The sequence below is a fragment of the Camelus dromedarius genome, chromosome 8, assembly GCF_036321535.1.
Source record: "Camelus dromedarius isolate mCamDro1 chromosome 8, mCamDro1.pat, whole genome shotgun sequence".
NCBI classification, from domain to species: domain Eukaryota; kingdom Metazoa; phylum Chordata; class Mammalia; order Artiodactyla; family Camelidae; genus Camelus; species Camelus dromedarius.
In genome coordinates this window covers 26,097,752-26,169,840 of record NC_087443.1, presented here as the reverse complement: position 1 = coordinate 26,169,840, position 72,089 = coordinate 26,097,752, and the positions used below count along the sequence as shown (strand labels likewise).

At 38.3% G+C, this 72,089-nt stretch overlaps 1 protein-coding gene, 1 long non-coding RNA gene and 1 pseudogene across 3 annotated transcripts; 2 read left to right on the top strand and 1 right to left on the bottom strand.

Moving 5' to 3' along the window:
• Positions 1–13,440: 13,440 nt before the first annotated feature.
• On the bottom strand, positions 13,441–20,649 carry TMEM254 (transmembrane protein 254). Of its 2 annotated transcripts, none has more exons than XM_010984102.3 (4): positions 20,524–20,649; positions 18,637–18,740; positions 18,398–18,457; positions 13,441–14,756 (listed from the first exon to the last, which is right to left on the bottom strand). In XM_010984102.3, the coding sequence occupies exons 1-4, from the start codon at positions 20,611–20,613 to the stop codon at positions 14,636–14,638; spliced, it is 375 nt and encodes a 124-aa protein (XP_010982404.1). In that variant the 5' UTR covers positions 20,614–20,649; the 3' UTR covers positions 13,441–14,635. The 2 variants fall into 2 exon arrangements, with proteins under 2 accessions (XP_010982404.1, XP_010982403.1); XM_010984101.3 differs by lacking the exon at positions 20,524–20,649 and adding an exon at positions 20,141–20,435.
• LOC116155758 (uncharacterized) lies at positions 20,605–70,620 on the top strand. Its single transcript, XR_004139596.2, has 3 exons — positions 20,605–20,667; positions 22,682–22,781; positions 67,105–70,620. It is a non-coding gene; the product is annotated as an uncharacterized LOC116155758 (long non-coding RNA).
• LOC105092497 (arginine-fifty homeobox-like) lies at positions 64,768–66,028 on the top strand (annotated as a pseudogene).
• Positions 70,621–72,089: the final 1,469 nt, after the last annotated feature.

Genomic DNA, 72,089 nt, shown 5'->3' with positions numbered 1-72,089 from the left:
AGAGTGGGTAATAATAATATCTACCTCACCACAGAAAATGTGGATTCCTTTGCCTGCCTCAGAGGAGCTCTGCTGAGCCTGTCACGGTTGTGTCCTCACCTCGTTTACCTGCAGGATGGGAGTTCCCTGAGGGTGGAAAGGGTGTGAACCAGGCCTGACAGGCCTGCAGAGGCCCCTGGGAGAGTGCAGGGTTTCCAGGTGTTACCAAGTCCAAGCTCCTACTGTTTGCCACACATCAGGCCAATACATGGAGAGACGAGTTGGGGCAAGAAATAGCGACTTGATTCAGAAAGCCAGCAGGCTGAGAAGATGGTGGACTAGTGTCTCAAAGAAACGTCTTGCCCAGGTTTGGATGCTAGTTTCTTTCATGGAACAAAGAGGGGGAGGTGAGGAGGAAAAGTGAAAAAAAGCAGTCAGTTGTTGCAAGGTTCCAGCCGGACTCTGGAGGGGATGTGTTAACTTTTTCTTTCCTGCAGCCGTTCACAGATGGGCCTGGTCAGGATGTTTCCTGCGTGCTAAACAAAGGCATTTTAGCTTAACGCTTAGGCACGGGAGGGAGGGTTCCTGGAGAAGGACCATTATGTATTCTTTAAGCTATTAGGCAGAATCCCTTCCGTGATTAACTTATAGCAAAAGCAATAGAATACAAAGGTTAAAGTAAAGGAAACAGATACAATGTGGAGTCAGATTTGTTCTTCCCAATGACACAGGGAGTCAGGAAAGTCAGCTGCTGACCAAGTGAGAGCCAGCAGCTGACTCTGCCTCCTGAAGTAGGTGCAGAGAGAGTTAAGTCCCATGAAGGGGGCCTTTGAACATGAGTAGGGCTTTCCTAAGCAGTACATACTGCGTGCCATGGAGATTGGTGGGCTGTGGCTGGGTGATCGGAGAGTGGGGAGCCATAGATCTCGGGGGATGTTTGGCCAGGTTATTGAGGGCCTTGAACGCCATTCTGGGGAGTGTCAGCCTTTATGCTGTAGGCAGAAGTGCTGGCAAGGTTTTTGGCTGAAGGATGATTCAATCATGCTCAACCTTCTATTTAAAAAAATCTTTTTCTTTTGAAGTAAATTTAGACTTATTCAGGGACTCTCTGTATTATTTTTGTATTCTTCACCAGCTTTCCCAAATATTAACCTCTGACAAGCTGGGGTAGAATGATCAGTCAGGCAATTAACATTAATGCAAAGCTACAGACTTCATTCAGATGTTGCCAATTGTCTCACTAATGTTCTTTTTCTGGTCCAGAATGTAATCCAGGATCCCACATTGATTCAGCTGTCATGTCTCTTTAGGCTCCTTTAATCTAGAACAGCTCCTCACTCTTTCATTTTTTTTATTTTTGTCTCTCATAACTTTGACAGTTTTTAAGAACCCAGGCCCGTTATTTTTGTCTTTCATAACCTTGACACTTTTGAAGAACATTGGCCAGTTATTTTGTAGAATGCTCCTCAATTTGAGTTTGACCGATGATTTTTCACGATGAGTTTGAGGTCAGGCTATTTGTGAGAATCTCATTAGAAGTGATGCCTCCCGTGCATCCGATCAGAAGGCATTATGGCATCTCTCTATCTTAGGGTCCTTCCCTGCTAGCACAGCGGTGAGCATCCCCGCCTGTCTCTGTCTCATTACTGGTGATGTTAACTTCGGAAGACGATGTGGTAAAGGTGATGTCTGCCAGGTTACTCCACTGCAAAATTACTTCTCTTCCTTTTGTAGTTCATATGTATCTTCTGCAGAGGTCACTATTATACCCATCTTCAGCCCGGTGGAGGTAGCCTTCTCCCAGTCCTCTGGGCTCCGATGGGCCTATTGCTCAAATTTGGTTCTCCCAACGGCTCTCCCTTGCCATGATGTAAGCCTCATAAACTCTTAATGGGTATGTGACTTTGTACAGCCTTTGTGGAGGGCCATTTGCCAGTATCTACAACAATTTTAAATGCGTATACCCTTTGACTTTGCAATTTCACTTAGGTAATGAAACAAAGGTGGCATATGGTGTACTAAGGAGATGTTAAAAATGAATTTCCCTTTTCTCGACATTCTCGCCAGTATTTGTTATTTGTTGCCTTTTTGATAATAGCCCTTCTGACAGGTGTGAGGTGATAGCTCAGTGTGGTTTGATTTGCATTTCCCTAATGATCAGTGATGTTAAGCATCTTTTCATGTGTCTGTTGGTCATCTGTATGTCTTCTTGGAGACATGTCTATCCAGATCTACCCATTTTAAAATCAGGTTGTTTCTCTGCTATTGGGTTACCTGCATTCTTTATATATTTTGGGTATGAACCTCTTACCAGATATATCATTTGCAAATATCTTTTCCCATTCAGTAGGCGGCCTTTTCATTTTGTTGCTAGTTTCCTTCGCTGTGCAAAAGCTTTTCAGTTTGATGTAGTCCCATTTGTTTATTTTTGGTTTTGTTTCCCTTGCCTGAGGAGATATATCCAAAAACATATTACTTATACTGATGTCAAAAAACTTATTGCCTACATTTTCTTCTAGAAGTTTTATGGTCTCAGGTCTTACATTTAAGTCTTTAATCCACTTTGAATTTATTTTTGTGCATGGTATGTGAGAGTAGTCCAGTTTGATTCTTTTGTATGTAGCTGTCCAGTTTTCCCAGCACCATTTATTGAAGAGGCTGTCTCTTCTCCATTGTATATTCTTGCCTCTTTTGGCATAAATTAATTGTGTGGGCTCATTTCTGGGTTCTCTGGTCAGTTCCCTTGGTCTATTTGTCTGTTTTTGTGCCAGTGCCATAGTGTTTTGATCACTGTAGCTTTGTAGTATAGTTTGAAATCAGGGAGGATAACACCTACAGCTTTTTTCTCCTTTCTCAAGATTATTTTGGGTATTCGGGGTCTTTTGTTGTTCCATATAAATTTTAGAATTATTTGTTCTAGTTCTGTGAAAAATACTCTTGATATTTTGATAAGGATCGCACTGAATCTATAATCACTATGGAAAACAGTATAGAGATTCCTCAAAAAAGTAAAAGCAGAATTACCATATGATCTAGCAATTCCACTCCTGGGTAGTTATCCAAAGTAAACAAAAACACTAAATTGAAAAAATATATGCACCCCTGTCTTCATTACAGCATTATTGACAATAGCCAAGATATGGAGGCAACCGAAGTGTCCATCAATATGTGAATGGCTAAAGAAGTTGTGGTATATATATACACAATGGAATATTAATCACGAAAAAAAATGATTTTTTGCCATTTGCAACAACATGGATCCACCGAGAGGGTATTATGCTAAATGAAAGAAGTCAGACAAAGACAAATACCATATGATTTCACTTGTATGTGAAATCTCTAAGAAAACAAAACAAATGAACATAGCAAAACAGAAGCAGAATTATAGATGCAGAGAACAAACAGGTGGTTGCCAGAGGGGATAGGGTCAGGGGAAGAAAGGAACAGGTAAGAGAAATTAAGAGGTACAGATTTCCAGCTGCAAAATAAATGAGTGATGGATTTGAAAAGTACAGTGAAGAGAATATAGTCAATAACTGTATAGTGTCTTTGGTTGGTGACAGATGACTAGACATCACGGTGATCATTTTGAAACGTATAGAAATGTCAAATCACTATGTTGAATACCAGGAACTAACACTGTGTTGTAGGTCAATTATACTTCTCCCCAAAAACCAGTCACACAAACTCATAGGAAAAAAGATCAGATTTGTGGTCACCAGAGGTGAGGGGTGGGGGGAGGGTGAATTGGATGAAGGCAGTGAAAAGGTACGAACTTCCAGTTAACAGATAAATAAGTACTAGGGATGTAACGTGCAACATGATGAATAGAATTAACACTGCTCTGTGTTATACATGGAAGTTGTTGAGAGTGAATCCTAAAAGTCCTCATCACAAGGAAAAAAAAGTTTTCTATTTCTTTAATATTGTAACGATCTGAGTTAATGGATGTTCACTAAACTTGTGATATTTGCTTCATGATGTACGTAAGTCAAATCATGCTGTGCACCTTAAACTTATGCGGTGCCATATGTCTATTACATCTCAGTAAAACTGGAAGAAAATAAGTAAAATAAATGAACTCTATCTACATATGCCAGCGTAGAATTAGCTCCAAGATTTACTGTTGCAGAAGTGTGCACAATACAATCCCATCATGAACAAAAGTGCATCTGAGAGTCTGTGTGCGTGTATTTGATACACGTCTATGTATATATGTGTAGCTGACATCTAGAAAAATGCACATTCAGCTGCTAACCGTGACATCGCTGTTCCATACTAGGACTGGGAATAACTGGGAACTTTACGTTAGACATTTCTCATTGTTGAACTATTTGATGTTTCACAGCAAGCATGGGATACCTTTGTAACAGCAGCTCCTGTTACAACCACACTCATCTTTGCCCAGAAAGGGAAACTGAGACCCGGAGAAGGAGCTTTGCTCAAGTCCAGCCAGGACATTAGCAGCAATGAAAGGGCACAGGGAGCAGACAAGGAAGCAAGACCAGGAGGGACCAGAGGTGAGCAGAGGAGGCCCAGCTGGGGAGACCACGTAGAAAACATCCTGTGTGTTAAGGGGAGAAGAGGGAACTCTGAGAGTTCCCTGGTCCCGTGAGAAAGTGGAGAACAGACTTTGGGCCTGGGCACAGGGCACCGTCTGAGTGTGAAGGACCCGGAGGCAGTGACCATGCTGCCAGTTGAGGGAATGACACTGAGGACACTCTCTAACTGCAGCTGAGGGTGACGTGAGACAGGGAGTAGGTGCCAGAGATCGGGGCGAAGCCACCCGGGACCCAGTAATCCCACCTTCCATGCCCTCATTTTACAAATGGGATGTAGAACAAACAAGAAACCTGTCGAAGGTCATGCTGGACCCCAAAGCCTGCTCTTAACTGTGGATGTGCTCCAGGCTGTGGAAGTGCATTTTCCTGAGGGGCTGATCCCCAAACCAGCATGCAACCTAAACTTAACCTAGTCCTTGAATATCCTTTAAAAACATCACACTTAAATTGAGAATGTTGCACACAAAATGTGAAAACCACTGAACTCAACTAAGAAGGTACCAAAAAAAAAAAACCAAAACAGAAAAAAAAGAGAGAGAAACAGGGAAGAAGGTATATGCAAGTACCTTAGCTCTGGAACGATTCTGCTTTTAACTCCATTCCCTGGAATCAAAGGGTAGATGAGTGGAGAATTCTGAACTGTTCGTACCAGTCGTCAGATTTTATTCCTTTGTAAATCTAAAATATATTGAAAAATTTATACGTTATTGTAAAGCTTAAACAGGGAAGTGAGTTGCATGTTTCTGACTGACATATAAATTTAATTTGTAAAGTGAATGTTCAAATGATCTCCATCTCCTCAGGGTTGCCACTTGCGCATGAATTTCCAGATAGGAAAAGAGGATGGGGCAGGGAATTCTGGTGGGGTGATCGCTTGGGCAAATGTTAGTAGGCGGGAACGTGTACTTTTGGGTCAATGTCAGCAAGGAAATGTGCCTAAAAGAGGTAGAAATGCCAGTTCAGGATTGTTAAGAGTAAATTTGGTTGTGCGGGGTAAGGTTAGATTAGAAGTTTTAGAAGAGGTAGGGAATTTAATTTTAAATAATTGCTGCTCTTGTGAATCTCCAATTTGTTGTGGTTGATCTGTAGGCCTTCATCAGAAAAAAAAAAAAAAAGTGTATACACGGGATCTCAAAACCGACGGACGTATGTGAGCAACCACAGCCCTATAGATTAACTTGCCATCTAAGGAATGTCGCTTGTCACCCACTTCTGCGAGAATCCATTCATTAGCCATGTGGTTACTGACAAATAGCACACTCTGGAAAGAATTCAGAGTGAAGGTCAAGAACGAGGCACTCTGTGCCCTGAGAAAACTGGCAGAACAGACCCTCAGATAGATATTTTCAGGAGATTTTTTTATGAACACAAATTCTTGCATCATCCCATGCTTAGAAAAGCACTAAAAGCATTCACAGAGATATCGGATCCTTGTGACTAGTACCAACCTTCTACAGAGATGCGTGCTTGATTGCATGTACCCCTTCTCCAAAATCACGTACCTCTGCAGAGCAGCTCCTCAGAGGAGTCCGAGGGGCTGTCTCCCAGGCTATAGTCTCAGGAAGACATTGAACCTCAACTCACATCGTGTGTGGGTGTGGGTGTGGGTGTGGGGGTGTGGGTGGTTAGTGCACGCCTCATGGGCACTGGATTCCCCTTCTGCAAAATGAAGTGGTGGGAGAAAGGAGCCCAGAGCGGCTGAGGTTCTCGGCAGCGATGGCAGCTCCTTCCACCCGCACCATAAGCCTTAGGAAAGCAGCCTTGCTGGCAAGCTGGCTGTCTGCATCCTGTGCTCAATTACCCACGGCGGAGGAAGATGAAATGGGAGGCAGTCACGTCACCTTGTACTCAGAGCCCAGGCCAGCAGAAGGCATGCCTATCCCTGCTGCGGCAGAGGCAGAGGGCAGAATTGGGTGATGGCTAAGACCCAGGGGAGTCAGAGAAACATGGTTTCCAGTCTCAGCTCTGCTTCTTTCTGGATGTGTGACCTCTGGTAACTTGCTGTCTCTGATCTGAGGGTCCTCTGTAAAATGAGGATGTTGATAGTTCCTATGGCCCCTTGAGGTGGTTGAGAGAGTCAGATAAGATGTGTATAAATGCCTAAAACAGTACTGGGCAAATCGGATCTTAACTTCCTACCTATTGTAGGAATTATTTCTATGGAGTACTAGACAAGTGGCTACTCTCAGTCTTCTTGAATACTTCCAGTGACAGGAAACTCGCTACTTCTCCCAGTAAATTGTTTCACTAGTAGATAGTGCTTCTGGAATTTTACAAAATTTTGAAGCTGGTACCTTATATCTAAGGTAAATTTATAAATTTATAAATCATCAAGCTTAACTGCCCAATGAGGAAATCCAAGAACAAGAGGTAAAAGATTTGCTCAGGGCTGCATGGCTAGTTACGTGCCAGCCACTACCTTGTTATCTTCCTTCCAATCTTCCAATCTTATTCTCTAAGTCTGTTTTCCTTAGTGCTTGTGAGAGCTTTGGCACTGCGTCCACCAATTCCCTCCCTCTACCCTCCAAAGACCAGTTCCTAGAGGCCCTAGGTTGTCTGTTTGCTGGGTCTCTTTGGGTCCTAGATAATATTAAAGGTTCACTGACCCACCCATGGGCCCCACAATAAGAACCTCTATTTTGGAACTTCTAAATGATGAAGGCTGAGTTCTCCTTGCTGCATTCTGCAAGACAGTCCCCTCCGCCCACCCCAGTGTCACAGGGATGGTTCAGCTCCGCCCCATTCCTAAGCACAGCCCTTTGGCCGCCCAGCCTTCCATAGCCCCACTGGCCTCTTAACCTCCATCCTGATGCTGTGTGAAGATGCCTGGTCTCACAGGCCCTGAAGACCAATGTCCATTTCCCTACCTGGTCCACCTGGTCTGGGTGTCTCTTCACATCAGAAGTGGTACCCCTGAGGGCAGTTACTGCTGGCCCGTATGGAGCTATCTTCCCCACAGTGACCACAGAAAAATAGCCTGTATGCCTGCTGAAGGGAGGGGCCTGGCCACCCCTACCCCCAGAAGCAGGCAGTGCCACTGACTTGACTTTGGATGTTGCCTCATTGCCACATCAACCTCCCACCCAGCTTGCTGGCTCTGTGCTCCTGAGCTGGCCTCGCCCCCTCCTCCTCTTGAATTAACTCCTTATGGTGAGAAATCTGAAAGCACCACTATGGTCTTTATGAGGCCTGAACTTCTACTGTTCAATCTCCCAGTGGTTTCAGAGCAGCCTGCTCTAGCCAGTCCCTGCTTAGACTCCTGTTCAGATGGAACCATCTTTTCCTTCTAGATGCCATTTCAAAGAGACATTTTTTAATGGATCACTTGCTTAAATTAGAAATCAAATAATTTCTACACAAGGAATCGGATGGTGGAGTCCATTTTAAATACCTATTTCACAGAGCAATACATTTCACTGAACATACGGATGGGTGCCCGGGAGTGATTTTACACTATGGTACGTCTATAATTTACAACCAATAGGCTGCAAACACACAAGTTACAAACATAGGTTTTGGAGTCATAGGGATCTCGGTTTGATTCCTGGTTCTGCTACTCACTAGCTCTGGTCATTAATAAGTTACTTAATGTCATTAGGCCTCAGTTTTCTAACTGTGAAAATGGGATGGCAGGGCTTACCTCCTAGGGGTTAAAGTGAAGATTAAATGAAAGAATGCACACAAGGCTCTAAGCAAAATGCCTGGCCACCAGTGACTGTTCAATTAATGTTGGCTCTTATTATTATTAACACAGAAGCCATTCTGTGGGATTCCTGCAAATTCAAAGGATGTAATGGGATCACACACAAGGAATGCCTGTCTCTGGCCTCTAGTGTGTTTTGCAACAGGCGCGACAGGAGGCCAGGGAAATACGAAATATATTTCAAAATTGAAATTTCGTAATATATTTATTTTCGGTTTCCTAGGAAATATTCTGTAATACCCAGAACAGAAGACCAACAAATTCTTTAGCTGTGCAGATGTTAAGGCTTCATAAATGCTATAAATGCCCCTCTTATGTGTGCATGTGCAACATATTATTGCTGCTCTTTTATCCAGTGGCAAGAACACCCCTAGGTCTGCAGAATGTTTACAGTATTTGGATATTGCTATGGATACAGTATCAAAGGCAGGCGCCAGTAACATGAACAGGATGTAGGGATTTAGGGCAGCTAACAAGGATGGAAACTATTCCCATCCTTAATGCATCTTTCTTGGATAGTATTTTACATACATAAAATATTTGGGAGATGAGGCATGCATGCTGTGGAGAACACTACTTTGGCTGTTTCCTCCCATGCTATTGACAGGCAGCTTGGTGATATACCAAGGAATCAGAGACCTAGGTCTGCCACTAAATCGGCTGTGTGACATTGGTGGGAGGCACTCAGTTCCTCCCAGTGTAAAATGGGGGAGGGGTCAATCTGAAGATTTCTGCAGTCCCTTCCAGCATTCTGATTATGAGTAGACCACAAATATGATTTGATCTCATATCCTGTGGAGTTAAGTGCAATTCTGGCTGAATTGAGCAAAGTTAAGATAGATTTTTGGAGGCATCCAAGATGAGTTATCCTAGTTGGCCAGCTTGGGTTTTCTTTTTCTATTGTTTCCTGTCTTGTTCACAAACCTTATAGGTTCCAGTTGGCTCACACTGTCTGGGAGAGGATTTTTTCCCCCTCCAAGGGAGCAGCAGGGAATGTGGACAACTCAGCTCTTACTGGCAAACTGTGAAGAATTAAATGAAAATCAGATTAAGTTACAAAACTCCCACTGTCCTGGAAGTCCTTCCCAAGATAGTGAAGTGTGTGTGTGTGTGTGTGTGTGTATCACAAAACTATTCATGTAAATCAGAAATACATGCTCACAAAACAGTGTACATTTTACAGGAATACATGTACAGCAAATACATTGGAATTGTTGCCTTAAAGTAGGGGCAGCACGGGAATGGGGATAAAAGGAAATAAACAAAACAAGAAGGGAGTAGACAGTGGAACTCCAAGACATGAGATTTACCCAAGCTAATACAGCTAGCAAGTGGTGGGTAACAATTCGAACAGAGCTGTCCCTCAAAGGCCCGGGTGCTCTTGAACTACACCCTGCTGCCTTTCCCTCTTCAGTGGCACCAGTCATAACAGTATGAGATTGTCAAGCGGCTTGTTATTCATCAATTCTCTCTCCGAAGGTTGCTAAGTTACTACCTCTCCCTTGGAAAACAGAGTACTTGCTGTATCAGAGCTCTTACCTTTTTGAGGTGATTTCATCTCTTAGCAGCAGGAAAGGTAAGGTACATTAATTCAACTCGGATTTTTTTTGAGGTTGTGTCAGGGTGAGTAATTCTAGTTCACTGAGATTTTAGGGGACTCTAGAGGGTTGGAACGTGGAAAGTTCTTCAAAATTTGGTTCTGTTTTTTTAAAGGATGGTTGACTTACAATATTTTATTAGCTTCAAATGTACAACATAGTCATTTAATATTTTTATAGGTTATATTCCATACAAAGTTATTGTGAAATATTGATTATATTTCCTGGGCTGTGCATCCTAGTCGCACTTATTTTATACCTAGAAGTTTGTGCTTAATCCTCTTTACCTATTTTGCCCCTCCCCCCAACCCTCTCCCCTCTGGTAACCCCTAGTTTGTTCTCTGTGTCTGTGGGTCTATTTCTGTGTTATATTTGTTCATTTTGTTTCATTTTTTTGGATTCCACATATAAATGAAAATACAGTTCCCACCTTAATATGGTGCAGATGACATTATTCTCATATGTATTAGAGGAAAATATAATGAGCAAACCAACTAAGCCTGGCATTTCATAGTTATTCTTGCTTAGGAAGATTTTTTAGAAAGTGAATTCAGGTATAGTGTAGGCAGGATTAAAGTTGTGAGTGTGGTCCCTACCGGCCCGAGGTTTGGGGAACACTTCCCTACTTTATACATAGATGCCACTCCTTTCTTTCATTTACAGCAGTGTCAAGGTTTCAATTTTAGTGACAGTTTTTACTGAGTTAATTTTTACTTACCAAGAACATCCAGTTCAATATGTTGGGACAAGGAAAAAGTAAAAGTTCTTTCATGGATATTTCCCTGAAGAGCATGAGTATGTCAGAGGCATTTCCTCTAATCCATCTTTATGACTTACTACAGACAGAAATGAGGCAAATGGGATACTCAATCCTACTGAGAAAGTTTGAGAGCCATTTTAAAATGTTTGTTGATAGAAATTGCAAGAACAGTACTTTGGCCTCCCATCCAAGGACTAACGAGGCCCGACCTGGCTTAGCTTCTGAGATCAGACGAGATCGCGTTCAGGGTGGTATGGCCGTAGACAGCAAGAACGCTATTTTGGATAGGATTTTCAAGTGTCCACTGTGGAATCAGACTGTAGATCTTCATAAAGAGATATATGAAATGATAATCACACACTTTCATTGTCCAACCCTGAGAAAAAGGGGACTGTAATTTCCAATCTGATGTGGACAGGGAGCATTGCAGAGAGAAGTCTCAGACTTACAAATATGTTACTCAGCTGCCCTAGTTTTTTTTTTTTTTGTCTATGCTAATAAGAGAGGGAGGGGAAAATGATATTTCATCTGAAGTTGCTCAAGTAGGAGCTTTAGTTAACAAGGTTCCAGCAAGGACCCCAGGCAATGTGACTGCATTCTGTGCTCTAACCTCAAAGGCAGGTTCTCCAGTGCCTCTTCTGTGTTTTCAGACCTTCCATGTAAACACGGACAGGCTTCCAGACGGCAAGCTGTTTTTGCTGAAGAACCTCTTCACACATCTGGAGTATAACCTCTTAAACTCAAAGACTTGTTTTAAAACCATGGCTTAGAAAACATGCTTGGATTTGAAGTGCATGGAGTCATAACCATGTTGAATGTAGGAAGTAGTTTTAGTTTATAAATCTGGCTTGTTGATAAGGAAATCTGAGTTGTGAGGTCATTCGTTTTGTTTCCTGCCTACCCCTGCCCCCCCAGTTGGCCCTTTCTTTTTTGTTCTTCCAAACTATAACAACAAGATGCCTCTAGCCTTTTCTCATCCAAACGCACCATAAAGAGGTTTCGCCCACGTCACCCACTATGACTGCAAAGCAAGGCCAAGATGTCTCTATGTTTGCTTCCTAGGCTGACTCCTAGCTCCTGGGCTGTGGGGGAGGGGAGATCCAGTTAGTCTGGCCTCTGTGTGTTACTTCACCACCTGCAGCTCATGGGTCTAGAAAATGAATGACCCGCATCATTTGCTGAGACCCTTTTTTGCTCTAAGCCATGATAATACCCCAAATAAGATTACAGATTTTATTACTTTTGGCATTTAAAAAAAAGTCAGAGGACTCCTTCACTTGCTGCAGAGGCTGTATCAAAGGCTGAATAAAATGTAATAGAAATAAAAGGAGGCCAGTCCTACAACGAAAGGAGACCCTCATATCTACCCACAACTCGGTTGGTGCATGTGGAGGAGTTAAGTTGTGGGCAGCTCTATAAACATAATGAGGAGTGAATGTCCCACAGGTACGGCATTCTGCATTTTTTTATCAGTGAAAAAAAAAAAAACAAAACCCTGATAGATAACTTCCTGTACAAAGAGTTCCATAATAGTCTATTTGAGAAAGAGTAGAATCATATATGTGACAATATATCAAAACTGACACACCAAAAAAAAAAAAAAGCATTTGATTGGAGACGCAGTTCATAGCATTTTATTCAAGTTAATCCATTCCGTTCAGTAATCTGCCCTATTATCCTTGTCACCATTAATAACCCCTTTGTCACAAGAGAAACAGAGGGAAAGAGTGAGATTTATTTGTAGAAGTTGATCTCCACCAAAACCAATCAGTAGTCCATTATCTTTCATGGTTGTGCTTTTACGCACATAAATATTTACCTAAAACAAATCACCTGACCTCTTGTATCACTGGGGGAAAATAAGCACTAGTCCCTAGTGAAAAAGCAGCTGGTCCTCCAGGAAAGGAGCCCTAAAGGCTCCTAGAGGTGACGGTCAGGGACCCTTCTGCCTCAATCAGTCAGTAGTAAGGAGTAACAACCAGGTGAGTGGGAGATGTCGTAACCAGCTGGAGAACTCATGGGCTAGGATCTCTAGAACAGGCATGGCTGAGCGAGTCAGAGCTGGAAGGAGCATCTGCGGAGACTGGAGAAAGTGACCAAGAATAGGAGAGTGAAAAAGATACAGGTTTCCCATCAGGGACCACAGAAAGATGGTAGTGCCAGTCACGGGCAGGCCTGCACTTTTCTCTGAGACAAGGGTGTACGGAATGGGTTCTGCAGTTTTCACATAAAAATTGGAATGATGTTGAACAAGTGCAGAGTGAAATTAGAATTTCCCTCCTTTGTTCAGTAAACACTGATAGAACACCTGTGTGCGAGGCAGTGGGCAGGGGCTAGAGGAAAAAGGAAGCTGTCTAAGATGTGGTCCTGACTTGAAGGTGGCCGTCAGCCTGTTCACACTACAGAGCCCTGGGTTGGAAGGACCGAGTGGAGGGAAGAGTCACTCCTGGCTGACAGGTGCAGAGAAGGCACTCCCCAGTCCTCGCCTCTTGGTTCCCAGTGCATCCTCTGTGCCTCAGTGTCACTGCTCGGCCTGCCGTGTGCTCGTCTTTCTTATCTTTCTCTGTAGTGGGAGAGATGGAAGCCTGAGAGGGGAAGACCCTGTCCCACAGGTGTCTAACGGATGTGGGTGGAATTGATGTGTTATGAAAGTGTCACTCTATCTTGGTCCAGATGGGTGATACACATTTTGGGAAGGGAGAGCTAATAGGATGGCGGTGGTGAGGGTAAGGGGTCTTACTCAGAAGGTGGGAGCAAAGGTGTCCTAATAGTAAACTTTGTATGTGGCTTTGTTACGGAAATGACAGGCCAGCCAAGAAACAAGCACCACTCGGAGGGTTGGAGTACTCAGATTTATTACGCCGGCGGGCTCAGAGGGGCTTCTGCTCCGAAGCTCTGAGCACCTCCAAGACGTGCACATGAGGTTTTATAGGGTTAATTACAAGTATGGGGCTATTAGCCAATAAGGTTCAAACAACAAAAAGCAAGGAATCAGTACACTGGAGCTTATCAATTTGGAACAGATCACGTTACTGACACTTGTTGAGCTTGGATTTACGAGTTAGCTTGTTAGCCCAGTAAACTGACACTAAACTTCAGATTTATGAGTTAGCCCAGCAGAACTTAGATCAGTAAACCGACACTTATCACACTTAGATTTGTGACTTAGCTCGTTAGCCCAGCTGGGCTTTTCCTTCACAGCTTAAACCAGGTGACAGGGAGAAAACCAACACAGCCAGGGACCTCAGGAGGTAGCTGGAAACCCCCTGCCAAGTAAGTTAGTCTGCAGAACTGGAAAGCTCAAACCTTGTCCTTATCTACTCAAGCTTAACCATAGCAGATGAAAGAATAATGAATCACTAGAGGGTCTTAGCTTTCTAGAAAGTGGAAAGATCAAGTAAACACAGCACCACCCAAAAAAGGTAAGGATGAATGTCAATGTGTAGAGAAAGCTTTTGAGTATCTTTTTCTTTTTTGTTTTTCCCTAGAAACTTTATATGCTATATATTTACTTTTTAATTGAAGCACAGTTGATTTACAACATTGTATTAGTTTCAGGGGTACTGTGAATGAAAAATATTGCAAACCGTTATCAGTAAACAAAGAATGCTGAAACCATCAAGTCACCCCCCCCCCCCAGTGAAGACAAGCCTGCTGCCCAGCCTCTGCAGCCACTCACAATGGTGCACTCTGAGCAGACTCAGAATAATAAAGGACAAAATAATGGCCCTAGATAGCTAGATGCTTGTCAAAGGAATGAATTCAGTGAGCCCAGTGTTTGCTTCCTCCCATACATAGAAAAGCACTAAATTCTTTAACTTGAGATGCCTGGTTTTCTTTAGCTAGTAAGTAAGCTTTTATTGTTCCAACTGCCTGGTCTTTGTTGTAAAGCTCCTATACATCCTAGCTCCTCCCCTACCTCTTTGGAGCAGTCCCTCAGAGCCATCTGAGAGGCTGTCATCCCAGCTCGAGTCCTCCCGCCAAATGAAACATAACTCTCAACTCTCATTTATTTCAGTCGACAATATCTTCTTTAAGTTTGCTTTTGGTGTCTTGGCCTATAAGCAATCAAGTAGTTGAGAGATGCTATCCCAAAGAGGAACGTCTGTAGGAACCAGAGTAGTTGAGTCCAGCTATTCGTGATGCCTTTAGACCTAAAAAAGGAAAAATGTATCCACCAGAATTTTAATGTTATGGTTTCATAGGAGTTATTGTCTTCTAGTTTTTTTAAAATATGTATTCCTCCTATCTACTTTCATTGGGTTTATTTTGCCCTTTTCCTCCAGTTTCTTAACTTGAATGTTCGTGCACTGATTTTCATTTTTCTTGTGCATTTAGGATAGTACACTCTTCCGTGAGAAGCAGTCTGCTAACTGCCTAGGGCATGGCATTATGAAACTGTTTCTCATGTGATTCTGATGAGCAGATAGGGTTAGAAAGCACTGGGAGGGCTTCAGAGCAAGTGTGTTGAAAGACTGGCCAACTACCAGCTGTGACCTTGGGCAGGCCACTCCCTCCCTCTCAGATTCTGTCTCCAGGAAGGATAGTATTTATGTCACCAAGTTTCAAGATGACTTTTGAGATAAGTTGCACAAAGCGGTTAGTAAAGGGCCGGGCACATGGTGACAATAAATACCTGTCTGAGCAACCAATTCACACGAAACTGCTTAGAACCGAGCTCAGAAGGAAATGGCCAAATTGAAGTGAATGGCTTGCTACAGTTTCACCTGTATATAAATAAGTCTCACATGGATGATTTTTAATTTAAAACAAAATTTAAAAATAATTTATGTAAAAACGATCCAACTTTCTACAATGACAGGATAAAGGAGAAAAATGGTACCATCATCTCAATAAATGCAGAAGCATTTGATAAATTTTAACATCCATTCTTAACGTAAGTTCTCAGTCAGCTTATTAAGAGAATGGAACTCCCTTATTCTGGTAGAGAAGGTCTCTACAGCTCTAGAAAAAACGTGATGCGGAATGTTGAAAGCTTTCCCTTTGATCAGGAACAAGGCCAGTCAGCACTTCAGCGGACACTGTACCAGAGGTACTAGCCAGTGCAATAAGAGAAAAAACATAAATAGAAGGTATACCGAATTGAAAGGAAGAAATAAAACTGTCTTTATTTCTAGAGACAACTGTGTACCTAGAAAATGGAAAAGAATCTTTTAAATTATTAATGGTAAACTATTAGATGAACAGATGAACCGTTGGAACTAAAAAATGAATTTATCAAGGTCACTGGATATGAGGGCAATAGACAAAAACTGACTATATTCATACATTCTACCACTAAACAATAAAAAATAGAAATATGTATCAGTCGGCCAGGATGCATGAGAAATTTACGTTCATGCAGTATTACTTATAAAAAAAACCCTGAAGACTTAAAAGTCCGTCAGAAGGAGGATGTTAAATATATTAAGATACAGCCAGGTAATAGAATACTATGCACTAATAAAATGAACGAGGTGAATTTATAGGTATAGACGTGGAGAAATAGGCATATATGACAATAGAAAAAAGTTACAGAAGTGTTTATATCTATACGTATGTGTGTATATATATGGTGGCTATAAAGTTGACATACAGTCCAGTCTTAGCTCTGATTAAGCGGAATTCATCAAATTCCTTTTCACTGCTGGATAGTGAGATTTGGGGAAGCTATGAATGTTCTACGTGTCTTCAAGTACTGATTCGTTCACTGAAATGTATTCATTCATTCATAAGTTAAAAGGAATATTCATTCTGATTTATAGTCACCAATGATACATTGCAACCTGTTAGACTGTAAAGAAATGCGTTCAAGAACACAATAGTGACCAAACTTCTCTGTGCCTATCCTCCCTCTGCCCTTCAAAGAACTGGATAGCAGGATGTTCAATTTGAGTCTTTGTTTTCTTTAGAGGCTCCAAATGCCAGTAACAAACTAGGCGTGAAGTACTCCCAACACTGGAAGTGCAAGGGCTGGACCACACACCTCCAAGCTAAGCTCTCGCCGAGAGGCTGAAGGGGCCGTGAGAAAGAGGTACTAGTGCTCCTGGCTTTCCTGCCACAAGTCAAGCCCAAAGGACAGCTTCAAGGGAACCACTTGCAGAGCTTGACAAAGCGTCCCCTGGAATTTGGGTGAGGGTTAATATCTGATTCAAAAGACTGGTAGAGCTTGCTTGATAAGATACATGGCTGGACTGGGAACTGCATGCAGTTGCAGATAAATTTATCCCCTTGGAGGGATAAGGAAGAGGTTTTCATGAGCTATACAAGATCTTGTGAAAGGGTGCTGGCATGGGTGGGCTTAAAAAGGAACCCACGCCAGAGGCCTAACTGAAGAGTAGAAGAGAGCTCCGTAAAAGGGGACACCCCCCCACACCCCCCAACCATCATAGATCCTAAGAGGAGACAGCAAGCAGCATGCTGATGGCAGCGTCTGAAGGAGCCATCAAGAGAACTGAAGAGGGAGACTCCTTAGTGATGAGTGGTTTCTCAGAAATCCACCAGGGCCCCCCCCCCCCCCTTTGGAGAGAAAAGTCAACACTGGGTATGCAACTTCCACAGCACCCAGCTGCCTGATCACCCGGCCCACCGTGCCCTGCTTCCCCGAACTACCCCCACCACCCCAAGGCCACAAGCAGCTGCCGCTAGTGAACAGGGAAAAAAGTTGGAATGAGAGCGAGGACATCCGTGACACTCTCTTCCCCACAGCAGGCTGCTGAGCCCCGGCCAGCGGAAAACGGACAATCTGAATTAGATAAATGTTCATGTTTTTTAAAAAAACAGGCTGGGCTTGACTCGATAACATCAGATAGTGACTGGGAAATCTATGGAACTGCTTCAGATTTCATCCAGGGCTGGGGTGGGAGGCAGTAATCCACAGGGTGAGATTACTTGGAGAGGAGTGATAAAGAATAAAGTTGCCTTCTGATTTTCTCCTAGAAAGTCCAGCTTGTTTAATAAACCAGAAGACAGAGCAACATAATCTATTTAAATCAGTTAGCAGTTGTCTGGCATAGTGTGCACCCAATAAATATTAATTACTTTTATTATTAAAGCATATTTAAGTAGTTTTTTTTTCTACTTTTAGAAGTAATACAACAAAAGCAGAGGTGATAATTCATCTTGACCAGAAAAAAAAAAATCAACTGCAAAGCAATCTGGCATTACTATAACCATCTCTTTCATTACCCCATACTTTCTGTGCATGCTGACAAAAAGTATAAATGCAAAGACAAGTTTTTTAGTCCTCTCGTGTTGTATTACCCTACACTGGAATCTGCTGAGTAGGGTCTAGTTGAGAGGTTTTTAGCCCGCCTTACATCCCAGAATTATCTGTAGAACTTGAAAAAATGACATATTCCCAGGTCTGAAGCAAAGCCCACCAGATTAGGATCTCTGGTTCTGGAAACCAGATGTGTCAACGTTGAAAAAGCTCTTCAGGTGACTCGGTTGTGAAAGTAGGTTAATAATGGCTCTTTCTTCAAACTATAAGGCTGCCTCCTAACCTTTTCTTCTAGTTGGGACTAACAGAGAATTTTGAAAAGAAGAAGAAAAATCATCTAAAATGAAATGACTTAAAAAAAAAATGACTGGTTAACACAATGAGATGAATCCACTCATTAATGATTTACTGAGTATTCCCTCTGAGTACTGAGCTAGGCTACGCGTTAGGTGTGGGGATTCACCTCTACCCTGACAGTGTTCTCAGCCTACAAGCGCATGGATTACTTAAATGTGGCTCAACTTATATTAGATACCAAGAGAAAAGTGACAAAGATCTATTAAAAACACTTACTTGCACAACACAATGGCATACAAGGACTCTCCCAAGTGAATCAGCCAGGCAAGCCAATACCTGAAACAAGAGTCAGCCTGGTTTAGGGTGATGGTTATCTACTGATGAAATCTAATACAGAAACCTTCAAAAGAAAGGCGATTTCCTGTGACCCAGCACCACTCTTAGAAGGCAACCGCAGGCCTTCCCGGTCTGCAGTGAGACTGAGGCTGCAGGGTCCATATCCCACTTCTCCTTACCCTTTGTGCAGCAGCGTGTGATGATGGTCCACCAAGTACTGAGTGAAGGAACCCAGGGGCCCGAGGCTCTGGTAAGGAATGCTCTCAGGCCAGAAGACAGCACCCTGAAAGAGAACCAGAAACACAGCAGGATTGTTAGGTCATTTAAATCAGCCCATGTCTATGTTTGAGAAGAGGCTATGAAATCACTCTGATTCTACAAGAACAAGTGAAACGGACCAAAGAAAACAGGCTGTTCTAGTGGGAGCTTTATGCTGGGGAAACTGTGTGGTTATCGGACTTAGTGACCAGGTTGCCTGACTTCTGTGCTTAGTGAATTCCACCCCAAACATTATTTTATGCGAGTTATTAATACATTTTGAGGGTTTATGTGCCCTGGCTAACTTCTTTTCTGCAGAAACTATGGTTTGAGCCAAACCCCTATTTAATTTAGAATCCCTTTCTCTTCTTTCTTGTTTTTGACCTCTAAAACTGGGACTGATCCACTGCACAGTTGGAAAACAAGTGAGATGAGGTTTGTGAAGTGCCAAGAGGACCTACTTAATTCTATAAGGTTTTTGTAATCTTATCAACTTTCCCTCAGTCTCTGTGTTGTAATCTCTGCCAGCTTAAGCTTTGCCAAGAATCAAGTGCCAATGTGTCCCACATTTATTGTCCCATTCACAACTCAGCCAAGGGCAGTACTACCTTTCCCACTAATGTTGTTACACATCTGAAATTTAAACAAAGCATAAAATATGACTGCATCCTCCAAAACAAAGGGGAATGGAAGGGGCAGCATCTGCCAGGTCCACAATATCCCAAACTGAAGGCCCCAAGGTTTTCCTACATCTATATTCTGACTAGTCAGAGACAAAGAATTATAGAACAGAGATGTACCTTTGAACATGTTCAGTTCAACACCACCGGTTTAAATATGGGGAAATGAGGACAAAGTTGGTCAGATTTGACAGCAAACAACACTGTGGACATGAGAAACACGTTTCTAATCCCCTGTCTCCAGGATCTCCTGGGCAATATCCAAATAGCTTTGCTTTCCTTCAAAATTATAGCGATGGTTGGCAGAAATAATAAACAATCTATTGTAGAGATTCTCTGTCTTATGGATTCCACATCTACGCCATAACATGTATAAGCTCTCTATTCCTTCTTACCATTTAAATCCTACCCGTCCCTTAGGTTTATCCCCACTTTCCAAGCAATTCCAACTGCCTCAAATATTCTGCTTGTGAAGCCCTATCCTGACTTGGCAGGCCTAGGACAGTCTGTCAAATTGGACACCCTCTCCTTGGACACCCACTCAGGCTCAGCTGCTAAGTCCTAGTAACTGCTGGGGCACAAAGGCAGGAACATTCTCAGACAGAAACCTTATGAGCCCACCAAACGTCCGCTTACACCAGTAACCTAGGCAATCGCCCGGCGCGCATGCGCAAGGTTCCCGCCGCGCCCCTCGCGCTATGGGGACCTGGTGGCCCAAACACTACACCTTAGCACTACACCTTACCCCGAAATATCCCAGCGCCAGGACTGTGACCAGCGAGGGCAACGATCTGGCTGCACGAAAGTAAGAGGTAGCAGCCCCGCCTGTCTCCGACTTCGCAACCACCATTTTGAAAGATGTAGACACCTAGTCCTGGGGTGGGGAGCTGTTCCTGCTTTCACACAGGGAAAGCGTGGGTAGCCGGTTTCTCAGGATCTCCACACCCGCAAAGGCATGGCCAGACGAGTGCGCCTGCGTCTCCTTCCCGGTGTAGTTGCCGGGCTCCTGAGGCCTGGGAGCCACGACTACGCCTGCGCGACCTCTCCTCGCCTGCAGGTGTGGACCTTGCGGCTGAAAGGAGCGCTCCATCCCCTCGGCTGGCTGTAGACCTGGGGCACTGCCCTTACCGTGTAATAGACAACGGAAACAGTGATGACGGTGACCCAGAACGGACTGGCCTTCTGAAAGTACATCTCATCTCCTGCTGCTTTCCCCATCGCTGCAGCACTTCCTGGGTAGTGAGGCAGGCCCGCGATGGGAGCTGGAGGAAGGTAAGGCCGGGGGCGGGGCCGTGGCAAACGCTCCTCCCTTCTCTCGCTTAATTAAGGGAGGGGGAGGAGTCTGTGGGACGAACTGGAAAATGAAATGTCTTGGGCTCTCGCCTGGTGGAGTGGTCATCACCTTGCACAGGAGCCCCCTCTCTGAGTGTCACTTTCCGGGCATTAAGATAATGGTGTTGTAATAAGTGGTGCCTTATGCCTCTGTGGACTGAAATAAATGCGCAGCCTAAAAATTGAGTTATGTTTTATTTGGCCGGAGGACTCGAGCTGGGATGACAACCCCTCAGATCGCTCTGAGGGACTGCTCCGAAGAGGTAGGGGAGGAGCTAGGATATATAGGAGCTTTACAACAAAGACCAGGTAGTTGGAACAATAAAAATTTTTTTTTTACTTTTTTAATTGATTTATAATCATTTTACAATGTGTCAAATTCCAGTGTAGAGCACAATTTTTCAGGTATACATGAACATGTATATATTCATTGTCACATCTTTTTTTCTCTGTGAGAAAGATTACTTATTATCTAAAGAAAACCAGGCACCTCAAGTTAAAGAATTTAGTGCTTTTCTATGTATGGGAGGAAGCAAACATTTGGGCTCATTGAATTTATTCCTTTGACAAGCATCTAGCTATCTACGGCCATTAGTTTGTCCTTTATTATTCTGAGTCTGCTCGGAGTGCACCATTGTGAGTAGCTGCAGAGGCTGGGCTGCAGGCCTGTCCTCACTGGGGGGTGGCGGCAGCTGCTGCTGACTTGGTTTCAGCATTCTTTGTTTACTGATATGGTTGCAGTATTTTCGTTCACACCTCTAACAACTGTGCATCTTCCTTTAGCTTTGCTATGCTCCGTGGGAAATGTGAAAAATTAATAAGAAGAAACCTCAATTAAATAGACTTGGGAGACTGGAAGGGGGAACTCCCACACCCTGTGAGGGTAGCAGAGGCCAATAGGGAGAAGACTTGCCTTCTTTCTTGGCAAAGACTCAGTCAAAGGGAACCCATGGACTGTTTGTTTACTTTAGCCCTCCTAACTTACTTTGCTTCTCCTTAAGAGTGTTCTCTTGGCAGATGGGGGGTGGAGGGGGTGGGGAATAGGGGTGGGGGGTGTAGGCGGGGCAGAGGGACTTGCATGTGACTCACCATGGTTGCAGACCCAGAATTGCAATTTCTTTGCTGATCCTGGAATAACCATTTTTCCTGGAGAAATATCTGGCAGTCTTCTGTTTCAGGTCAACAGAAATAATGCTCTTCCTCCTCGTTAGTAAAGATGTAATAAACCATATGGCACAGCAGTTATGAGCAGGGGCTGTGGAACAGATGATCTGGACTTAAGTCCTGGCTCTGCCACTAAATTCTTCTGTAAGCTTAGTTACCTAACCCATCTGTGCCTTAATTTCTCTGTGATGTGGAGATATATTGGTTCCTACCTCAGAGCTTTTGTGTGGATTAAATGAGTTGGTTCTTACATTAAAGGGACTGTAAAACCAAGAATGTTGCCTACCATTCAGTTGCACAAGGATCAAGTCATTAGCCAGTGCAGTTGCTGACCTGCAGTATACCCTGAAAGTATGATTAAGAAATATCACAAGGTAATGATTAACCCCAACATTTTTGTTCTTCCCCTTAAAAAAACAAACAAACAAAAAAGCCCCTCACCGAAAAACCAAGTTGGAGTGGATCTGAGCCTTGTCTCCCACTCCCTTGCTTGGTGCCCTGCAGTAAACCCTTACTTTGCTGCAAACACTTGCTGCCAGAGTTTGGCTTTATTTGCTGCAGATACAACAGCCCTTGCTCGGTTATAAAATCACAGTTTAATTTGTGCTGCCTCCCTGGGCCATTCCCAGATGAAGTGTGTTTTACCACTTCAGTAATTCCTTTATCACATTTGTCCTACAAATAACAGGGTAATCTTCCTCAAGTACAGTTCTGATCAAGCCTTTACCTTACCAAAACTGTTCAAGAAATCCCCTAATTTTAAGCTATGTGTTTCTATATTTCTTTTCAGGTGTTAAATCTGCAGTGAGGAAGTTACTGGAAAAGTAACTCATGTTAGAAAAAAAGTTGTTGAAAAGGCAGAATGGCTTGGGTCAAAGGACTATTAGAAGGTAAGTTTTATTTATTTTTTACTTTAAACTTTTTTTTGAAGTATGGTCAGTTTACAGTGTTGTGTTAATTTCTGGTGTACAGCACGGTGACTCAGTTATACATACGTATATATTCATTTTCATATTCTTTTTCATTATGGGCTATTGCAAAGTATTCAATATAATTCCTTGTACTATTCAGTAGAACCTTGCTGTTTATTTATTTTATATATAATAGTTAGTATTTGCAAATCCTGAACTCCCAATTTATCCCTCCTCCCCTCCCTTCCCCCTCTGGTAACCACCAGTTTGTTTTCTATGTCTGTGAGTCTGCTGCTGCTTCAGATCAGTACATTTGTCTCATTTTTTTAGATTCTACATGTAAGTGATATCATACAGTATTTTTCTTTCTCTTTCTGGCTTACTTCATTTAGTATGACAATCTCCAGATCCATCCATGTTGCTGCAAATGGCATTATTTTATTCTTTTTTTAATGGTTGAGTAGTATTCCATTGTGTGTCTATGTGTGTGTGTATGCCACATCTTCTTTATCCATTTATCTGTCAATTGACATTTAGGTTGCTTCTCTGTCTTGGATATTGTAAATAGTGTTGCTATGAGGAAGGTAGGTTTTAGTTTCACATCTTCCACCATCATTCTCTGAGCCCAGCAAGTTACTGAAGTGTCCTGTGCCTCCCTCATTATGGAAGGGAAGAACAGTAGAGATCAATGGGTCTTACCATTAACCCCTCATGCACACAGAAGGAGTCCAGAAGACGGTACCAGGAGACCTTCACTCAGTTGTGAGTAGTTTATGTCAATCCACAGTCAACTGGAGATGTCAGCTGGAGATTCAGAAGGGCTTTCTCTCTTCTATCTGACTCACCCTCTCCCCGTGTGATGGGAGGGGCTCATTTCTTTATCTTCTAGGTATCCCATCTTGCTATCCCCTCTGCGTTGACAGAGAAATCTCTCATCCCTTTACACTTTATCTCTCTCTCCCATTTGGATGGATTAATGACCTAAACATTAAAAACAGTGAAGAAAATACTGGAGAAGAGTTGTACAATTTTAGAGAATGGGGAAAGAAACTTCTTAGCACAATATTAAAATTGTAAGTCAGAGAGACAGAGGGAAAGATCAGAACTTTAAAAGCATCTCAATTAAAGACTTAATTCTTATGAAAAGCACATAAATAAAGCTGAAATACATGGAAGAAGGAATTCTTCAATATATATATAGTAGGCAAATGAGTAAAGGACATGAATTGAAAATCCTTTAAAAAGAAAACTTGAATGGCCAAGAAACATGAAAAAAAAAAAATAATCAACCATAATGACAGTTTGGGATGTGCAAAATAAAGCAAAAATAAGATACTATCTTTTTTTCCAGTTAGTCTAGTCTACCAGGTATCAAGAACTTTAAAGAATGATAATAATTAAAAACATTTGGTATTTGACAGGCAAATCAAATAAATCAATGGAAAATGATACTCCAGAGATAGATCTGACATACACCCAAGCATTTATTTTATGATAAAGATCATGTGCAGACAGAAAAAATACTCTACTCTCCTCTTTCCTACTAGGTTCTTTGTCTGGTCTAATAATTAAATTGATGTAAAATAGATTGTCACTCATACCAGCTCCTGAGAGCTAAAGGGTCCTTGCCTTGACTTATCTCTGTGTGTGTTTGTAAAGCACCTGGTATTTGACAGAGATGTTCACAGCTGTGCTTTGAGAGATTATGCAGTGGTCAACTATTCTGAACTGGCTCTGACTTGATCACAAGATGGTGCCTGCACAGATGAGACCCAAAGTGCCTGAAAGTTACATTTGCTTCATTATCATTCTGGGATCTCTGCATTAAGGGGGGATTTGTACTCTGCCAGGCACAGTTCATGCCATGTGCAAAGACGCGTGGAAGACTGCATGCTCCAGCCACGCTGGGCTGCCGCTAGAAATCTCTGCCCCTTTCGTAGAGCCTTGCTGACATGTTGCCTGCTACCCCTAAAAATTCCCTTACTCCCTCCCCTCCCTTCAGGGAGAAGGTGTTTTTAGAGCATGAGCCCTCCCTTCTCCATTCCTCCATCAAGGAATAATGTTTCTGCTCTGCTAATCCAAACCTGGTTTGATTGGCATTTGCAACTCTGGACAAAGAAAGGACCCATTGAAGGGTCATAGACCCCTTGGGGATTGGTAACAAGATTAACAGGATGAGAAAGCAAAGAAAATTACATATATATAGGAGCCCCATAAAGATATGAGGACTCAAAGGGCAGCCAGGTAATTGAAGCTTACATAACACCTGGAGCTGAGGAAAGGGATGGGGGTTTGGGGATACAAAGGGGAGGAAAGCTGTTCAGTGGAAGGCAGAGGGGATGTCTGGAAAACAAAGATTGCCCTGTTATACAAATAGGTTTCTTAGGTAAACAAGTATCTCCAGTAGTAGCTCTCTTCTGGTACAGGTCCCCGTGCCAATGTAGATTCAGGCAGTTGAGGGAGAGGAAAAGAGCTTTTTCTGAATCTTCTGAGTTTCTATTGCCTTTAGCACAAAATAGTCCTCATTCCAAGGTGGCGTATTTTAGGGTGACAAATTCTGCTCGCCTTCTGTAACATTTCAAACTAAGGAGGAGTGAAAGAACCATTTATTATTTTAGGATGATTGGCTGTCTATTTGGAAAAAAATGTTTTAAACTCTCCCCTCCCCCCAGTACAAATACACAAATAATGCAATATCATGCGGTACAGAGGTAATAGTCCCCCAGGCAAGCTCTGCTCAGATGGCTGTGGAGTAGGATGAGCGTATGCTGATACAGCAACCCTCCTACACTTTCCCAGGATCACGGCGGGGGGCAGAGTGTGTGCGGAGGAGAGCAATATAAACAAATTTATGGAAATTTGAATAGCATTCTGTGTCCAGGCAAGTAGGAGCAATTTGCTGTTCAAGAGGGAACAATGTGAAATTGAAAGAAGGGTAAAGCCAATCTAGTGACATGGAGTTGTGGTGAAGGAAAATGCAACGTTTATTGTGAAGGCACCAATACTAGGAGGGCGGGTGGCTCCTGCTCTAAAGCCCCAAATTCCTGGAAGGGTTTCAGCAAAGCATTTTTCAAGGCCAGGTGAGGGAGGGGAGGTTGCAGGGTCTGTGACCAGCTGGTGCACAGTTCTGTGGTGGTGAAGTCACAGGGTGGTGTCACAGGGGTTAACATTATCAGTCCTTAGGCTCCAGGAGGCCTGGGGGCTACGTGCTCATGGTCATCAAGTAGTTAACATCTTCCCTTTGGTGGTGTTGGGGGTTTTCACATCTGTAAAACAACTCAGGAAATGTTCATAAGATACTATTAGGTGCTTCAGAGAGGAGCTACAGCAGAAGATATGGGGTAAGGGTCTGCCCCAGGAAGGCCCCATAGGATCACAAGATGATCATTTTAGTCAGGTTGCCATGTCGATCAACTTGCTTTTGGTTACTTTCTTCTAAAGTCACCTGGCACTCTTCTTTGTAGCAGATGTATAGACCAGGAGGGTAGAGGGTATCTCAGTACCTGGACGTGGTCTAGCCTGGTTGGAGCTAAGAGTTTGCAGGAGGCCATGGAGTCTCAAAGGTGAGGCTGAGATAGAAGCAGTGTCGGGGTCACTCCCTGTTAAGCATTCTAGAAAGTTCTGACTTTTCCTTGCAGGTGATAATTGGTAGTTAAGAACTTTTAAAATTTCATCTGAATGTTGATTTTCCGAGAGTAGAAATGTGAAGGAAAAGCCAGGCTGGGCTAACTCGTAAATCTAAATTAATAAGTGTCAGTTTGCTGATTCCCTGCTTATGTTTTGTTTTTTTTTTTTTTGCTAGCCAGCTGGATTTTCAGAGAGAGACATATCTGGCCTTGAAATGTTGGTTTGCTTCCTCCCTGCCTCTACTTTTGTGATAATGTTGCTGCTAAAGCTGTTCCTTGCCTATTGGCCAAATACCCCAAGCTTGTACTTTACCCTATAAAACCTCATGCACTCGTCTTGGAGGTGCTCAGAGCTTCGGAGCAGAAGCCCCTCTGAGCCCGCCGGCGTAATAAATCTGGGTACTCCAACCCTCCGAGTGGTGCTTGTTTCTTGGCTGGCCTGTCGTTTCCGTAACAGAGACTGCATTCGTGCTGTTCGCAGCTGTAACATAGGGCTCAATACACAGGACCTGGTATACTTTGGGATCTTCCTATCATGAGATATTTTTAAAAAGTATAGAGGTCCCAGTAGATATCCCTTGAAGTGAAGGTTAATATAAAGAAACAAAGTAAAAGAGTTCAGGAATTTAAAAAAAAAGTTTGGCCAACAATGTTGGATGACTCAGGGCGGAGAAGTAACCATAAGGTTGGGAATTTGGGGGGGCTGATTTGTTGGCTTTTGCCAGTGACACCTAAATGATAGAGGGGGAGCAGAGGCAGGACTGAATGGAGTTGAGAAAAAAGTGTAAAGCAAGGAAGCGAAGGTGTCTGGTAAAGATGTTTTCTAGAAGCAGCTTCACGGAGGAGGCACACGAAAGGTCGCCGCCGAGTGTGAATCCAAAATACTGAGAAAAAAATAAAACCAAAAACAGCTGATCTGAACTTTGAGTTATTGGGGGGGGGGGGGGAAAACAAAGCCAGAGAAATCAAGTTAGGTCCAACCTTGTTTTGGTTTGCTCTGCTGTCTTGGTCTCCAGACTCCTCCAACACTTGCAGCAGAGGACCCAGCTATAGTCATAGCACACTGACGTGACCTCCCATGATTTCATCTGCCCATCAAGTCTGTTCCCTGTGCTTTTTCTTCACTTCGGTGAGGCATCAACTGCTGGAATCAAGTCAGAGCATGGGCTTTCCCTCCGCCTCCATCTCAGCTATTGACTTGCTAACTTAAAAGCCTTACTTTCACCTGTTTTTTGTTCCTCTAGGACTCTTCCTCTTAGAGTTTCACTTTAGCCAAATTAATGAGTATCTCTGTGCTTTGGTGTCCTCCTATGTATAATGGGTACAAGTACTGTATATCCACACAGGGCTGCTACGACATTTAAGTAACGTAATGTAGGAAAGATCTATTCTTTGGGCTTGCTGCATAAATGTGTAGCAATTTGTTGAAATAGAAAGGGGGAACCTGTGGATCCTTCTGAATTCAGATGAATAAATCTGAAACAGCTGTCAAGCATATGTTGTGTTTTCCATGCCTAGTGTATAAAATAACCTTCTGCACATTTGGGAAGAAAACCCCATTGGCTTGCAGTTTCTTCAGCTGTAAAATGGAGGGTTGGATTATCTCAAAGACTGTTTTAAGGATAAGATGAATTAGCAAATGATCTAGTGTCCATTAATCCTTACTCGATACTAGTCTCTGGCCTCTCTGCTTCCAATCTCAGTATCCCTTAGTCAATAATGTATCAGGAAATGTGGATCATCTGTGAGTCGACCAAAGCTGTCTTCACACGGTCTGTAGTCTGTAACATATTAGGGTGATAGTGACAAGCATAAGGTCTGAGGTAACATTGTCTTGGTCACAGGCTAAATCCGGTCTAAACCTCTCTGACCTCCAGTGTTCTCAAGTCTAAGTGCGGATAAAATAGTAGCTACTTTATAAGGGTATTTTGGGGGTTAAATAAGAAAATTAAATTCAGTTGGTCCTCCATGAACAGAAGCTGGGTTTTGAAAAGGTGGATAAGGTGAAGTGATTAAGAGGCGTGTCTGGGGCGGAGCCATGTCTAGGGCGGGCACCTCCAGCCATGTCAGTGCTGCTCCAGGGCTCGCTGCTCATCACTTTATCACTCCATCACCCCGAAGGACCCTGGACCAGAGATTCAGCGTGGCTTCCAATGGTGAGTTTCTTTGGTGGGAGGTAACCTACCTGAGGTACTAGTGTTTTGCAGGGGTCTGAGCTTTCATCTTTTAAAAGTGCAGGGACAAGGCAGCTATCTGCAAACCCAGCAGAAGCCTCAGAAAAAGCCAGCCCTGCTGATACCTTGACCTTGTACTTTTAACCTCCAGAACTGTGAGAAAATAAATTTTCTGGTTTTTTTTTTTTTTTTTTAAGTGCAGGGGTATAGGCTCGTGTTACTGATGCAATCATCTGTGCTTGTTATACAGTGGAGTTGGGTTACAGCACATTCTAAGAGGCTGAGGTATTTAAAACTGAACTTTTAGTTATATTAAAAAGGATTTCTTGTCAATCATAGCTCAATAAAACGGAGAAAAAAGACAAAGTAGACCCAACCTAAATAAATATTCAATGGTATGGAGCTGGTTAAAAAAGATTTCTGTATTTTTAGAGATGTAATTTTTTTAGTTGAAGTATAGTTGATTTATGATGTCGTGTTTCTGATGTACAGTAAAGTGATTCAGTCGTATATGTGTGTATATATATATACTTTTTCAGATTATTTTCCATTATAGGTTATTACAATATATGGTTCCCTGTGCTATACAGCAGGACCTTGTTGTTGACCTATAATATATTGAATATAGTTCCCTGTGTTATACAGCAGGATTTTGTTGTTTACCTATTATATATATAGTAGTTTGCATCTGCAAATCCTCAACAATTTATCCCCCATCTTGCCTTTCCTCTATGGTAACCATAAGTTTGTTTTCTGGCTGTGACTTTGTGTTTTGTAAAAGAGTTTATTTGTATCCTGCTTTTTCGATTCCACATGTAAGTGATATATGATATTTGTCTTTCTCTGTGGAAGTATTTTTGAGTGAAATGATATGTCTAGGGTTCACTTCAGAATTAGGGGAGCGTGGTTTTCAACGAGATGATTGGAATGAGTGGGTGGATGATGTGAAATTAGCCATGTGTTGCCATTTACCAGAGTTGAGTGATAGGATCATCAAGTTCATTATCTTCATCTTGTCTCTTAATTTCATGTTCGTTTAAAGGTTAACAGGATTAAAAAGTTAAAAAAAATTCCCCAAACCAAAAGAGCTATCACAGAATTGAAGTGCCCTGGGATTTTTTTTTCCTCTGGTTCACAAATGATTTTATATTCTGTGAAGTTCAGAGATAATCTAGAGCTTTTCAAGCCTGAGTCTCTATTCATATCATCTCAGTAAGGTGGAAAAAGAGCGAGGCTTCCCAAACCTGATCTGAAATAATCCCAAGGCAAAGATTAAGGAGAAAAATTTCCCTGGAATTTCCTTATTCAAACCACTTCATGAAGGGCTCCTCTTCACCTTGCAAGCAGAGTTTCAGATGTGGGGTCTCACAGTCTGCAGTGAGGGAATTGCCCAGTGAGAACAGCTGACAAGCTATAATAATATTCAGATACTTTAACTTGCTGGTGTGTGAAGATCAGATTAGTTACTATATGGGGAAAAAAATCCAGACAGTGGTCAAGGCATGTCTCAAACACAAATAATCGTAATTTCCTTCCATTCCCCTTGAATGTGTCCTCAATGAAGATTAGGAAACGAGGACAGTAAGGAGTGATCTGTGCACAAACTGGAGGCTAAGGAACCTTCAGGGAATGTTGTTAATCTCGTCTGTGCTGAGCCCAATCCCACAATCAACAGAAAGGGTCAGAAGTTAATTAGGGAAGGAATCCCCAGTTTTGTAAAAATCCGTCTCTCTCTGGCAAACTTCTTCTGTCTTCTTGTGACTGTGAGCATGTCATCTCACCCCTTGGAGACAGAGTGCTCTCCCATAAATTGTTTGCTCCGAGTGTCACAATTACCTGTATAGGACCTATTCTGTTCCACTGGTCTATACGCCTGTCTTTATGCCAGCACCACCCTGTTCTGTTCTCTGTAGCTCTGTAGTATTTTGAAATCTAAAGTACAAGATCTCCAAATTCTTCTTTTTCAATGTTGTTTTGGTTACTCAGGGTCCTTGAGATTCCAAATGAATTTTAGGAGGAATTTTTCTATTTCTGTCAAAACTGCCACTGGGGTTTTGGTAGGGAGAGCATTAACTCTGTAGATCACTTTGGTAGTATGGACATCCTAATAGTATTTAGTCTTCCAGTCCATGAACATGGATATCTGTATTTATTTCTGTCTTTTTTGATTTCATTCAGCAGTGTTGTGTAATTTTTAAGCATAGGTCTTTTACCTCCTTGGTTAGGTTTATTCATAACGATTGTATTCTTTTGATGCTATTATAAATGGGATTTTAAAAAAATTTCCCTTTTTGAATTGTTCATTGTTAGTGTATAAAAATACAACTGATTTTTTTGTGTGTTGATTTTGTATCCTGTAACTTTGCCATTTTGCTGAATTTGTTAATTAGTTCTAATACTGTGTGTGTGTGTGTGTGTGTGTGTGTGTTAGTGTGTGAATAAAAGTGGTGAAAGCAGGCATCCTTGCCTTGTTCCTGGTCTTAGAGGAAAAGCTTTCAGTCTTTCACTGTTGACTATTATCTTTGTTGTGGGTTTTTCATATATTGCTTTTATTATGTGGGAGGAAGTTTCCTTCTGTCCCTAGTTTGTTGAGTGTTTTTTTTTTTTTAATCATAAATTGAGTGTTGACATTTGTCAATTAATTTTTCTGCATCAGTGGAGATGATGATACCATTTTTGTTGACTCTGTTAATGTGGTATATTACACTTCTAGGGGGGCGGTATATGAAACTGTCCTTGCATTCCAGGTATAAATACCAGTTGGTCAGGATGTAAAAACCCTTGAAAGTGTTGTTGAATTTGGTTTCTATTAATCCTTGTAGTATTAAGGATTTTGCATTGCCTTTCATCAGGGGTATTGTTCTGTAGTTTTCTTGTATATGTGTATATAGAATATAAGTTTATCTATAAATTATTATTATTTTGTCTGGCTTTGGTATCAGAGTAATGTTGGCTTCATAAAATGAGTTTGGAAGTGTTCTCTGCTTAGAGGTTGAGAAGAATGGGTATTAATTCTTAAAATGTTTGGTAGAAATCTCCACCAGTGAAGCCATCAGGTACTGGGATTTTCTTTATTGGGAGGTTTTTTCTTTGTGTATATATATATATATTTTTTTTTTAATTGAAGTATAGTCAGTTTACAATCTTGTGTCAATTTCTGGTGTACAGCATAATACTTCAGTCACACATGAACATGCATATATTCATTTTCATATTTTTTACCATAAGTTACTACAAGATATTGAATATAGTTCTACAAGATACTGATATGAATATAGATATTGAATATAGTGCCATACAGTATAAATTTGTTGTTTATCAATTTTATATATAGTAGTTAGTATCTGCAAATCTCGAAACTCCCAATTTATCCTTTCCCATCTTCTTACCCTCCTGATTTCTATGTCTGAGGGTCTGTTTCTATTTTATAAATAGATTTGTCTTTTCTTTTTTTAAGATTCCACATTTAAGTGATATCATGGTATTTTTCTTTCTTTTTCTGGCTTACTTCACTTAGAATGATAATCTCCAGATATATCCATGTTGCTGCAAATAGCATTTCATTTTTTTTATGGCTGAATATTATTCCATTGTATAAATATACCACAACTTCTTTATCCAGTCGTCTGTCAATGGATATTTAGGTTGTTTCAGTGTCTTGGCTATTGTAAATAGTGCTGCTATGAACATTGGGATGCATGTAGCTTTTTGAATTAAGGTTCCCTCTAGATACATGCCCAGGAGTAGGATTGCTGGATCACATGGTAAGTCTATTTTTAGTTTTTTTGAGGAATCTCCATACTGTTTTCCACAATGGCTGCACCAAACTACATTCCCATCAGCAGTGTAGGAGGGTTCCCTTTTCTGCACACCCTCTCCAGCATTTATTGTTTGTGTGCTTTAAAAGAAAAAAATTTTTAAACTTGTTTAGGGGGGGGTAATTAGGTTTATTTATTTATCTTTAATGGAGGTCCTGGGGATTGAACTCAGGTCCTCATGCATGCTAAGCATGCACTCTACCACTGAGCTATACCCTCCCCCCTGTTTGTGTACTTTTGAATGATGGCCATTCTGACTGGTGTGACGTAATACCTCATTGTAGTTTTGATTTGCATTTCTCTGCTATTAGCTATATTGAACATTTTTTTCATGTGCCTATTGGCCATTCATATGTCTTCATTGGAGAAATGTTTGTTTAGGTCTTCTGCCCATTTTTGGACTGGGTTGTTTCGGGTTTTTTTTATTAAGTTGTATGAGCTGTTTATATATTCTGGAAATTAAGCCCTTATCAGTTTCATCTTTTACAAATATTTTCTCCCATTCCATAGGCTGTCTTTTTGTTCTGTTAATGGTTTCCTTTGCTGTGCAAAAGCTTAAGTTTAATTAGGTCCCATTTGTTAATTTTGCTTTTATTTCTATTGCCTGGGTAGATTGCCCTAGGAGAACATTGCTGAGATTTATGTCAGATTATGTTTTGCCTATGTTTTCTAAGAGTTTTATATGCTTATATATTTAAATCTTTAAGCCATTTTGAGTTTATTTTTGTATATGGTGTGAGTGTTCTAGCTTCATTGATTTATATGCTGCTGTCCAGTTTTCCCAACACCATTTGCTGAAGAGACTGTCTTTACTCCATTGTATGTTCTTGCCTCCTTTGTCAAAGATTAATTGACCAAAAGTCTGTGGGTTTATTTCTGGGCTCTATTCTGTACCATTGATCCGTATGTCTGTTTTTGTACCAATACCGTGCTGTTTTGATGACTGTAGCTCTATAGTGGGAGGTTTTTGATTACTGACTCAGTCTCCTTACTTGTTGTTAATCTGTTCAGATTTTCTTTTCTTCATGATTCAGTCTTGGTAGGTTTATGTTTCCAGAAAAATTTTTCCATTCTTGTAGGTTATCCAATTGGTTGGTGTGCAGTTGTTCATAGCATTCACTTGTAATCATTTTTTTATTTCTATGACATTAACTGTTATGCTTTCATTTCTGATTTTTGTTTGAATCTTTTTTTAGTCAATCTAGTCAAGGATTTGTCCATTTTTACCTTAGAAAAAATAACTACATTTAACATTTGAACAACACAAGTTTGAACTGTGTAGGTCCACTTATGTGTGGATTTTTTTTCAGTAAATATACAGTCCTCCGTATTTGTGGGCTTTGCATCATGTGAAACCCATGGATATATAGTGCTGACTTTTCTACACTATTTTATATTAGGGACTTGAACATCCTCAGATTTGGGTAAATGCATGGGCTTCCTGGAACCAAACCCCTGTGTATACTGAGGGAAGACTATATTAGTTTTGTTGATCTTTTTAGTTATTTTCAATTCTCTATTTTGCTTATCTCTCTCTGCTCTAATCTTTATATCCATTTATCTTCTAAGTTTAGGTTTAGTTTGTCCTTTTTCTAATCTCTTGGGCTATAAAGTTTCTTGTCTTAAGATTTTGATGGGGGTAGGTAATTCGCTTTGTTTATTCAATGTATTTTTTAATGAAGTTACTGGGGATTGAAAGATTTTTTAAAATGTACTCATTTACAACTAACAAACCTTTCTCTTAGTATTGTTCTCACTGTATCTCATAATTCTTACTCATTTCCATTTAACTCAAGGTATTTTCTAATTTCCCTTATAACTTCTTTGACCCTTGTGACTTCCTTAAAAGTGTGTTCATTTCCACAGATTTGTGGATTTTCCAATTTTCCTTCTGTTATTGATTTCTAGTTTCATTCCATTGTGACTGGAAAATATACTTTGCTTGATTTTGGTAGTCTTGAATTTAAGATTTGTTTTGTGGCCTAACGTGATCTGCTGATATGCACTTGAGAAGAATGTTTATTTTTCTGTTAGATGGAGTGTTTTGTATATGTCTCATGTTCAGTTAGTCTATAGTGGTGTTCAAGTCTTGTATTTCCTTATTGATCTTCTGTGTGTATGTGTTTAATACATGATTGAAAGTGTGGCTTGTCTCCTAGTATTGTTGCTTATTTTGTTGTAGAAAAACGTGTTACAGCTCAGTTGTGACAGCAACCTGGATCCAAGTAGCACTCAGAGTTGGAGAACTCAGGTTTATTATGCCAGTGGGCCCAGAGGAGTTAACACTCCAATCTCTGGACCCCGTCTGTAGGTTTACACAGGCTTTTACAGGTTGCCAGTTTACACTTTGCAACATCATATGCAAATAAGGTATAACAAAAGTTGACTAATTAGGAACAAGCTTTGTAGAAATGGACCAATCAGCAGGGAGAGAAATAACCAATCAGGAGTGAGGGGAATGGACCAATCAAGAGTGAAAGAACCAATCAGGAGTGAACTCCATGCAAATGAAGTACTACAAATGGACCAATCAGAAGTTAGGGAAATGGACCAATCAGGAGTGAAGGAAATAACCAATCAGGAGTGAGCTCAGGGAACCAATAGAATTTTAGGGGTAAGTTCCACTTTCCTAGAAGTAAGCCTTTTCAGAGGCAAAAAGTGAGCTAGAGCCTCTAGGCCAGGGAACCGGATGGTGCCAGCAGGATAGTAGTGGCCCTGCCTGGGGGTCCTGCTGGTCTTTTTTTATGGGGCTTGCCACCTCTATTTCTCCCTTCAGTTCTTGTCAATATTTGCTTTATGTATTTGGAAACTCTAAGATTTGGTGAATAAGTATTTAAAATTGTTATATCTCCTTGGTGAATTCAACCTTCTATCATTATATCATGTCCTTCTTTGTCTATTATAATAGTTTTTGACTCTATTGCAACAGTTTTTGACTTAAAGTATATTTTGTCGGAGTAGTATAGCCACCTTTGCTCTCTTTTGGTTACCATTTACATGGATCATCTTTTTCCATCTTTTTACTTTCAGCCTATGACTGTCCTTAGATATAAAGTGAGTCTCTTGTAGACAGCATATATATTTTTTTTAACCATGCATGTAAACTCAACTACCAAACTTTCCTACTGTTTTCAGTGCCGTTTATTTGATTGCTGTGTTGGAAGGTATGCTACACTTTATATATAATAAAATTATTCCAAAGTGGTTTTAACAATTGATGCTTGTTCTAGCCCTGATGCTGGTTTCCTATTTTCTTTAATCCTTATCATTTTTCCTCCCACTTCACCCTCAGACATTTACGTTTTTGGTTACCAAACAGATGTGAGCTGGTTTATTTTTATTTCTTCAATTACAAGGGAGGCTGAGCATTTTTTTTTTTTATCACTCTTTTCCTTTATAATGTGTAACTTTTTGTTAGACTAAAGAAATCCTTCACTATCCTGGATGTCGGAAACCTCATTTTCTCATCATAATTTTAAAGATAAGTCTTTAACTCATTATTAGTCCTATTATAAATAGGTATTAGGTAGGATCCCACTTTAAAAACGTCTCTTACAAATTGTCAGCCAGTGACGTCTTATCTTTTTTAGATACTGCCAGTATTCCCCAATGCTTTTCTCTTTCCATTTGTCTATTTTTCACGATCCCAAATTGAAGGTGGTAATCATAAAAGGAACAAAATGAAGATGAAAGGGAGAAAGGCATATGTTTACCAAGGACTGCATCCCCAATCAGACATTTGAAGAGAATCTCTGCTGTGGTTTTACTGCTCAGAAAGAACTGGCTGAACAAGTACACTGTGAAGTGTGTGTAGTTGATGTAAGTGAAAGAGTGAAAATTTTGCATTCGTATGTCTTTTTATAGACAATAGGGAAAATGTAAAGAATTAGAAAAGTTTAATAGCATTTTTATCACATAGAACGAAGTGTTGACATCCAGTCACTTTTCTTGTTCATCTCAATGTGGGTATAAATACGTTATGTATGGGTTTTATTAAAATAGACTATGTGAGGCAAATCTGGAAGCAGAAACCAGTTAAGAATCTGTTATAACTAACTGGGTTAGGGAAAGTCATGTTTTGGACTAGGGTGCTGGCTGTGGAAGTACAGGGAACTGGGAAGACCTTCATTATTCTGAAGGTGGAGCTGATATTTTGCTGATCTCTCCCTGCATATCCAATAAAGAGGGCTCCAAAATTTTGTCTTAAGCAAATGGAAGACTGGACTTACCTTTAAGATAAGGAGGCCTGGAGATGGAGTCATTTTATCCAGAGGCATTAGGAGTTTCACTCTGAACACACTAAGTTTAGTATACCAGTTAGATCTCCCAGAAGAACTAAAAAGTAAAGAGTTGGATACACAAGTCTGAAGTGCAGGGCGAAGCACTTGGCGTTGATAGTGTCCCACCACTTGGCACAACACCTCACAGATGTAGTAGGTGCTTCATAACCATTTGTTTGGGGAACTCTGATATAATTGTTTTTGGAAATGACTGGTAATAGCTGCATGGAAATTTAGAGTTTTCCTTTTAATAGAGACACAATTAAGAATTTCCATATTTCTCTTTGTTCTATAATTATTTGTCGATCATTAAATTTATTGGGTTCTTGACAATAGGAAGAAATGATCTTCATGAGAATAAGGAAATGCAAGAGTAGTTTTGGATGATAAAAGTAAAGACAAATAGCATGTAAGTAATGATGTTATGTTATAAAAGTTTTCTGTATGGCAACATTTTAAGGAAAATAAGTTTTGGTGTTTTGTGTTTTTCACTTTCATTTGTCTCAAGTTATCTTCTATAATTTTTATACAAATAAGTAGAAAATCTGAATAAGGTGATGATCAGGAAAGAATTGAAAGTGGTCCAGTACTTAAACATTCTTATATTTTCTTTACATTTCTAGATTTATGACTACTTTGATTTCTTAAGGTCAAACTGCTTTTTAATTATTTTTTTTAATCTTCCATACTTCTCAGAGGGATAGATTTATAACAGGAAGTTATAACCGATATGGCTGTTCAAACTACGCTGAATTGAATTGGGCTTCATGTGCTTAGAGGAAGTGCTCATGATGTGATCAGGAAGCTCGCGACTTGGGGGAGGACCATAGGACTCTGCTAGACTAGAGGAGGTGAGCACTTGGCTTTCAGTTGGGTTCTCACGAGATCACCCTTCTAATTGGCCCTATAACCTTTGATAAATTGACTCTTGCAACTCAGCCTTTTGTAACATTGTCTCTGGAGTTGCGAGAAAATGAGAGCATGTTTGGAGATGTCAAGCGCACTGTGCAGAGTTTTGCTTTAAACAGTCATCACGAGTGGATCAGAAATCCTTCTAGCTCCAGTACTACCAAAGGCCTAAGGCAGTCCTGAACTTGGAGCTGGTGGGAGCGGGGTGCGGTTTCAGGAGCGAGCAGATGACGAAAGGCTCCCAGACGTTGTTGCCTGTACTGCATGACTCCAGCGCCCTGCAGCCACCATGGCTTCTTAGGGTGGGTTGTCCAGAAAAGCATTTTGTCATCTCCACCTCCCACAAAGCCCTAGCGACTGTGGCTGGCATGTATAATTATCCTCATTTTAGGGAAGATGAAACAAATGGAGACTTACGGTGTTGAATGAAACACTCAGGGTCACATATAAAATACAGTCAAGTTACGGCTCAGTCTCTTGGTTGTTTATATGTAGCCTTTAGAAAAAATGAGGCTAAGAACATAATTTAGACTACATTGAGCCATGAAGTCATTCTAGTGTGACAGCTTGAATAAAATAGAGAAGTTGTGGGGAGAATTCAGCATGTTTAGCGAACAGCTGGGAGCCAGTTCTGTCTAAATGCGGAGGGTTGTAAACAGGTTGAGGGAGATTTTGAAAGGCCTAGGTTTGCATGTACAGAAGGGCCACTGCAGACTGGGGGTGACTGGGATTTTGGAAGTGGGTACTGCATGACCGCTATACTCACATGTGCAGCCCCAGGAAAGGCTGCCTTTGTTTTTCATGTCTTACTCAAGGTCAGGAGGGAAGTCAGGGATGATGCTGAGCCAGGCTTAAGTACAGAATCCTCTCCTACATATGGAAGTGCATTGTGGGATATAACAAGATAAGTAAATTCCATAAAACATTGTTCTCTTTAGAACTGGTTCCAGAACAAAAGAGCCCAGTGAACACACAGAGAGAATGTTTGCTGCTAGGGAACTGCATGAGTTCTTGTCCAAGGCCATTTGTGCTTTTTTTTTTTTTTTCAATTGAAATGTCAATTGACAATGTTTTTAATTTCTAGTGTACAGCATAGTGAGTCAGTTATACGCAAATATGTTCCTTTTCATATTCTTTTCATTATAGGCTATTACAGGATACTGAATATAGTTCCCTGTGCTATACAGTAGGACTTTATCTATTTTAGGTATGGTAGTATCTGGAAATCCTGAACTCCCAAGTTATCCCTTTACCCCACTTCCCCCCCGGTACCCATAAGTTTGTTTTCTATGTCTGAGTCTGTCTCTGTTTTATAAATAAGTTCATTTGTGTCATCTTTTTTTAGATTTCATATATATGTGATATCATATGGTATTTTTCTTTCCCTTTCTGGCTTACTTCACTTAGCATGATAATCTCCACATCTATCTATGTTGCTGCAAACTGCATTATTTTATTGTTTTTTATGGCCGAGTAGTATTCCATTGTGTATATATACCATGACTTCTTTATCCAGTCATCTGTTGATGGACATTTAGGTTGTTTCCATGTCTTGGCTATTGTAAATAGTGCTGCTGTGAACATTGGGGTGCATGTAGCTTTTTGAATTAAGGTTCCCTCTGGATATAGGCCCAGGAGTGGGATTGCTGGGTCATAGGGTAAGTCTATTTTCAGTTTTTTAAGGAATCTCCATACTATTTTCCATAATGGCTGCACCGAACTGCATTCCCACCAGCAGTGTAGGAGGATTCCCTTTTCTCCACACCCTCTCCAGCAATTTTCGTTTGTGCACTTTTGAATGATGGCCATTCTGACTGGTGTGAGGTGATAACCTCACTGTAGTTTTAATTTACATTTCTCTGCTAATTAGCAATATTGAGCATTTTTCCCATGTGCCTATTAGCCATTTTTATGTCTTCATTGGAGAAAATGTTTGTTTAGGTCTTCTGCTCATTTTTGGATTGGGTTGAGGTGGGGTTTTTTTTTGTCACTGAGTTGCATGAGCTCTTTGTATATTTTGGAAATTAAGCCCTTGTTGGTCTCATCGTTTGCAGATATTTTCTCTGTAGGTTGTCATTTCATTTTGTCAGTGGTTTCCTTTGCTGTGCAAAAGTTTGATTATGTCCTATTTGTTTATTTGCTTTTATTTCTGTTGCCCTGGGAGACTGACTAAGAAAACATTGCTATGATTTGTGTCAGAGAATGTTTTGCCTATGTTCTCTTCTAGGAGATTTATGGTGTCCTGTCTTATAGTTAAGTCTTTAAGTCATTTTGCGTTTATTTTGATTTTCATGCGGCTGTCCAGTTTTCCCAACACTGCTTGCTGAGGAGACTGTCTTTTCTCCATTGTGTATTCTTGCCTCCTTTGTCAAAGATTAATTGACCATAGGTGTGTGAGTTGAAGATTTTTTTTTAAATGCTCAAATATTTAATAATCATGTCACCCTTGGATATTTTGATATTAAAGTGGCCAGTGTAACATCATCTCTGCCACAAATACTTTCCCATGAACTCAGAAAGGAGAAAAGAACTGAAAATTCATTATACTTTTTTTTTTTTAAGGCAGTAGTGTTTTGAGGAGTTGGCTAATAGTAGCTCTTAGGAACATATTCAGAAATTTTGAAAGCTGGTAGTTAAACTATTTAGTTTAATCTCATGAAAATCAGCAAACTCTACAGAAGGGCATTTTTTACTTCAATGAGCTAGTTTACCAGCACACTATTAGATATAAGTACGTGGCAGGCAAATATAGTCCATAAATATAAGATGAACACATTCTGGCCTTTGAATTGTAACTTACAGGCTGTCACACTAGCAGAAATTCAGCTTAGAGGTGGTCTGCTGACTGTCATCTAAAACTATTCACCATAAAGCCACTGAAGTAGGCATATTCAAAATATTTTCATATCTCTTGTGCAAATTCTCACATAATAATTATTTTCAGAATAGAATGTAAGTAAAATGTCGGGCTTTTAAGTGAATTAGTATGTTTCCTTCTGTCAGAGATGGTGAATTATTTACTTGGGTTTTTTGCTTTTGTTTTGTAAGGAAATGTAATGCCAGTAAACTCAGTGGTTTTATGATTGAAGGTATTTTTATTACTTTTTAAAGATACCATTTTATTTCTCATTTTAACTTCCTTACGGATTTTGTGGTGTGTAATATAAGGCACTTCTACTCATGTATTTTAGAAAGTACCACCAATCACAGAAGAAAATATTTTCCTTGGCAGAAGCATTTTGGCAAGAATATTATTTCTTCTTTCTATTTTTCATCTAAGGATAATATCATTTAAAGAAATTTTTAAATGAACAAATTCATGGATCACCTACAATCAAATACTACACATTTTCCTTGGTCTCCAATGACTTGGATATATATTTTCTTAAATAATTGTAATAACACTTAAGCAAGACTTTAGAGAAAAAGACTAGAACCTATTTTGTTGTTTTGCTTTTGCCACTAATATGTCATTTATTTTTAATTTATATTTGTCTTCTTAAATCATAAAGTATTGCATTATATTCAATCAGGTTGATATGCCAAAACCTACTAATTAACTTATGGTTTCACCAGAGAAGAATTTAAATTCTCAGTACTTGATTTCTATTCCTATTACATATCTATGATTTTTCTGTTGATGCCAAGTTTATTTCTGGAAAAGTTTGTGTCCCTAGAGGATGATTTTACCTCTGTACTTTAATTCTTAAAATCAGTCATTAGTGGAATAACTTGCTGCAGCAAGTATAATTTGTCTTTAACACCATCGCGGAGGCTCACCCTACAGCCTGTCATGGCGTGTAGGTAACATGATAATCACGTTCCATGGGAAGTGAGACCACCACCTACCCCTTCTAACCAGAGGGCTGATAGTTCCTCACCTGCACCAGCCTGTCATTCGCTTCCCACCCGCCTGGGGAGAGGGGCCCCATTAGGTGAGTCACTTCTGCCTTAGCTTCTACAGGGAACGACAGGCACAGACTCTTCTGAAATTTTTCTTAAAGAATTCTCCTTTGATGCTCAGTCATGTTTCTCTCATTTTTCCTTCTATTTTTTCTATATATGTCTTCTCTTTTTTTAATCATTTATCATTGATGTGTCTTTTTTCATTTTTTTATTCTTTTCTTTCTTTTCCTTCCACATTGCATGTCTTTTCTTATTCTCTTTCATGCTTCCTTCCCTCACCCCCATCTCTCCATCATTTTCTGTTTTTTTTTTTAAGTTTAATTTTTCTGATTTTTATCCCATCCCCTCTTTTCTTTAGGAGGTGTCATAGCACAGTGTTAGAAGGGCTGTATCTAGACTCAGGCCTTTGGGGATAAATCTCAGCCCCATCACTTACTAGATGTCTGACCTTGGGCAAGATATTTGTACTCTCTGTGCTTCAACGTCCTCATCTGTAAAATGGGAATAAAAACAACTCTCCCATAAAGTTGTTGTGAAGATTAAATAAACTATTACAGGTAAATTGCTTAGAAGCGTGCCTGGCCCATAAGGGTCTATCACTAATATTCTCATTGCTTTAGACCCTTTATTTGTAGCTCCCTTTAAAGTCTCTTTGGCACCTCTGTCATGTTCTTGAGCCACTACTCCTTCCTCCGCTGATAGCTAACATGGGTTTATTTTTTCAGTTGCTTTGCTTTTGCGTGTGTTCTCTTATAGGTCTTGCTCTTCTGATTCATTGCTATCTTTTCCTGTGCCCAGAAAGCTTTACAGTGAGAATTTCCTTGGTATTCTCTCAATTCTTTACCTCTCTTTAATGTCCTGAAGTCCAATTTATTCATCATAGGAACACAGTTTTCTCCAGGTTTTACATTTATTCTGTTTCCCTTAACATCTTTTATTTTTGCTTATCTCTTTCCTCATTTAGTAATTTGGCTTAGTCATCCTTAGAGCTGACATTTTTTCCACGTATTCTCCTTGGTGTTTGACATCTCATTTCTGCTCCCCATGTCTTCTCCCATTCCCTATTTATAGTTTTATAATGTTAAATATATTGTCTATTTTGTGTTTTTACTGATGTTCATATGTGTAGTTTTAGTGTTTTCCATATTTTTTTCTCTTGCTCTTATTTGAGAGATTTCTGTCTGAGCACTTTTATCCTCTTCATTTCTTTATTCAATATAAAGTTTTCTCACTTATTTGCTATTTTCCCCTAAACTTCTCTCTTGATCACCTTATCATTTATCTTATTTTCTTCAATAAATTTGTTTCTCTAGAGAGTCTTTTATTTCACAAACCCCCTTCACCTTAAATTCTTCACCCATATTCCCCCTATATTTTTCACCTTCTTTATTCTTTTTTCTCCATTATAATTTGACTTCTCAGTTGCTCTCAATATTTGCTCTTAAATATTGTTTTAAACTATCACCTAAATTTTTTCTTATTATGTTGATAGGTAGTTTAAAAAAAAATCTTCTATGAGATAATCATAGCTTTGTTAGCTCAGAAACAGACCTTTCCTGTGCGGGGCTCAGTTTCTCGTAGAAGCAGCAAAAACAAAAACTTAACCCAGATAATTTTAGTATGATAAATGCTATGGGAAAGATAGGTGAGAAGTCCTCAAGAAGACTAGAAAAGTCTTACATGGAAAACTGTCTCTTTTAATGTTATATTAAGATAAATAGAGTAGATGAAATAATATTAAAAGATATATATCTTTTATTTTGATTTCTTATACTTACTTTTTCCTATTAAGTATTCCATTACCCTAACAGAAAATGTTTCTAAACATAGAATACATGTAGTGCTATGGAAACTTATATTAATATTCTAAATTTTAAATAAAGATATAGTCTATAGACTGCATGGGGGTTTTGGGACTTACTGTTACAATTGAAATTATTACACTTTTTGAGATGAAATTCATAGTATTGTTAAAACTTTTGAAAGTAAAATGAAAATGTGAGAATTACTATTTTTTCAATTATCCATTATTTTTATTAATATGTGTCTTTATTACATCTTCAGTGGGAGCTTTAAATGACTTTTTTGGAGGAATTAACGATTAAATTCATAGCTGGATGCATGTTCCTTTTTTTCATATTCTTTTTTATTATATATTACAAGATATTGAATATAATTCCCCAGAGAATTACTATTTTAAAAAATTAAAAGGAAATTAAAAATCTGATAACTTACCCTACTGGATATTTGATTACATTTAGGTAACAATGAATAAATATGTATAATGATTGATTAGCAATTCAACTATTCAATGGAAAGAAGTAGATCATTAGAAGATTTGAGGAAATACAAGCGGCTTCCATACAGTAATTTAGCATTAAGAATTAGGAAAAAATGGGAAGGATATAGCCTCTGTATGCGTGCTATCCAGTATGGTAACCGCTAGTACTTGAAATGAGACTAATCCAAACCCAGATATGCTTTAGGTATAAAATACACACTAAATTTTGAAGACTTAGTATTAAAGGATGTAAAACATACCAATATCTTTATATTGATTGTATGTTGAAAGAATATTTGGATATGTTGAGTCAAATAAAATACATTTAAATTATTTCCATTTATTTTTTAAATGTAGCTAGTATAAAATTTAAAATGACCATATAACATTTTATTGAACAGTGAGTGCTGGATAGTTGTAGGTCTTCTCTGCCTCCTTTGTTTTGGGTTCACCGTCGCATGCCCCGTGTCAAGCACACTGCTTTCATCAGTCCAGGAGTGTGTGCAGATAGCTACGTATTAATACATTTTCAGTTCCTTAAACCCATCTCCTTTTCTCTTACATAGTCATTCAGATTTGTATTTAATGTACATGAACTGTTTCTGTGTGATATTCCTGGTTCTGATTTTGTCTTCAGTGCTATTTTTTTCAGAACTTCATATATATATGCACACATATATATATTTTAGGTTTTTTGCAGGGGTGGGGAGGTAATTAGGTTTGTTTATTTTTAGAGATACTGGGGATTGAACCCAGGGCCTCCTGCATGCTAAGCATGTGCTTCAGCACTTGAGCTATACCCTCCCAGCCAAGATCTTCATATATTAATGATTTAAATCTAAATCATTTTTAATAACTTCTGCATATTTTTTCATTTGCATCATTCACATTTATATTCATCTGAATTGAATAGTATCATTGTCTCCCTGTAAAGCTGTCTATACTGAGTGTATATATATATTCAGACATAAAACTGATCTTCACTAGCCTTTGAAATTATGTTTTACTTTTGTCAGCATGATGAAGTACAGTATCTTCCTGTTCTTCTGATAGGCATTTTTGTAATTGCTACTCAAGTTGAGTACATTTTCAAAGGCTATCTGACCAATGGGTATCCTCCTTTGTGAATTATTGTTCCATAAATTGTCCAGTTGTCTTTTGGGTCCTGTCTTAGTTTTTAAGGAGAAATTGGCATATATAGGAGATATAAATAATATATTTTCAGTTGGGAACATTGCAAATATTATCTCACTATGTCTCCTACTTTTTGGTTTTCTATTGCATAACTTTATTGGTCTTGGTGGAGGATATCTTATATGCACATACACATATATCTATTATTTATGTATATGTACATGTAGCATATACTAACAAATTCCAGATAAAATCAAGTTAATTGTTACTAAATAAAAATCTTGGAAGTAAATTTCAAAAATTGACAACTTTTTTGACACACAACTTTCTTAAAGAAAACTGAAAAGTGCCAAAGGACAATAATTTGGTGTACAGTAAACTAGAAAACACATGAACAAAATTTAATAGCAACATACATATTGAGAAACACTTATTAAATATGCAAAACGTAATATCAGCCATACAAAGCATATGCAAATCATTAGATCATCACTTTGAATCGACATTTAACAAAAGATGCAAGGCAAATGATCAACTTATTTTAAAAGTTCAACCTAATCAAAATTAATCAAATTTAAATTAAAACAGCAAAGCCGTATTTCTTTCTCCAAAGTTGGTAAGGTTATTAAAATTATATTCTATGCTGGTTTGGTTAGAGTTACATACTACAATTTGTTGAAAATGAGGGTTTTTTGAATAACTTTCCTGGAAATTTGGTGATTATTGCCAATTGTACATAAAGCTTTGTACCAAAAGAACACAGCAGTGTTTCCAGTAAGGAAAATTTAGAAATAACTTAAATATGAAAATACTTTCAGAAATTGTGAATTATTAAATATTTAATTATATTTAAAATTACGTTTAAAAAGCCCTTCTGTTTACATGGAAAATGCTTCTATTAATTGCAAATGTGATACCAAATTCTATATACATTATCAGTTCTTTAAAAAATTACACTTTACTGCAACTTCTTACATTATATCAAAATGTTAAATGTGTTTACCTCTGTATAGGTAGGATTATGTATATTTTAAACTATTGCATTATAATTTCCCCAAATTTCAATTATTAACTTTAATTCTTTTAAGCTTAACATACTTAACACTATTTTTATCCATGCAGTGATCATGAGTTTTTCCTTTTCTCTGTAGGCTGCTTTCTTGAAGAAGCCAATGAAATTGATATTTACAGATCTAATTGTTTCTGATTATCTTATAATTTGTCCCTGTAGTGATCCTCTTAAATGCCATTGAGAATATTCCCTTACATACCATTTAGTGTTTCAAGATCTGGGGTAGCTTTTCTTTGCTCTTGGTAGAATTTTCCACTGTTTTTCACTTTTCTGTGTATCACTTGATTTTATCAGCTGCTGGCTAATTCTACTTCTAGATATTTGGGGGCTTCCTTGGGCGTTGTTCTTAATTTTAACAGAGACACAATGTTTTCAAGCAATGTGATCATTGGAATTCTGTTCTCTCCCAAACCTGCACTGGGGTTTCAGGGAACTCACTGTTGCTCACGGCATATGCTTACATTTCCTTATTCAACGCAGATGTCAGAAGAAGGCCACAGGTAATATTCCCATCCATCTGACTTTTTGTAATATGTTTATCGTAATTTGTAGAGGCATCCCAGAAGTGATGTTTTCTTTTGGAATTAAACATGTTCTAGATGATGGATGTAAGGCAGCGATACTCACTTTTAGAGTTGCACATGGACCTTCTCTCTGTTCCACGTATTTCCTGAGCATATTCCAGGCCATTACCATCAGTCATTCTCAGCAACTGCATCTTGCTATGGCTCAAACCCAAAACATCCAATTTAGTTTCATCTTCTTTCCTCCTCTTTTGGACCTTCAACATCTTATTCAACATCAAGATCATAAGAGGTGGTGCAGCATCAAAAAATATCGCTTTTCTTGGGCATGGATTTCCTCTGTACAATACTGTACAATATATGGGCCTCGTGTTGCTTATATGCTTGTAAGTGTCATTCTTACCAATGACACCAGTATTTACCTGGTGACTCCTGCGTAGACATCAAAAGAAAGTTTAGGGTTGGCACAAGAGCTAGAAAACCCAGAAAATCTTCCCAGAGAAGAAAGCCACTTAATCCTTTGCCTGGTGACATGTTTTGTTTTTCATTTAAGCAATTCCTTCTTCGTTGTGCATCTTTCCTTTTCACATCACAAATATTTCAATCAACAGGGCATCAGTGTCTTTTTCTCATCCTCAATGCTTTGCCCTTTGGTGCTGATCAGTAGTGACAGGAGGATTTTCAAAGTGCTCTGTGCTCTTCCAAAGAGAAGAAAATGGTCTCAAAAGTAGGTAATTGATGGATGATATTCAAAATCTTTGCATCTAAGGGGTCCATGAGGAACAGAGTTCTTTACCATGGTAAGGATAAGTTCAGCACACAGGACTTTACTTGATACACCTTTTCTGTAATGTGTCTATTTAATTCCAGTAGAGATGTTTTCATATTATATTTTTTCACTCACCAACAGAATTGAAAGTAAAATTTTGTAACAATACAAGCAATATTATCTGGCTAGTCTCTTTGAAGCAATAGAATGAGACATTTAAAGGTGCTATTTTATGTCAGTGAAAGATCACCTTAGATAAATTGTTGAATCAATTTTTGGTTTTGGTGTTAAAGGACAAATGCAATGTTTTCTAATCTTACCACAGAGTATATTATAAGTGACTTAATAATAGCTAATGATAATTTAATCGAGAAAATGAAAAATAGAGGTGTAAGCTGTATCAGACAAGATGAGAATGTCAATCCTACATGTCATTACAGAGGAGAGAACAAATTGAGGTAGACACAATTTTTCAGAATTAACAAAAGCGAGCCACAGATTTAGAACGAAATAGTTTGATTCTATAAATAGCCTTCGCATGTGCTTCCTTGCAAAAATGCAGACTTCAATTGAAAAAATAAGCCAACAAAGCAAACTTATATTCATAGAAGAATAAAAAATATATTTTAGAGAAATGGCATCCCAGAAGCAAAGCACACCTAGCACTCTGATTTTGGTTTTTATCTTTTTCTAATAAAAGGAGCCAGGGTTTTTTTTTCTTAGAAAATGGCTGATTCTAGGACTAGGACAGGAAATGTGCAACATCTTGTAGTGTCAGTAAAGTAATGTCTGTCTGTCTGTCTGTCTGTGTGTCTGTCTCTCTCTCTCTCTCTCTCTCTCTCTCTCTCTCTCTCTGTCAGTGAGATACAGGAATCAAGAAAAGAGCTCCCAAAGGCCAAAGCTAGAATAATTTGAGCAACAGAGTAAAGTAATATAGGATGACAACCTAGTATAAAAAAAAAAATCCATGACTCCATGCTGATGTAATGATCATATAAATGGAACAGACACATCTCCCATGCAGAAAAAATATAAACAATTTACGTAGAGGCTCCACTCTCAAGGTGCTGCATCATAATTCTCTACTTCGTAAGTGTCAACTGCGTATAGTGAGTTTCTTTCAAAAAATACAGTAAAAAAATGGAGAAAACAGTTACTTTTCATTTAAGAAACCTGATAAACACCACATTAGCCTGGTGATCAGGATCACCAACAATAGTGAAAAGCCATGAGTATAATATGTACCTTGGAAATACGATGAAAAAGTCAGTTTACTTCTATGGTATTTCTCCCCCAAAGTCATTAACACCGGTCTAATCGTGAGAAAAATATCAGACCAACCCCAATAAAGGGACATTCTACAACGTACCTGGCCAGGAATCCTCAGAACTGTCAAACTCACTGAAAACAAGGAAAATCCAAGGAACTCACAACCAAAAAGGAGCCTAGGGAACCTAGACATGACTGTGAAAATTAATGAAGTGTTAATGGTGGGATCCAGGAACCCAAAATGACATTAGCTAAAAACCAGGGAAGCGTTTTATAGTATGAGCCTTATTACTAATGTATCAAATTGGCTCAATGATAGTACTAAATAGTAGTAACAAATGTGCCACAGTAATGCAAAATGTTAATACTGGCTGAGGAGTATGTGAGAACTCTGTGCTAACTTTGCAGATTTTCTCCAAATCCAAAATTGTTCTAAAAAAAAAAAACCCAAAGTTTACATTCTAGTAATGGTATATCTTATATAGGTGGAAATATGTCACAGACCCTTTGAACAATGTGAATGCATCTCCAGAATATTACACACATATCAAAGATCGAGTATTATTCTGAAGTTTAAAAACAGAAATTTAAGCAATATAGTTAAGCATACAAGCCTTTAGACAAATTAATGAAAAACCAAGCAAATGATAAAAATTAGGACAGACGTTACCTATGAGAGGAGAGAAAAAGGAATGGGTCTGGCAGGGTAACCACAGGTAATATCAAGGTAAGGAAGTATTCCTGAAGCTGGGTGGTAAGTTCATATGTGTTCACAGTATTGTTAGTCTTTGTACCCTTATTTAAAGTCATAATGATAGTCTAAATATTTTATACATTGCCTTTAATACTTAAGCGATTAGTCTAAACGTAATTTCTTTTCATGTTTTGTGTAAGGCAGGGGTTCACTTTCCTTTTTTCCACATAGTCAATTCTCCCAGCACAATGTATTGAAAAGTCAACAATTTCCCATTGATCTATAAAAAGAGCTTGGTTAAATATAAAACTACCACATGTATAGACCTGCTTCTTACACACTTCCTACATATTTTGTATCTATACAATAATTGGAAAAACTAAACGATATCTGAATTCTGAGGAGGTATTACAGTTGGTCTAATTTCAGGTTTCAAGTAGTAGAAAGGTTGTGACTATAAAATTGTTCCGTGAACAATCAACCTGTCTCTGGATGATTGCCCATGGATGTCAGAAGTAGAGTCAGGCCCTTCAAGCCCCCAGACAAAAGATGTGAAACATCAGTTACAATTATCAGTCTGTCTACACTATTTATTGAAGACTGTTACTTTCCATTTTACTGTAGTGACCTTTTTGTACTAGACAGCTGAATCATGTATCCTTGAACTACTGTCTCTAGTCTTACTTTGATCTGTTTTTCTACCCTGGCCTAATTTCTACAGCACTGGCCTAATTATCCTTCAGTTTTATACTGTTTAAAAGTTGTCTTGCTTATTCGTAGCTCCTCGTCATTCCAAATAACTTTAAAAATCAGTTTGTCAATTTCTACAACAAAATCTGCTATCTTTTGGAAGTTTAGTTTTTCCTAGTTATTTTTATATTTTAGGTTTGTGACCTCTTAAAGAAATTTTAGTCTTTTTAGAGACAGTTGTAGAATTTATTTTATTTTTGCTATTTTACCATACTTTATTATATTTCTATATTATGTTATTTATATCTTTGTTACAATTACGTTGTTACTTTAAAAAAAATAACATCTCAAGTTTCATACTTAGCCTCTTCTTTTTAGATTATTAAAATCTTTTTTTAGTAAAACTCTTGAGTAAATAGTAAAGCTATATAGAACAGCCTGTTTTAAATACTGAGTTTTCCAATCCATGTGTGATCCATGCTGTATCTCTTCCTTAAGTCTTCCTTAATCTCTCTAAATAATGTTGTGGAGTGTTCAGTGTAGGGGACAACATCAGTCCTAGATTTATACCTAGATATTTGTTTAGTTTTGTCATTGTAATTAGCATCTTTTTTCAAAGTAATTTTTAAGTATACATTTTGTCACTTTACCCAGATTTTCTGTAAACATTTTAAAACATTTATTCCATCACTCTTCTGATTGTGTGTATATATTTATTAGTATCCTTACTGACTATTTTAGTTCTTTTTATATTGAAGTATAGTCAGTTACAATGTGTCAGTCTCTGGTGTACAGCACAATGTCCAAGTCATGCATATATATACATATATTCATTTTCATATTCTTTTTCATTAAAGGTTATTATAAGATACTGAATATAGTTCCCTGCGTTATATAGTATAAATTTATCTTTTATCTATTTTTGTATATAGTAGTTAACTTTTGCAAATCATAAACTCCCAAATTTATCCCTTTCCATCCCCTTTTCCCCTGGTAACCATAAAGTTGTTTACAATGTCTGTGAGTCTGTTTCTGTTTTGTAGATGGTTCATTAGTGTCCTCTTCTTTCTTGCCTTTTTAAGATTCTACATATGAATGATTTTTTTGAGGAATCTCCATACTGTTTTCCGTAGTGGCTGCACCAAACTACATTTCCACCAGCAGTGTAGGAAGGCTCCCCTCTCCAGCCATTTTATTTTTGTGTGTGGTTTGAGTTACTGTTTTAACTTCTTTGATTTACATGCTGCTGTCCAGTTTTCCCAGCACCACTTGCTGAAGAGACTGTCTTTACTCCATTGTATGTTCTTGCCTCCTTTGTCAAAGATTAATTGACCAAAAGTTTGTGGGTTTATTTCTGGGCTCTATTCTGTTCCATTTATCCATATGTCTGTTTTTGTACCAATACCATGCTGTTTTTGATTACTGTAGCTCTGTAGTATTGTCTGAAGTCTGGGAAGGTTATTCCTCCAGTGTCATTCTTTTTCTTCAGTATTGCTTTGGCAATTCTGGATCTTTTGTGATTCCGTATAAGTTTTAGGATTATTTTCTGTGAAAAATGTAGTAGGTAATTTGATAGGGATCACATTAAATCTGGCCATTCTGCCCAAGGCAATCTACATTTTCATAATATTGATTCTTTCAGTCCAAGAGCATGGGATATCTTTGTTTTTATTTGTTTTTTGGCCCACTCTTGCCACTTTCATTCAACATAATTTTGGAAGTTCTAGCCAGAACAATCGGACAAGAAGAAATAAAAGGCACCCAAATTTGAAAGGAAGAAGCAAAGCTGTCACTATTTGCAGATGACATATTATATCTAGAAAACCCTAAAGACTTCATAAAAAAAAAACTGTTAGAACTAAAACAAATCCAGTAAAGTTGCAGGATACAAAACCAATACACAAAAATCAGTTGCATTTCTATATACTAATAACGAACTAACAGAAAGAGAATTTAAGAAAACCATCCCATTTATAATTGCATCAAAGAGAATAAAATACCTAGGAATAAATTTAATGTAGCAGGTGAAATACCTATATGATGAAAACTACTGGACATTAATGAAAGAAGTTAAAGAAGACACAAATAATGGAAAGATACTCCATGCTCATAGACTGGAAGAACTAATATTGTTAAATGGTCCCAAAGCAATATACAGATTTACTGCTTATCCTTATCAGTGGTCCTTTAAAAAAAAAAAAAACATTTATTGTCTGATTTGTGGTTTTCTTTTCATTTTTCATTTTTATGAGGTAGAATTGCTACAATTTGACTGCACATATACAATACATTGCATGTAAATACATATACACCAAATACTGTACATTTCTAATTTACGTATATGCACTGTTCATTGTTTCTAAGAATGTTTAGAGCTTTAGCTTTTTAAACTTACATAGTTATCAAAGGAATAAAGCCAACCACAAAATAGGAATTAATTCAAATAGATAAATACACCCTGCTCTTAACAGCAACATTATTTATACTTGCCAAGATATGGAAGCATCGTTAAGTGCACATCAACAGATGAAAGGACAAAGAAGATGCAGCATAAATAAATATATGTAATGGAATACAACTCACCTGTAAGAAGGGTATTTGCCACTTGCGGCCCTTCATTCACTTTTTTTTTTTTCACTTCAAAACCCAGAATTTTATAACAGGCATAAACATTTCCATTGCATCAGAAACAACAAAATACCTAGAAATGAACTTAACCAAGGAGGTTACCTATACTCTGAAAACTATAAAACATTGAAGGACATTGAAGACGAAAGAAATGGAAAGATGTCTTATGCTCTTGGATTGGAAGAATCAACATTATCAAAATGGCCTTACTACCCAAAGCAATGCACAGATCCACTGCAACCCTTGTCGAGATACTCATGACATTTTTCACAGAAGTAGGACAAAGAATACCAAAATTTATATGGAACCATAAAAGACCCTGAACTGCCGAAACAATCTTTTATGGGTCTTTTTTATTTCTCTTTTTGTTCTCTTTTCTTACAGTTTGATGACTAGAGAAGTTCCTTTAACATTTGTTGTAAAGCTGGTTTGGTATGCTGAATTTTTTTTTAGCTTTTGTTAATCTGTGAAGCTTTTGCTTTCTCCATCAAATCTGAATGAGAGCCTTGCTGCACTGAGTATTCTTGGTTGTAGGTTTTTCCCTTTCATCACTTTAAATATATCGTGCCACTCCCTTCTGGCCCGGAGAGCTTCTGCTGAAGAATCATCTGAGAACCTTATGGGAGTTCCCTTGTGTGTTATTTGTTGCTTTTCTCTTGCTAATTTTAATATTTTCTCCTTATCCTTAATTTTGGTCAGTTTGGTTACCATGCTCCTTGGTGTGTTCCTTTTTAGGCTGATCCTGTGTGGAATTCTCTGTGCTTCCCGGCCTTAGATGACTGTTTCCTTTCCCAATTGGGGAAGTTTTTGGTTATTATCTCTCCAAAAATTTTCTCAGGTCCTTTCTCTCTCTTTTCCCTTTCGGGGTCCCCAATAATGCAAATATTAGTGCACTTCATATTGTCCCAAAGTTCTCTTAAACTAGCCTCATTTCTATTTATTCTTTTTTTTTTTTTTTTTTTTTTTTTCTATTCTGCAGTAGTGATTTCCACTAATCTATCTCCTAGGTCATTGACCCATTCTTCTGCCTCATTTAGTCTATTCTTGGTTCCTTCTAGTGGTAATCATTTCAGTGATTTTATTTTTCAACTCTGGGTATTCTTTATATTTTCCAACTCCTTGCTTAAAAGCTTCACTCTGTACATCTATACTCCTCTGAACATCTTGGCCATCATTACTTTAAACTCTTTCTCAGATAAACTGCCTATCTCCTCACCACTTCTTTCTTCTGGGATTTTATCTTTTGCCTTGGCCTGGGAGATATTTCTTTGCTGCTTCATATTGTCTATCTTTCTTTTTGTATTTTTTAGGTAGGTTAGTTACATTTCTCAACCTTGGAAAGCTGGCCCTCTGTAGGAGATGTCCTATGCGTCCCAGCAGTACACTCTTTTGTCACCCAAGGGCCAGGGTCCAGCTGGTCCCAGTACAGAGTCTGGCCTGTGTTTGTGGATTCCTTCCACAGGCCTTGGGATTGTTGTTTTCTCATTTCTGGTATCTGCCCCCTGGTGGATGAGGCTGGATTAGAGGCTTATGCAGGTTTCCTGGCAGGAGCCGCCGGTGCCTGCCCACTGCTGGGTGAAGCTTGGTCCTGGACCTCTGGTGGGTAGGGCTGTGTCTAGAGGCCTTTGTGGCTTAGGAAGTCTGCTGAACCTTGGTGGGCTATGTTCCCACCAAGTACGTTGTTTGCCCTGAGGCTTCCCTGCAGGTTGTTGGGTGGGGCTAGGTCTTTGTGCTAATGATCCAATCAAGATATCAGCCTCCAGGGAAGCTCATGTAGATTCACACTCCTGGATTGTCAGCTACCAGCTTTCATGCCCCCTGAGTGAGCCGTAGCCATCCCCTGTGTCCCCAGGAGACCTTCCAAATCCAGCAGGCAGGTTTGGCCCACGTTCCTATGAAATCACTGCCTCTGCCCCTGGACCTGGCGCATGCGAGATTCTGTGTACACTTCCCAAGAGAATGAAGTCTGTTTCCCCCAGTCCTGTGGATCTAAGCCCCGCTGGCCTTCAAAACCAGATGTCCTGGGGTCTCCTCCTCCTCCCACTGCCGGCATCCCAGGCTGGGGAGCCTGACATGGGGCATAGAACTCTCAGTCCTATGGGAGGGCCTCTGTGACTTAATTATTCCACTTGTGGGTTGCCCCCCTGGGGTGGGGTGGGTATGGGGCCTGATTATATCGTGAGCACACCCCTCCTACCGTCCTGCTGTGGTTCCCTCTTTGTTTTCAGTTGAAGATCTTTTTTGCTAGGTTTCAGTCTTTTTTTTCAATGGTTGTTTAGCAGTCAGTGTTGTTTCACTGTATTCGGGAGGAGAGACGAGCTCGTGGTCCAACCACTCTGCCATCTTGAACAGAAATCTCCCTTTTCATTTCTTTAGGTCATCTTTAATTTCCTTACTCAGTGCTTTGTAGTTCTCCATGTATAAATCTTTCACCTCCTTGGTTCCTCTTGTTTCTAATGTTAGGAGGAAAGCTTTCCATCTTTCACCATTAATTGTGATGTTTGTGGGGTTTTCATAAATATCCTTTATCAGATTGAGGAAGTTTCTTTCAATTCCAAGATTAATTTTTTTTAATTATGAAAGGGTGTTGATTTTGTCAAATACCTTTTCTGTGTCTATTAAGATGATCAGGATTCTCATGTATTTTGGTGGAAATATGAACTAGTTCAATCATTTTGGAAAATGGTCTGGAAGGTTCTTATAAAAGTTAAAATACATCATGTGATCTATCATTTTTACTCTTTAGGTATTTACCAAGAAAAATGAAAATGTGTTCACAGAAAGATTTGTACAAGAATGTCCCTAGCAGCTTTGTCCATGGTGGCCCAAAGCTGGATATTGTATAAATCAGGTGTCCATCAATAGAATGATTAATAAACCAGCAGTGTTCTATCCTCAGAGTGGAATAATCATCAATAAAAATAGTGACAGACTGGGAAGGACCAAGTAGAAATTCTCTGGGGGGAAATGGTGATGTTGTTTTGAAAAGTGACTTGTTTTACACAGATACAGGCATTTGTCAAAACTTAAGAACAAACTTTTAAGATTAAGATTATGCACTGTCTTCAAGTCTGGCTAATGGTATGCACAGTGATGTACTTAAGAGAAAGTCTTCTGAAATTTATGTCTAGAATTTATTTTGCAGTGCACCAAAAAATAAAATAGGTTGATGGTTGGGCAGATAAATAGAAAGGGAGGTTTTTGTCACATAAATGTCATGCTAGAATTTGGAAATATACACATTCATTATAAATTCCTGCAACTTTGTATATTTTATAATGTTCAAAAATGACCTTTTCACAATGACAACAAAGTGCATGGAAGAGATAAAAAGTAAATTTAAAAGCTCATTCAATACAAAATAAGAAAAAGAGGAATAAAGGAATAAGTACAAAGAGGATAAATAGAAAAAAGCTTCAAGTATATGAAATAAAACCAATGGAAATAGAGATAAACCAGAGATCAATGAAATACAAAATAAACAGAAAAAATTAATAAAACCTTTAAAACTACCAAAATCAATTAAGATAATAAATTACTACAGAAACTTAAAGTACTCTGAACAACTCCATGTTCTTAAATTCAACAACTAAAGTTGGCTTTTTCACAGAATTCATTTCACTTATCAAAACAGAAGATGAAAAAGAACATTTGAATTGGACTATACCAGTCAGAAATTGTTTTTAATACAAAATCTTCCCACAAATAACATTCTAGGATCAGATCCTTTTACCAGTGAAACCTACTAAAACCTTTAAGAAATAAACAACAACCTTACACGAACTCTTTTCATGAAACAGATAAGGGAATATTCTCTAAATCACTTTGAGGCCAGTGTCACTTTAAAACCAGAGTTGGACACCAGGACTTACCATGCGTTGTTAAGTGAAATTAAAGACAACCTAAATAAGTAGAGAAATATATACCAGAGTTTTGGATTGAAAAGCTCAGTACAGTGAAGATGTCAATACTCTTCAAATTGGTGTCTTGACTGAATAAAATCTGAACAGGCTTCTTGTGTGTGTGTGGGGGGGGATTGGCAAGTCAACTCAAAGTTATATGGAAACTTCAAAAACTCAGCATTGTCAAGAGAATCTTTAAAAAAAAAAAAAAAAAAGGTGAGGGCTTATACCACCTCTTTCAAGTTTTAATTTTAAGTTTGTTGTAATTAAGTCAGTGTGGTTTTCTTGTAAGCATAGACGTATGGATTAATGTAATGTAATACAAAGCCCAGAAATACACTCATACATGGCTAATTGATTTTGACAGTGTCACCAATGCAATTCAGGAAAAGAAAAGTCTTTTCAATAATCTGAGTCAACTGGTTATCCATTTGGGAAAAAAATAGCTTTGACCATACTTCAAACTATAAACCAAAATTAATTTGAGATACATTTTACATTTAAAATGTAAAAGCTAAAGCAACATACAATGTATAATTAAACAAAAAAGGATATTTTTGTGACATTGGAGTACTCAAAGAATTTTTTTAACAGAACACAAATGCACTAACAATAAAGAAAAGCTGGATAAATTTTACCAAGATTTAAAACTTCTGATCATGGAAATATGCTGTTAATAAAATGAAAAGGCAAGCCATTGACTAGGAGAAACTATTTGCAGTACATGTCTTTATAAGGACATGCATTCAGAGTGTATAATGCACTCTTTGAAATCAGTAAGCCAGTGAAATAGATTAAAACTTAAATACTACTTCATGAAATAAGATACCAACTGCTAATATACATCTGGAAAGGTTCTCAGTGTTATTAGGCAACAGGGAAAAGATAAAACCCCACTGAAAATGTTTCCTGCTTATAGAGTAGCAAAAACGTAAAAGACTGACAATACCAAGTGTTGATGAGCATGTAGAGCATCTGGGGCTCTCACACAGTTCTTCTGAGAATATGAAGTGTTCCCACCACTCTGAAACTTTTGGACAGTTTATTTAGTTAAACGTACGCTTTCACACTGAACCTAGTGAAGCTGTCTATAAAAAATGAAACCATGAAGAGACCATGCATCATTCATAACAGCTTCATAACAGCCTCACACTGGAAAAAACCTAAATGTCCATCAACAGAAGAATGGATCAACCAATGAATGGATAAACAAATTGTGCAGAATACTACAAAATCAAAAGCAGTGAACCCAGATAATACACCAATTTAGACGAACCTCAGAAACTTTATATTAAGCAAAGAAGCCTTACACAAAAACATACAAGCTACAACATTCTGTTTGCATAAAGCTGAAGTACAGGCTAAATAATCTGGTAATAAAAATTGTAACAGTGGTTGCCCTGGGTGGGAGATTAACTGGAAAAGTTAGCAAGGGAACTTTCTGAGGTGGTAAAAACATCTAATTATTGAGCTTGATGCTTCTTACATCAAAACTCTAACTGTATATAGTTAAATATGTTCATTTAATTGCATGTAAATTATACCTTAATTTTGAAAAAGGCAAAAGCAAGAAACAAAGGAAAATATTCATTTAAAAAATACAAAGAGATAACACTTCATACTTAGTAGATTTGCAGATATTAGACCTCACTGAGACACTCTCCTGAGAGCTGGAGCTACTACTACGGACACCTAGGGCCTGGGCCACCACAACCATCCATGCCAGTCCTTATGCTGCCTAGGTCAGTGCATGCCCGTGCCCAGACCCCACTAGCCCTGCTTGCAAGAAAGGAACAACAAAACAATCAGAAAACAGTGAACAAAATGGAATTAAGTCCATCTCTATCAATTATTTAATGTAAATGGGTTAAATTCTCCAACCTAAATACAGAGAATGACTGAATGGATAAACAACAACAAAGCTATATGCTTCCTTTACAAAACTCACTTTCGCTTACGGGACACACGTAGGGTGAAAGTGAAAGAATATAGAGTTATTCCATGTAAATGTTAATAAAAGGGAGTGGTGTAGCCATAATTATACTGGGTAAAATAGAATATGAGTCAAAAACTGTCACAAGAGACAGATGGTCATCATACTGTAAGGGGCCAATTCATCATGAAGGTATAAAAAAATGTTAAATACATAAGCACCAAATATCTGAATATAAATTTTATCTAAATATAAAGCAAATATTAACAGAACTGGAAGGAGAGATAGGTAGCAATACAGTAATAGCAGAGGACTTCAAATATGTCACTTTCAACAATGCATAGGTCATTCAGACAGAATGAAGGAAAAAAATGGACTTGAGCAACACTATAGACAAAATGGACCTAACATATACAGAACATCCATGCAACAACATCAGAATATACACTCTTCTCAAGCACACATGGAACATGCTCCAGGATAGATCATATGTTAGGCCACAAAGTAGATGTTAATAAATTTCAAAGGATTGATATCAATGATACGAAACTAGAAATGAATAACATGGGGTAATTGAAAAATTCACAATAGGTTAAATTTGAACAGCACACTCAAACAACCATTGGGTTAAAGAAATCAAAAGGTAAATTTTAAAGGATCTTGTATTGAATGAGAATGGAATACAACATACCAAAACTCATAGGATGCAACAAAAGCAGTTCTAAGAGGAAGGTCTACAATGATAGACACATATTAAGAAAAAAAAAAAACTACTAAAAAACACAACTTTATACCTCAAGGGACTAGAAAAATACAAACTTAAGTCCAAAGTTAGCAGAAGAGGAAATTTATAATAAAGATAGAGAAATGAAATAGATTAGAAAATAGAAAAGAACAAAATTAAAAGTTGATTTTTTTAAAAAAGATAAAAATAAACATTTAACTGAACTAACTAAAAAATAGAATAGTCAAATTATAAACAAAAGAAATTAGATACTACAGAAATACAGGTCATAAGGGATGACAATAAACAAATATATACATTCCAAAAAATTGTAATATTTTGTTGAAATGGATGATGACAAAATGAATAAATTCCTAGAAAACATACAAGCTGCTAACATGGAACATGAAAAAATAGTCCTAATAGGCCAATAAATAAGGAAATTGAATTGGTAAAAGCCCAGGACCAGATGGCTAAAGTGTTGAGTTCCATCAAACGTTTAAGGAATTAACACCAATTCTTTTCAAAGTCTCCCAAAAAACTGACGAGAAGAAACACTTCCAACATCGTGTTATGAGCCCTGCATTACCCTGATACCAAAGCCTTATAAGGACACTACAAGAAAAGAAATTTATAGGCCAATATCCCCAATGAACAAAAATGCAAAAATCTTCAATAAAATACTAGCAGAGCAGATTCAGCAGCACTAGAAGGATCATACCATGATCAAGTGGGATTCATGCTTGCAGTGGATTGATATTTGTAAATAATGTTATATACCATATTAACAGAATTAAGAATAAATTTATTATATTAACAGATGCAGATTAGGCATATAAAGAGTGTACCTCCATAAAGGTTATACGTAACAAGCCTTCAGCAAATATACCTAACTTGAAAAGCTGAAAGCGTTTACTCCAAGATGATGAACAAGATAAGATGTTCATGCTTGCCGCCTTGTTCAATACAGCACTGGAAGTCCTAGCTAGAGAAGTCAGGCAAGAAAAAGGAATAAAAGGCATTCAAATCAGAAAGGAAGAAGAAAAATTGTCTGTTTGCAGATAAGATGGTCTTATATGCAGAAAAACAGGGCCCAGGGAAAGGCCAAGGCAGCACGGATCCAGGCTAAGGCCAAAGCCAAGGCAGCACGGATCAAAGCCAAGGCCAAGGCAGCGCGGGCCAGGGCCAAGGGGGCTTGCACCCAGCACAGGGGCAGAGGCAGGCCAGAAGTGTCTGTTCAGGCCAGGACTGCAAGAAGGGGCCGGAAGAGCTGCCCTGAGACTGTGGGGCAGAAGAGGAGGCAAAGGATCTTCCTCCCCAGAAGAGAAGACGGCTTGGGCCCCGATACCCTAAGGTGTGGCGAAGACCTGGAACAGCAAAGCTGCTGAAACTCCAGGCCATCAAGGTGGACAGGCATTCCTCAGACGATGAGGTGCCGCAGCAGGCTCAACGAACGGGTCCTCTGTGGGAACCTTTCCCCTGTAATACGGCTCCAAACATTGCTGCCGCACTCAGCATCCTTCATACAGCTTGTTTGTGGAAACTGAGCCTAATTACCTGCGTGGCTAGTGGCACAGTGTGCAATTCCCATGGATTCCACAACTTCAAGGAGTCCAGGCGCCTCTCCAGGACCCTTTCAGAGACTGGAGGATGTGGGGTGGGGTGGGCAGGTGGCACAATGCACTGTGACTTGTTACTCTTCAGGTTCTATGTCCACTGTTCCACCTATCATGTTTTATACCTTTCAAAAAAAAAATCAACTGAAAATGGATTAAAGACTTAAATGTAAGACCTGAACTATAAAACCCCTAGAAGAAAATGGGAAAATTTCTTTGATACTGGTTTTGGCTATGATTTTTTTGGTTATGATACTAAACTCTCAGACAAAGAAATCAGAAGTAAAGAAGTGACTACATTAAGCTAGAAATATTCTGTACAACAAAAGAAATAATTGAAAAAGGAAAAGGCAGTCTGTGGAATGGGAAAGTATTTGCAAACAATGTATCTGATAAAGGGTTAACATCCAAAATATTAGGAACTCAACTCAACAGGAAAACAAAAACAAAACACTTAATCCAGGCAAAAGACCTGAATAGACATTTCTCAAGGAAATATACAAATGGACAACAGATTTGTGAAAAGATGCTCAACATCACTCAGCAATAGGAAAACACACACACAAAACCAGGAGACATCAGCTCATAACCTGTTAGAATGACTTTTATCAAAGACAAAAGATAATGATAATGGTGGAGAAAAGATGTGGAGGAGAAAAGGCGAACTTTGTATACTATTGGTGGAAATGAAAATTAGTAAAGCCATTAGGAAAACACTATAGTTTCTTCAAAACTTTTTTTTAAAAAAAGACTACTATATGATCTGTCACTGTCACTTCTGGGTATTTATCTAAAAGCTGAAGTCAAGATCTTGAAGAGGTGTCTGCACTCCCATATTCACTGCAGCATTACTCACAATAGCCAAGATAGAAACTATCTTAAATTCTCACTCATGAGTGGATAAAGAAATGTGGTATACACATACGATGGAATATTGTGAAGCCTTAAAACACAAGGGAATCCTGCCATTTGCAGCAACTTGAATGAATGGACCTGGAGGGCATGATGCTAAGTGAAATAAGCCAGACACAGAAAGACAAATACTGCACGACCTTAAAATAGTCTAAAATAATCTAAAATAGTCAAACGCTTAAAAAACAAAGAGTTGAATGGTAGTTGCCAGGGAATAAGGGTAGTGAGAAATGAGGAGGTTGAGATGATGGTTAAGGTACCTAGTTTTATGTATGTGAGTTCTAGAGATTATACAACAGTGTTTAAGCTAAGAAGACTATATTGTACACTTCAGATTTGCAAAGAAGTAGATCTTATGATAAGTGTTCTTATCCTTAAAAAAAAAAAGTGCGGTGGAGGGAACTTTGGGAGGTGATGGATGTTTATATACCTGATGGTGGTGATAGTTTCATGGATGTATACTTATCTCCAACCTCACTACATTGTATGCATATATTTTTTTTACATGTCAAAGCTACCTAAGTTAAATGCTTTACATTTTTTAAATGTTTGCAAAAAGTGAACAATGACAAGATTTCTCATGCAGCTCCTCAACACACTCCAACTTAAACATCTCTTAATAGAAGGGCGTCAAATTTTCCATTAAAATATGTTTATTACAACCTACTCAGAGGCCTCCCACCCACAGGACTTGCTGTAAAGCAGCATTTAACAAGCCCCAGCTGAAAACGAAGTTTGGAGCGGCACCTGCTGGTTCCACAGCACATTATTTTTATTTAAACTAATAATGTTTCCTTCAGTTAAAGTAGGGGCTATTTGAGTACTTGAACACACACATACACTTGCACCTAGCATAATTTTAATCGAATGGATTACATTTAGTCCCTGGTGTAATTAGTCCCACCCCTAATTGATTCTGAATATGTTTTCTTGTGCTCATCTTAATACACATAACTTGAGTTTTTCTGCTCTCTGGGGCAAAAGTACACACTACTTAATTTTTTTAATTTTCTGGAGCCTATTCTCAATTGAAATGATATACTGGTAGCATCTACCATCTAAGCAGGATTTTTTAAAACTTAAAAAAATACAAAGTCACATTTCAGGTTTCTGTTTTGTTTTCACTGTGTATGAAAGAAATTTATCTTTCAGTGATATGCAACTCATACTTTGTACAGTTAATCACTTTCCCCTTCCACAATCTTGTTAATCAGCTCAGACCTTTTCTGAGCCCAGGTGTCTCTTCACTTATCCTGAAAATAGAGTTAAGAAAGTAGAGCCCAGCTCCAGAGATTCTGTTTCTCTTCCTTAAAAAGGAATATGTATGGTTTTTGCCTTAGGGTTTGCCAGCTGACAAAACTGCACCATACTTTTTATCCACATAAGAGAGGTTACTCCCTGACCAGGATTCCATGTAGTTTGTCATAACCCCTGGATTGACCTCCAATAACAGTTCACCTACAGGGATGTTCATATCATGTCATCATCCTAATTATAAACAATCTGATTTGCGGATGGAATGAAATGTGCTCCAGGAGTTGCTGAGAAGAGTTTGTATACATGTGCAAAGTAAACAGGCAAATTGAGGCTTTCTGTATTTGAAGTAGTATTTGAAATAACATATAACATGTCCATCCACAATAAGGAAGAAACCAGAGTAATGGAACATAACAGAGAACAAACTGTTTCTGAATGAGAAATCTAGGGAGGCCTGAATCAAAGTCATACTGGGAAAAGAATTATGACAGTTGCAAAGGTACCTGTTAACACCTCTACTACCACTTGAAATTCAACTGCTACTGACATCATTTTTTCAAGGTCTTAAATATTCAATAAAGAGCTGAAATAGGAAGGTATTTAAGAAATGGGTGGGCCATCTTGGGCCTTAATAAGCCCTGTTCTTCCGGGAGTTGCCCAGTTGGCCAGCAGCCTCTGTGGAACCCAGGTGACTCTCCCAATATGGATTTGATCAGCACTTGTAGTGGTAATGTCCTATCAGATTCTGTGCTCTGTTCTTCCAGAATCCAGATGTCATATTTCTTTTCCTGGGTTTATGAAAGTTTAAATTACAACTGTGATTGCAAGGACAGATTGTTACCAAAGAGCTTATTTTTCAGTGATAAGATTGGTCACAAAATTGAGGGAGCCTTTGACATTGGACCCTTGGATGAAAAATTGACAGTCAAGATTCCCATCAATGGGAAAGCAAAATCTTGAAGTTGGTATTCTAGGTACAGAGCATAGTACGTGATTATCAACATTTTATTCTCAAATTTATAAAAATATAAGCTTAATTTCAATAAGCCTTTTTTTTTGGTATTTTCTTTTTTTTTCTTCCTAAATTCACTTATTAGTCCAAAATTAGTAGTTTTGGAAATTACATAGGATTTTTATAAATATACAACTATTTTTCCTTTTTTTTCTTAATCTTTGTTTTTCTTTTACTTGCCTTATTGTATTGACGAGGACTGCTGTTGCAATGTTGAATAAAAGGGGCAAGAACAGATATATTTCCCTTCTTCCAATCCTAAGTGAAAAGGATTTAATAGTAAATCATTAAGTATATTAGCTGTTAGATTTTCAGAGATGTCTTTTATCAAATGGTGGAATTCTCTTCTGTTTCTGGTTTGCTGAGAGTTTTTATTAAGTGTTCAATTTTGTCAGATTTTTTTCCTCTTTTGTTATTGTGGTGAAATACTGCTGGAATAAACTCCACTTAGTCATGGTACCATTTTTTTTTTCATTCTATTTCCTGCTATTTTATTAAGTATTATTTATATTCATGAGGAATATTTATTAATCTTTTTCTTTTCTCTTATTTGTCAGATTTTTAACTGGCTTTATGCTGGCCTCATTAAAACAAGTTGGAAAGGTCTCCATTTCTTGAAAGAATTTGTGTAGACCTTAATATTTCTGATTTAAATATTTGGTAGAATTCAACAGTGAAGTAATCAAGGCTTAAAGTTTCTTTTTGGGAAAGATATGTAATTACAAACTCAATATTTTAATAAATATGGCTCTATTAGATTTTTTCTTCCTGCATCACTTTTGACAAGTTATGTTTCAAAAGGCATTTGTTCATTTCATGAGTTGTTGAGGTATTTTCTTAATTTAAACTTTGTTACATTTTCCTTTCATTGATGGCCTTTCTTTTTGCTTCCCTTTTCCTTTCCATGTACCTTTATGGACTGTTAGTGGTTGGTGTGAATACCTAGTTCATTGATAGTTACCCTTCCTAATATACATATATCACACCCTGTGTGCAATTCAGCATGGCATTAGGTATATCCATAAAGTGAAAACGGATTCACTTTAGATTAGAATAGATTGAAGGTTTCTACATAGCATAAATAGGAGGGAACTCTAATTCGACAAGATACATGCACCCCAGTGTTCATAGCAGCACTATTTACAATAGCCAAGACATGGAAGCAACCTAAATGTCTATCGACAGATGACTGGATAAAGAAAAGGTGGTATATTTATATAATGGAATACTACTCAGCCATAAAAAAGAATAAAATAATGCCATTTGCAGCAACATGGTGGACCTGGAGAATGTCATCCTAAGTGAAGTAAGCCAGAAAGAGAAAAATACCATATGATATCACTCATATGTGGAATCTAAAAGAAAAAAAAGGACACTATGAACTCATCTACAAAAGACACTAGAGGAATTGCATTTCCAGAGAAACTCAACAAACAGGCCCTCCAAGGGAATTTATGACAGATGTCAGCACCCTTGATGAACAAAATGGCCCAAGAGAACCTCCAGGCAGATCCTTTTAGCTATGTGGATGATTCCAGCATGAATTCCCAGGATGATTCACAGAAACCTGCTGTTCAAAATGAGGAAGCAGCAGCAGCAACAATCACTGAAGCCACCAAACCAGATCCTTTCAGCCAAGAATGTGCCAACAGCATCAAGTCCTCATTTTTTTCCCTCCCCAGTTTCAGATTTCTGTAGTTCCCTCTCACCTCAGCCTTTAGGCCCTTTCAATTGGACAGGGGACTCTGTCCTACAAGTGATGTCCAAATCCAAGATCCCCAATTGGAGAAGCTAGTGGCCTCAGTTCCTGGTTTGTACTCTGATGCCTATGACATAGCCAAAATCATGGAAATGTACAGTTCCTGATGAAGATGAGATAGCCAGCTCTTCCTTCCACTCTCTGTATCAGTCTCTCTCACCAACAAGGCCAAGTTAGAATAGAGTTCCTCTCTTAGCATCTTTTCTGGTCCAGCTGTAGGTTTATCTCCTTGGCAAACCTGGTTCAGTATGACAAGCTGGAGCCTTTGCAGCCTACAGCCTAAGAGAGCCTAGAATTCCAGAACCCCTCCAGTAGTATGGACTTTGGATTTCTCTGATCAAAGCACTAATGAACGTCAGATAGTATAGAAAAAGGATCTTGCACCTTGTACATGCCTCTTCCCTTTATTTGACTCAGTGTCGCTTTGATTTCCACGGAAATGTTATAAAAACTAGAGTTTTCTCCAAGTATAGCTCAGTATTACCCAATCAGCCTCACAACTCTCCCTGGAAAAGGTCTTTCTGGTCCCTTAGATAGCCAATGAGGCACCAAAATTCCCTCTTCCCAAAACTATCCTTGACTTTTTAAAAGAAGGCTAGCAGCCTTTCAGGTTTATTCACTTTTAATGGGAGCAGGTTATAAACTCATATTTTATTTTCAACCTTTAAGTCCAGGATTTTCTAAAGGGTATTTTCAGCCAAAATTTAAGGGGAAATCACCGTCACTATTAGTTTTAATATAGTATAAGTGTTTATGTAGTAAGAAATGTAAGAACTGGCAAAGGAAGAGGTAAAACAGATTTTTGAAGATGAGATGATCATCAAGGAAAACCAGCAGTCAAACTTCTAGAATCACACAGATAAGCACATTTGCCAGCTACATGATTAGCCTATAAAACTAACAGCATTTCTCAAAACCAATACTAAAGAAACATAATAAAATAAGTACCTCTTGATGAAAAATATAAAATATCTAGGAGTTAACTAAGAAAAGTAAGACCTCTGTACAGGAAACTTCAAAACTTAAATAAAGTTTGGTTGGTCATTAAAAACAAACAAACAAACAAATAATCTTATGGTTACCAGGGAAAGGGAGTGGGAAGGGATACATTTGGGAGTTGGAGATGTACAAATGTCAGCCACTATATATAAAAATAAATTTAAAAAAGGAAGCTTCTGCTGTATAGCACAGGGAACTATGCTCAATATCTTATAGTAACCTTTAATGGAAAAAAATATGAAAACAAATATATGTATGTATATACAAGACTGGGACATTATGCTGTACACCAGAAATTGATACATTGTAGTTGACTGTACTTCAATTAAAAAGAAAAGCATAGGCTCACAGCACAGATTTGAATACGTATCAAGTGAAGCCTTCCTAATAATTTTACCTTTTTCTCTAAAACAGGCTCATTGCCAAGAAGATTCTGATTTAGGATTGTTTTGAAGCTGAGGCAGAAGGACACTCTCCAGGCATTATTTCACAGAACTCCTACTCTGGGCGAACTAGCAGAGGGTGACTGACCAGAGGACTCAGCATTCGAAAAGAGTGACATCAGCATCCTGGTGGCATAAATCATTTCCTTTTCCTCTCCTTTTTAAAACAAGTAATTAGACATCCATAGCCAAACCAAACTGCCTCTGCACATCACACCAAGGGATCCTGGAGGTTTCCAGTGCACCTATGCATCCAAAAATAAACAGAACCTCAGAAAGGGCTGCAGATCCAAAGAAGCTGTCAGATCTGCCCTACTCCTGCTCATCAGGCAGTTGGGGAAAAAAGAATGTAACCTAAAAAGGAATCCCCTTTAGGCTATCGGTGGATTTCTTAGCAGAAATTCTAGGTCAGGGGAGAGTGGGATGACGTATTGAAAATGAACATTTATAGCCAAGAATACTTTATCTGGTAAAGTTATCCTTCAGCTATGAAGGAAAAATAAAGGCTTTCCCAGGCAAAAGCTGAGGGAGTTCACCAGCACTAGACCTGCCTTGCAAGAAATTCTGAAAGAAGTTCTTGAAGCTGAAAAAAATATACTAATTAATGACATGGAAACATATGAAAGTACACAACACTCTGGTAAAGGTGAACGATAGATAGAATTAGAAAACTTATTCTATCTGAAAATGGTGTCTTAAGTTAACTATAGCATAAAGGTTAAAGAAAAAAGTGTTAACTACAGCTACTATAATTGTTAACAAATATACAGCATAAAAAGAGGTAAATTTTGACATCAGAAGTATAAATGGGGAGGAGTAAAAGGGTGGAGACTTTATAGGCAAATGAAGATAAGTTGCTATCAGCATAAAATGGGCTGTTATCTATGTTTTATATAATCCTCATGGTAACCAAAAGCAAAAATTAAAGAACAGATTCACAAAACACAGAAAACAAGGGAGGCAGAGCATACCACCGTAGAAAACCACCAATGTACAAATGTAGGCAGAAGGAGATGGGAAAAGAAGCAAGAGAGATATGAAACAACCAGAAGATAAATAAGGTGGCAGTAGTAAGTCCTTACATATTAAAATCACTCTAAATGTAAATGGACTGAATTCAACCAAAAGGCACAGACTGACTAGACGGATGAGAAAGAAGGGAGAAACAGACAATAATACAATACTAGTAGGGGACTTCTGTAGTCCACTGTCAGCAATGGGTAGATCATCCAGACAGAAAATTAACAAGAAAACATTGGAATTGAACCACACTTTAGACATAGCAGATGTATATAGAATATTCCATCAACAGCATCAAAATACATCGTTTTCAATTGTGCATGGAACATTCTCCGAGTTGATCATGATAGGACAGGACATAAAACAAATCTTAGCAATAAGAAGATTTAAATTACACCAACTATCTTTTCTGACCACAATGGTTTGAAGCTATAAATCAACAAGAGGAAAGCTGGAAAATCTGCAAAATATGTGGAAAGTAAACAACACCTTTCTGAACAAACTAATCAAAGAAGAAACCAAAAGGGAAATAAACTGTCTCCAAACAAATGAAAATGGAAACACACACTGAATCATAGAGGATGCTGCAAAATCAGCTCTGAAAGTTTATAGAGATAGTTAACAAATATTAAGCAATTAGATTAAAATAAACAACCTAATTTTACACCTCAAGGAATTAGAAAAAGAACAAAGTAAGCTCAAAGTTAACAGAAAGAAGGAAATAATAAAGACCAGAAGTACAATAGAAAGGATCAACAAAACTAAGAGCTGGTTTTTCAAAAAACAAAATTGACAAACATTTAGCTAGACTAAATAAGAAAAACAGAAGACTCAAGTAAATTGAATTAGAAATGAAAGAGAAGACATTACGACTGATACTGTAACAACACATAGGATAAGAGACTGTGACATATAGCATAAGAGACTGAACGATTACATGGCAACAAATTAGATAACCTCAAAGAAATGGATAAATTCCTAGAAACACAAAACCTACCAAGACTGAATCAGGAAGAAACAAACAATTTTAACAGACCAATAACAAGTAAAGAGATTGAAAGAGTGATTACAAACCCCCAACACAGAAAACCCGGAAGGATGGCTTCACTGATTAATTCTACTGAACATTTAACGAAGAATTCATACCAGTTCTTCTCAAACTCTGCCAAATAATTGAAGAGAAAGAAGTAATTCCAAACACATTCTACCAGGCCAGCATTATCCTGATACCAAAGCCAGATGAAAACAATACAGGAAAAGAAAATACAGACCAATATGCCTGATGAATATAGATGCAAAAAAAATGTTAGTAAACCAAATTTAAGAGCACATTAAAAGGATTATACACCTGACTAAGTGGGATTTATCCCTGGGATGCAAGGCTGGTTTAACATATGCAGATCAGTAAATATAATACATCACATTGGTAGAATGAAAGGTAAAAATTACATGATTGTCACAATAGATGAAGAAAAAGCATTTGACGGAATATAACATCCTTTCATGATAAAAACCTTTACAAGGTCTATGGGATGCAGCAAAACAGTTCTAAGAGGGAAGTTCATAGTGATACAGGCCTTTCTCAAGAAACAAGAAAGATCTCAAATAAATTCGGCCTAACCTACCACCTACAAGAATTAGAAAAAAAAAGAACAAAGTCAGCAGAAGGAAAGAAAAGATTGGGGGAAATAAATAAAATAGAGGACAAAAAAAACAATAGAAAATATCAATAAAACCAAAAGCTGGTTTTTTTTTTTTTTTAAGATAAGTAAAATTGACAAATTTCTAGCCAGGCTCACCAACAAGAGAGAACCCAAATAAGATAATAAATGGAAGAGGAGAAAGAACAACCAATACAACAGAAATATTAAAAATCATCATACTATAAACAGTTATATACCAACAAATTGGACAACCTAGAAAACGTAGATAAGTTTCTAGAAACATACAGCCTGCCAAAAGTGAGTCAAGAAGAAGCAGAATTTGAACAGACCGATCACTATAAGTGAAATAGAATCTGTAATTAAAACAAAACAAAACTCCATGGAAACAAAAGTGCAGGACTGAATGGCTTCACTGGGGAATTTTACCAAATATACAAAGAAGAGCTTATACGTATCTTCCTCAGACTATGCCAAAAGATTGAAGAAGAGGGAACACTCCCAAAGTCTTCTATGAAGCCACTATCACCCTGATACTAAAACCAGACAAACTACAAAAAAAATTAAAGGCCAGTATCTTTGCTAATAATTTTGTTAAGGGTTTTTGCATCTATATATTCATCAAACAGAATGCAACAATACATAAAAAGGATTATACACCATGAACAAACTGGATTTATTCCAGGGTCACAAGGATGGTTTAACATACAGAAAAATCAATGTGAGGGGGTGGGAAGGGATAAGTCTGGAAGTCTGAGATTTGCAAGTGTTAGCCACTATATATAAAAATAGATTTTAAAAACCAAGATTTCTTCTATGTATTACAGAGAATTATATTCAATATCTTATAATAACCGTTAATGAAAAAGAATATGAAAATGAATGTATGTATGGATATGCATGACTAGGACATTGTGCTGTACACCAGAAACTGACACATTGTAACTGACTACACTTCAATTAAAAAAAAAAAGAGCATTGAAAAAATACCAATGTGCTACACCACATCAACAAAAGACAAAAACCATATGATCATCTCAATAGATACAGAAAATGCTTTTGATAAAATGCAACATCCATTCATGATAAAAATGCTCTAAAAAGTGGGTATAGAGGGAACATTACTCAACAGTAAAAAGCTGGAAGCCTTTTCTCTCAATTCAGGAAGACAAGGATGCCAATTCTCACCACTTCTATTCAACATAGTATTGCAAGTCCTAGCCACAGCAATCAGACAAGAAATAAAAGATACCCAAATTGGAAGGGAAGAGCTAAAACTGTCACTATTTTCAGATGACATGGTAGTGTATAGAGAATACTTGACTCCACACAAAAACTATTAGAATAAATAAATTAAGCAAGGTAGTGGGATACAAGACTAACATACAGAAATCTGTTGCATTTCTTTACAGTAACAATGAAATATCAGAAAAAGAAAGAAAAAAAATCCCTTTTAAAATCACATCCAAAAAAGAAAAAATACCTAGGAATAAAGTTAACCAAAGAGGTGAAAAGACATATACACTGACAACTATAAAACACTGATAAAGGAAATTGATGATTCATAGAAAAGGAAAGATACCCCATGCTCTTGGATTGGAAGAATTAATATTTTCAAAATGGCCATACGTAACCAAAGCAATAAATTTAATGCAATCCTTCTCAAAATACCCATGACATTTTTCATAGCACTGGAACAAATAATCCTAAAATTTATATAGAACTACAACAGACCCAGAATCGCCAAAGCAATCTTCAGGAAAAAGAACAAAGCCAGAGGCATAACCCAGCCACACTTCAGACAATACTACAAAGCTAGAGTAATCAAAACAGTGTAGTATTGGCAGAAAAACAGACATAGATCAATGGGACAGAATAGAGAGCTTAGAAATAAACCCATACACCTATGGTCAATTAATCTAGGACAAAGAAGTCAAGAATATAAATAGAGAAGAAACAGTCTTTTCAAGTGGTGGTGGGGAAGCTGGACAGCTGCATGTAAACCAGTGAAATTAGAACACTCCCTTACAGCATATAAAAGAATAATCTCAAAATCATTTTAAGACCTAAATGTAAGACATGACACCATGCAATTTCTAGAAGAGAACATAGGCAAAACATTCTCTGACGTAAATTGTACCAATATTTTCTTAGGTCTCCCAAGGTAAAATAAACAAAAGCAAAAATAAACAAATGGGACTTAAAAGCTTTTGCACAGAAAAGGAAACCATCAACAAAATGAAAATACAAGCAACAGTAATGGGAGAAGATATTT

Excerpts from the sequence above, each read along its gene's own strand:
- TMEM254 (XM_010984101.3), bottom strand. The coding sequence starts at position 20,245 with ATGGTGGTTGCGAAGTCGGAGACAGGCGGGGCTGCTACCTCTTACTTT. Across the intron at positions 18,458-18,636 it reads CACACGCTGCTGCACAAAGG|GTATTGGCTTGCCTGGCTGA; the intron begins GTAAGGAGAAGT and ends CTCTTGTTTCAG. Across the intron at positions 14,757-18,397 it reads TATGCCATTGTGTTGTGCAA|GTCTAAAGGCATCACGAATA; the intron begins GTAAGTGTTTTT and ends TTCCTTTTTTAG.